A 72,089-nucleotide genomic window follows, 5' to 3' on the forward strand; every position below is an offset into this window, starting at 1 on the left:
ACAGACCTGAATGGGGTTTCAACATGGTGGGTGAAAGCTGGGAGGGAGTAGATGACAAAACTATATAGGGTATACCCAGTTGTTTCTCAGGGAGGGCGCTACGAGGGGTGGACTTTGTTCAATTACTTTTTTAACATTTATGTTCAAAGTGTGATAGGGGCCATTTAGGACAGACCTGAATGGGGTTTGGACATAGTGGGTGAAAGCTGGGAGGGCGTAGATGTCAAAACTATATAGGGTATACCCAGTTGTTTCTCAGGGAGGGCGCTACGAGGGGTGGACTTTGTTCAATTACTTTTTTAACATTTATGTTCAAAGTGTTATCGGGGCCATTTAGGACAGACCTGAATGGGGTTTCAACATGGTGGGTAAAAGCTGGGAGGGAGTAGATGTCAAAACTATATAGGGTATACCCAGTTGTTTATCAGGGAGGGCGCTACGATGAGTGGACTTTGTTCAATTACTTTTTTAACATTTATGTTCAAAGTGTTATAGGGGCCATTTAGGACAGACCTGAATGGGGTTCCAACATGGTGGGTGAATGCTGGGAGGGAGTAGATATCAAAACTATATAGGGTATACCCAGTTGTTTCTCAGGGAGGGCGCTACGAGGGGTGGATTTTGTTGAATTACTTTTTTAACATTTATGTTCAAAGTGTGATAGGGGCTATTTAGGACAGACCTGAATGGGGTTTGGACATGGTGGGTGAAAGCTGGGAGGGAGTAGATATCAAAACTATATAGGGTATACCCAGTTGTTTCTCAGGGAGGGCGCTACGAGGGGTGGACTTTGTTCCAAATTGGTTTTAACATTTATGTTCAAAGTGTCATAGGGGCCATTTAGGACAGACCTGAATGAGGTTTGGACATGGTGGGTGAAAGCTGGGAGGGAGTAGATTTCAAAACTATATAGGGTGTACCCAGTTGTTTCTCAGGGAGGGCGCTACGATGAGTGGACTTTGTTCAATTACTTTTTTAACATTTATGTTCAAAGTGTTATAGGGGCCATTTATGACAGACCTGAAGGAGTAGATATCAAAACTATATAGGGTATATCCAGTTGTTTCTCAGGGAGGGCGCTACGATGGGTGGACTTTGTTCAATTACTTTTTTTAACATTTATGTTCAAAGTGTTATAGGTGCCATTTAGGACAGACCTAAATGAGGTTTGGATATGGTGGGTGAAAGCTGGGAGGGAGTAGATATCAAAACTATATAGGGTATACCCAGTTGTTTCTCAGGGAGGGCGCTACGATGGGTGGACTTTGTTCAATTACTTTTTTAACATTTATGTTCAAAGTGTGATAGGGGCCAATTAGGACAGACCTGAATGGGGTTTGGACATGGTGGGTAAAAGCTGGGAGGGAGTAGATACCAAAACTATATAGGGTATACCCAGTTGTTTCTCAGGGAGGGCGCTACGAGGGGTGGACTTTGTTCAATTACTTTTTTAACATTTATGTTCAAAGTGTTATAGGGGCCATTTAGGACAGACCTGAATGAGGTTTGGATATGGTGGGTGAAAGCTGGGAGGGAGTAGATATTAAAACTATATAGGGTATACCCAGGTGTTTCTCAGGGAGGGCGCTACGAGGGGTGGAATTTGTTCCAAAATGGTTTTAACATTTATGTTCAAAGTGTCATAGGGGCTATTTAGGACAGACCTGAATGGGGTTTCAACATGGTGGGTGAAAGCTGGGAGGGAATAGATGTCAAAACTATATAGGGTATACCCAGTTGTTTCTCAGGGAGGGCGCTACGATGGGTGGACTTTGTTCAATTTCTTTTTTAACATTTATGTTCAAAGTGTTATAGGGGCCATTTAGGACAGACCTGAAAGGGGTTTGGACATGGTGGGTGAAAGTTGGGAGGGAGTAGATATTAAAACTATATAGGGTATACCCAGTTGTTTCTCAGGGAGGGCGCTACGAGGGGTGGAATTTGTTCCAAAATGGTAACTGATTATTTGTTTTGTTTGTTTATTTTGTTATTTGTAGCTTTGTAAGCGAAGTTTTTGCTGAATTTCTCAAACTACCCAGCAAAAACTTCGCTTACAAAGCTACAAATAATTTCTTTTTTAATAACTTACTTTTTAAGTATACTGTTTTTGTTTTTTAGACTTTACTATAAAATAAACAAACAAAACAAAAAAACTGTTACTTTTTTTCAATTTGCCCATTTTTTTTATTGCATGTTTATTTTTAGAAGAACAGAAAAGAATATTGCATTACTGTGTGAAAACCATTATTTGACGCACAATAAAATAACTAAGTAGTGGTGTAGTGAGTACAACAAGAGACTAGCAAACGGATGATTGATGGTTCGACTCTTGGCTGCGACTTATTTTTTTTTTTTTGTTTGCAAATACAAAATTCTATAAATAACTCTACTAACAAAACAACTTATTTCCGTCCAAAATATCCTAGCAAAAACTTCTCTTACAAATAAGCCGAAAAATAAGGGGAATTTGACGATTCAACTACTTATTTTTCTACTGTAAGAAGTCATTATTTTTGTTCGCGATGTCCCAAAAGTAATCCTTTATATTTTGGCCAGAAATCAGTTGTTTTGTTAGTAGAGTTATTTATAGAATTTTTATTTACACAAAAAAATAAAAATAAAAAAATAATAAGTCGCAGACCCGATTAGAACCTGCAACATTCTGTTTGGTAGTCTGCCGTTGTGCTCACTACACCAGTGCTTAGTTATTTCATTGTACATCAAATAATGGTTTTCACACAGTAATGCAATATTCTTTTCTGTTTTTCTAAAAATAAACATGCAATAAAAAAAATGGGCAAATTGAAAAAAGTAACAGTTGTTTTGTTTTGTTTGTTTATTTTGTTTTTTTTAGACTTTACTACTTAAAAAGTAAGTTATTAAAAAAGACATTGTAGCCTTTGTAAGCGAAGTTTTTGCTGGGCAGTATGGTTTTAATTAAATATTTTTTGTATTTGGCGATTTCCAGTCGAAAAAAGTCGGCCTTTTAGATTGTTCAAAAAGTATTAAATATACAATAACAAAAATAAAAATAGTCTGCAATTTGGTACAATTCCATTTTTTATAGTGTAAGCAAAAATAAATACGTACATGTTTACGTATTTCTACACAAAAATTCTTCAAAAAAGTATTTGAACAAAATCCACCCCTCGTAGCGCCCTCCCTGAGAAACAACTGGGTATACCCTATATAGTTTTAATATCTACTCCCTCCCAGCTTTCACCCACCATGTCCAAACCCCATTCAGGTCTGTCCTAAATGGCCCCTATCATACTTGAACATAAATGTTAAAAAAGTAATTGAACAAAGTCCACCCCTCCCTGCGCCCTCCCTGAGAAACAACTGGGTATACCCTATATAGTTTTGGTATCTACTCCCTCCCAGCTTTTACCCACCATGTCCAAACCCCATTCAGGTCTGTCCTAAATGGCCCCTATCACACTTTGAACATAAATGTTAAAAAAGTAATTGAACAAAGTCCACCCATCGTAGCGCCCTCCCTGAGAAACAACTGGGTATACCCTATATAGTTTTGACATCTACTCCCTCCCAGCTTTCACCCACCATATCCAAACCTCATTCAGGTCTGTCCTAAATGGCCCCTATAACACTTTGAACATAAATGTTAAAAAAAGTAATTGAACAAAGTCCACCCATCGTAGCGCCCTCCCTGAGAAACAACTGGATATACCCTATATAGTTTTGATATCTACTCCCTCCCAGCTTTCATCCACCATGTCCAAACCTCATTCAGGTCTGTCCTAAATGGCCCCTATAACACTTTGAACATAAATGTTAAAAAAGTAATTGAACAAAGTCCACTCATCGTAGCGCCCTCCCTGAGAAACAACTGGGTATACCCTATATAGTTTTGATATCTACTCCCTCCCAGCTTTTACCCACCATGTTGAAACCCCATTCAGGTCTGTCCTAAATGGCCCCTATCACACTTTGAACATAAATATTAAAAAAGTAATTCAACAAAATCCACCCCTCGTAGCGCCCTCCCTGAGAAACAACTGGGTATACCCTATATAGTTTTAATATCTACTCCCTCCCAGCTTTCACCCACCATATCCAAACCTCATTCAGGTCTGTCCTAAATGGCCCCTACAACACTTTGAACATAATTGTTAAAAAAGTAATTCAACAAAATCCACCCCTCGTAGCGCCCTCCCTGAGAAACAACTGGGTATACCCTATATAGTTTTGACATCTACTCCCTCCCAGCTTTCACCCACCATATCCAAACCTCATTCAGGTCTGTCCTAAATGGCCCCTATCATACTTTGAACATAAATGTTAAAAAAGTAATTGAACAAAGTCCACCCCTCGTAGCGCCCTCCCTGAGAAACAAATGGGTATACCCTATATAGTTTTGACATCTACTCCCTCCCAGCTTTCACCCACCATAGGGTCCTAAATGGCCCCTATAACACTTTGAACATAAATGTTAAAAAAGTAATTGAACAAAATCCACCCCTCGTAGCGCCCTCCCTGAGAAACAACAGGGTATACCCTATATAGTTTTGACATCTACTCCCTCCCAGCTTTCACCCACCATGTCCAAACCCCATTCAGGTCTGTCCTAAATGGCCCCTATAACACTTTGAACATAAATATTAAAAAAGTAATTGAACAAAGTCCACTCATCGTAGCGCCCTCCCTGAGAAACAACTGGGTATACCCTATATAGTTTTGACATCTACTCCCTCCCAGCTTTCACCCACCATATCCAAACCTCATTCAGGTCTGTCCTAAATGGCCCCTATAACACTTTTAACATTACAACAATTTTTGAACAAATTGCACCCCTCGTAGCGCCCTTCCTGAGAAAGAAGTGGATATGCCCTATATAATTTTGACATCTACTCTCTCCCAGCTTTCACCCGGTATCTCAAAACCCCATTCAGGTCTGTCCTAAATGGCCCCTATAACGCTTTGAACATTAATGTAAACAAAGTAATCGAACAAATTCCGCCCCTAGTAGCGCCTTCCCTGAGAAACAACTGGGTATACCCTATATAGTTTTGACATCTACTCCCTCCCAGCTTTCACCCACCATGTTGAAACCCCATTCAGGTCTGTCCTAAATGCCCCATATAACACTTTTAACATTACAACAATTTTGGAACAAATTCCACCCCTCGTAGCGCCCTCTCTGAGAAACAACTGGGTATACCCTATATAGTTTTGATAATTACTCCCTCCCAGCTTTCACCCACCATGTCCAAACCCCATTCAGGTCTGTCCTAAATGGCCCCTATAACACTTTTAAAATTACAACAATTTTGGAACAAATTGCACCCCTCGTAGCGCCCTTCCTGAGAAAGAACTGGATATGCCCTATATAATTTTGACATCTACTCTCTCCCAGCTTTCACCCGGTATCTCAAAACCCCATTCAGGTCTGTCCTAAATGGCCCCTATAACGCTTTGAACATTAATGTAAACAAAGTAATCGAACAAATTCCGCCCCTAGTAGCGCCTTCCCTGAGAAACAACTGGGTATACCCTATATAGTTTTGATATCTACTCCCTCCCAGCTTTCACCCACCATGTTGAAACCCCATTCAGGTCTGTCCTAAATGGCCCCTATAACACTTTGAACATAAATATTAAAAAAGTAATTGAACAAAGTCCACTCATCGTAGCGCCCTCCCTGAGAAACAACTGGGTATACCCTATATAGTTTTGACATCTACTCCCTCCCAGCTTTCACCCACCATGTCCAAACCCCATTCAGGTCTGTCCTAAATGGCCCCTATAACACTTTGAACATAAATATTAAAAAAGTAATTGAACAAAGTGCATTCATCGTAGCGCCCTCCCTGAGAAACAACTGGGTATACCCTATATAGTTTTGACATCTACTCCCTCCCAGCTTTCACCCACCATATCCAAACCTCATTCAGGTCTGTCCTAAATGGCCCCTATAACACTTTGAACATAAATGTTAAAAAAAGTAATTGAACAGAGTCCACCCATCGTAGCGCCCTCCCTGAGAAACAACTGGATATACCCTATATAGTTTTGATATCTACTCCCTCCCAGCTTTCACCCACCATGTCCAAACCCCATTCAGGTCTGTCCTAAATGGCCCCTATCACACTTTGAACATAAATGTTAAAAAATAATTGAACAAAGTCCACCCATCGTAGCGCCCTCCCTGAGAAACAACTGGATATACCCTATATAGTTTTGATATCTACTCCCTCCCAGCTTTCACCCACCATATCCAAACCCCATTCAGGTCTGTCCTAAATGGCCCCTATCACACTTTGAACATAAATGTTAAAAAAGTAATTGAACAAAGTCCACCCATCGTAGCGCCCTCCCTGAGAAACAACTGGGTATACCGTATATAGTTTTGACATCTACTCCCTCCCAGCTTTCACCCACCATGTTGGAACCCCATTCAGGTCTGTCCTAAATGGCCCCTATAACACTTTTAACATTACAACAATTTTGGAACAAATTCCACCCCCCGTAGCGCCCTCCCTGAGAAACAACTGGGTATACCCTATATAGTTTTGATATCTACTCCCACCCAGCTTTCACCCACCATGTCCAAACCCCATTCAGGTCTGTCCTAAATGGCCCCTATAACACTTTTAACATTACAACAATTTTGGAACAAATTGCACCCCTCGTAGCGCCCTTCCTGAGAAAGAAGTGGATATGCCCTATATAATTTTGACATCTACTCTCTCCCAGCTTTCATCCGGTATCTCAAAACCCCATTCAGGTCTGTCCTAAATGGCCCCTATAACGCTTTAATGTAAACAAAGTAATCGAACAAATTCCGCCCCTAGTAGCGCCCTCCCTGAGAAACAACTGGGTATACCCTATACAGTTTTGATATCTACTAACTCCCAGCTTTCACCCACCATATCCAAACCCCATTCAGGTCTGCCCTTAGTGGCCCGCCAATGAACTTGAATACTACATATTCAAACTGTAATTTTAATCTTAATATGAAGACGTTTTTTTTATTTTTTAACTAAAAGTTTAAATTTAAGGTATTTTCTTTAATTGGTGAATAAAAATAATTAATTTTATTATGTTTTTGCCAAAAAAAAATATGTTTTTCAAATTTACTTTATTTAACAGTGCTATGTTAAGTAGTTAACATATATGTGGGACGTATTTAACTTACGAATTTAACTTCACACCCTTTTCACTTTTATATTATCTGTTTAGGTTGCATCCTTTTGGTAATAACTACTTTAAACGTATTATACTATTTTTAACAACGTTAGAATTTATTGTTGCTTCCTTTTTTTATGCAACTTTGCTGGAAGTATTTTACTAGATTCTAGCGAGTAAACCGTTAACGGGTCCTTAAATATTGTTTGCCACCAAATTATGCTGGTTATTTTAGCATTAAAAAACACTTGTCAAATTGTCTTCGACATAAGCACTACGTGCATTTTACTAAAAAAGCAATATATTCCTTCTACGAGGTAATATTTATTAACAATAAAAAGAGATCTTCGTCTCTAATTTAAACTTGAAATTTGTTTGTTTTATTTTTATACCAATTTTGGAAAACTTGGATTGATGCCAAACAATTGGTCCTAGCGAACCGGATTTTTAAACGAGTACTGGATCTTTGGGCATCATTGACTCCATCATCCCCTGGCAATAATACAGTCCACCGGCAATATATTTATATTTATTTTTCATAAAATAAGGTACGTAATTATATTTCAATTGCGAGCTAAAGTGAAGTGATTAAAATTCGTTTGATTTTAACGCGAACGCACATACACTTTTCATTTGTGTTTTATTTCATTAAATTCTTCGGTTTTAAAAAATAGTGACACTATTTCATTTGTTTAAAACTTAATTTATACGGACAATAAATAAAAATTAGTATTTCCTACATTTTCTTTTGTGCGATTATTTGTTTACAGATTTCCATCTGTAAATTACAATAACAATAATATATTCTTCTTCTTACATTGTATTGGTCACCCTACTGTCGGTCAGTTTGACTACAACATAGTTTCGGGATATATTTTTGTTAAATTTTTTATATTTTTGTAATTAATTTTTATATATTGTCGATAATTGAATAAGGAAAATGCCCATAACTTCACTTAATAGATTCATTAGAGCATCTGATGCTCTTATAGCTTTTGAGGCAAATTTTAATGATTTTCCTGAGGACATTCATAATGTTTATACCTTGGAGGTTCAGAGCGCTGAAATAAAATTGTTATGGGAGAAAGTTAAAACAACATATGAGGCCTGTTTGGATTTTTTGGAGAATTCTGATACAGAGCCTAGTGATGTAGATGTAGCTGCGTCTAAATATCAGGTCACATACGTAGCCTATATGAAATGTTTAGGTTCGATTAATGAGAAGGTGAGCAAATTTAAATCGGTACCGAACGCAAGTGATTCGCCAGTAGTGAATTCTGATTCTGGGCATACTTTGACTCTACCCCCTTGCGATGTCGACGCATTTGGAGGGGATTATGATTCTTGGCCGGCCTTTAGAGATTTATTTACGGCGATTTATATAAAGAGCTCGCGCCTTAGTAATGTAGAACGCCTTTGTCATTTAATACGTAAGACCGAAGGTGAAGCTAAAGATATTGTTTTGAAAAGTCCGTTGAGTAATGAGGGCTTTGAAGTAGCCTGGCGGGATCTTAAGATTGCATATGAGAATCCTCGTATGTTAGTAAACAACCAACTGAAACTTCTGTTTAGTCTGCCTTCCTTTGACAAGGAAACTAGTGCCGGACTTAAGACCTTAAAACGCGGTATTAATAGTTGTCTTACATCCCTTTCTATTTATAAAGTGCCTACGGATAATTTGGACCCAATTATCGTCTTTATATGCATTCAAAGACTTCCTTCATCGACAGTTTCTCTTTGGGAACACAGTGTAAAGAACAAGACCGCTCTCTCCCTTTGGCAAGATTTGGATAACTTTCTGACGGAAAGAATTCTGACATTGGACTGTCTTAACAATCTTAAGGGTAACGTTTTGGAAACAAAGTCAAACCACGTAAAATATTCTGTACCTTCTGACGATGTTATTTCTTCGAATATTTCTTGTATTTTATGTCCAAACCAATCTCACTTTTTACGGACTTGTCGACGATTTAAAAGTCTTCCAATAACTGACCGAATTTTAGCTGTGAACGAAAATAACTGTTGTTCTAATTGTCTTTCAAGGACACACCATGTCAGCAATTGTAAAAGCAATAATAATTGTTTAATTTGCGATAATCGACACCATACTATGCTTCATCAAGAGCCAATGGAAAATTCAAACGTGGAATGGCCTACGACTTCTTCCGGTCAGAGTTCGGCTGAGGTTCTTCGACCCACTAACTCGTCACCGACTTATCAACGACCTTCTACTTCTACTAATGTTACGCAAACTCGACAAGTATTTCATACACGTCAAAATCAATCAGTTATCTTAGGAACTGCATCAGTAAATATCATACATAATGGCAATAGGTATCAGGTCAGAGCTCTTATTGATTCAGCTTCGGAATGTTCATTTGTTAGTAATCGATTACGAAAAAGGTTTAAACTTCCCACGCATTCTGCAAATGCTAAAGTTTCTGGCGTAAATAATGCGGTTTCTGTAGTTTCGAGAAAGGCTTGTTCTCTGAAGATCGGCTCTGATTTGGATTCTTCTGTAGTACTGAATACAACGGCCTTTGTTTTGGCAGATATATCGGAGAATTTGCCTTCGATTTCTGTAAACGCCGACATTAAAGGATTATTGCCAAATCTTCATTTGGCAGATTCCAATCCTTTCCATAGCCGGCCTGTTGATATTCTTATTGGGGCTGATTTATATCCGCAAATTATGTTACCGGAAATTCGACGAGACGTATTAGGGTCATTATTGGCTCAGAGAACAATTTTTGGCTGGATACTGACAGGTCCAGTTAATTCTATATAATTATCAGTTAATGGTATTTCACTAACTCGGGATTTCCTAAAAGACCTAATGCTGTCATTTGATTATTCCTCTTTTTATTACTATGGATCTACATCTATGAATTAAACACAAATGAATTCAACATTTTAACTAACATTCGAATTGTATATTTACATTATCATTAAAAAAGCTCATTGAAATATATTTACGATTTACCTTAGTATGTATTATTTTACTATATTATTTACAAAAACAATGCCTTTAATGGTCAGTTGATGGATCTGTCTAAAAACCATTCAGTTGATGGATCTGTCTAAAAACCATTGCCCGCAAGGGTCAGTTGATGGATCTGTCTAAAAACCATTCAGTTGATGGATCTGTCTAAAAACCATTCAGTTTATGGATCTGTCTAAAAACCATACCTATGCTATTAACATTACAACATACATTATCAATTATTCACTTTTCTACTATTTAATATTTTTTATTAAAAGAAACAAAAACGTTAATTTAAATTAATAACGAAATGTTAACAAACTTTGACAGATAGAAGTGAAAAAACATATCGAGCAAAAAATAGTCAGCTGACTTATTAACGTCACCTGTAGTAAATTCGCCTTGATACTAATATTATTTAAATATATACAGTTAAGGAAAAAATTCTACATACACCCTATGATTTAGGGGTTTTAGAGAGTTCGCGAAGAAATTTAAAAAAATGTTTATGTCAGTATTTAAGGCATTAATAAATAACTTTATTTATAAAATAAAAAATTAAATAATTTACATATTATAAACCATAATAACAAAAACATTAAACATTCATAGGAAAAAAGTCTACATACAGCAACCAACAAATAAATATTATTTCAAAATTTTATATAAAATTAAAAAAAAAATAACTCTTTATATTTGGTTGGTACACCTTGGGCATCAATAAGACGACGGTGCATTCATTTCACCAAATTCTCTGTAATAGAGGGTGTTTTTCGGCTTATGCTCGAGTAAGAGCGGTTTTTAATGTTTCAAGGCTACTGATATCATATTTTCGCACAAATTTTTACAAAACGTCCCATATGTGCTCTATGGGTTTAAGTCTGGTGATTGGGGTGGTGAATATAGCTGTCTTGGGGCATAATAAAGCCAGCCTCGAACAATGTGCGCAGTATGCTTATAGGCTTTTTACACTGAGCTTCATCTTTCATCTCTCATCAATTGGCAAGATGACAACATCTTCCCATAAGAAATATACAGAGCAAAAAAGCGTCATCTTTCATCATCTTCACAAGATGTTCCTATCTCAATTTGTTCCAATCATCATCTTTCGATAATTTTAGTGTCATCACTAAAAAAATGACATTTGTTTATATGTATAAAAAAATTAAACGTCACAAAATGAGCGGGACTGAACAAAGTAATAAAGTCATTGTCCATAATAACATCAAGCAGATCTATATATTGTTTTAATAATTGATTTTGCTCTTCAAGTGCAATTATTAATCCGATAATTGAAGAATTTTGCATTTTATTTTTTTTTTTCATTAATTATAAGCAGATTTTATGTATTTAAAATGAAAGATGAGAGATGATACAAGTGTAAACAACTTTTTTCATTTTCATCATCTTCCACTCATTCCTCTAAGATGACGCTTAGTGTAAAAAAGGCTATTAGGGTCGTTATCTTGCTGGAAAATCCATTGATTTCCCAGACCCAAACTATCAACAAATGCTTTAATATTTTGTTCCAATATGTTTTTATATTGATAGCGGTCCATGTTACGCACGGCAAAAACCAAACGACCCACTCCAGATGACGCCATGGCACCCCAAACCATAACTTTGCCTCCACCATGTTTGACTATAGGTACAATATTCTTTGGATCAAGAGCAGTGTTTGGTTTTCTCCAAACTTTGGATCGGACATCACTTACGAAAATATAATACTTACTTTCGTCGGCAAATACAATACGATTCCAAAAATCCATACCCTTGTCCATATGAGCTTCAGCAAACTCAAGCCAAAGTTTATGTTTCTTCGCTGAAATGAGTGGTTTTTTGCGTGATGTTCTGCTATTAAATCCATTGTCATGTAAAATGTTTATAATTTTTCGTGGAGTAACAATGTTATTGGAACATTTATCGATCTGTTCCGTCAATTTTGGAGCGCTTATTTTCGAATCCTGGTTCACTACTTTCAAAATACTGGTAACTTCACGTCTCGACAGCTTCTTAGGTTTGCCAGATCTTGGAATATTTTCGGTTCTATTGGTGTTATTATAATGTTTTATGATCGTCTGTACAGTAGCTGACTTAATTTTGTTGTCTCACTTTAACAATTGTAATGCTTGTAAATTTAAATAAATCAACAAAATTAACTTTTATTTCCTTTTCTTAGTTTTAAATATTGTTTGTGATGTTAGAAGATACTACGTTGTATGTAGACTTTTTTCCCGCTAATTATTATGTTTTTTCCCAATAATTTCTATGTTACATTTTTTTCATATTCGTTTTTACTTCGAACTGTCTTAATATTAAATACCTTAAACATTGCTATAACATATTTTTTAATATTGCCACTAATTCTCTAAAACTTCAAAAATGTAGGGTGTATTTAGCCTTTTTTCCTTGACTGCATAATATAACAATAAAAGGTAGAATCACTACAAAATATGTTCTCAGTTATACATGCCTTGAATTGTCAGACTAATATAAAATAAAAAATAAAAGTACAATTGAAATAAAACATAAAAAATTAACTAAATTGAAAAATTTAAATTCAATTTAAAAAATATGTATGCTACACGTTCAATATATATTGACCGCGATCCAGTATCGATGGATCGCGATCCAAATCGCAGAATAACCTAATTTTGCGTAATCCATTACAATGCATCGCGATCCACATATCACAATATAGATTGAACGTGTAGCAGTGCCCTAAGAAGAAACATGCGTGTTAAATGTTGTTTGTGTAAATGTTCATTTGAACAAAATCTCGTAAGATTTATAAAATGTCCTAAAAATAAAATTAAAGAATGGAGTGCAGCCTGCGGTGTTGAGCTGAAGAAACACTCCCGGATTTGCATGCATCATTTCAATGACTCCGATAATATTGAACTGCATGAAGCCACAAAACGTGCACGTCTAATGCCAAATGCGACACCTTCTCTTGAGCCAGTAAAAGGCGTAAGATTTTTTTTCGTATGCAAATAAATTATGTATTTCAAATATAAACAAAATATTTTTTAATTTTCATTTGTTGTTATTTGTGTTTTTGGATTTCTGTTTTTTATTTTTCTATTATTTGACGTAACAAGGCATAGCATTTTAAACTCTCTCCCTAGTGATTCTACCTTCTAATGGTTGTATCATGCTTGACTGTATATTTATATATGTATGTTATTTAAATTGGCCTAAATGGCTTTATATATTGCAATGAAATAAAAAGCAAAATTACACCCATCCAAAGCAATTCTATTTTTTATAAACACTTATGTTTATGTCTTAATTAAAAACGGACAAAATCAGCAATTATTTATTTAATACATATTATCATTAGTTATAAACACTTACAAAAATTAATACAGAACAATTATTTTGAGAGAACTATAGGCATACATATATTAATAAACGCCCGTGAAGAAAGCAACCGGAGAAACCAAGACGGAAACAGCTGATTATTTTTTGTTGCTGTAGATCACAGATACCCAGATAAGAAACCATTGACAGCTGTCAAAATAGTAATATCGAACCGTATGGTTTTGTTTACATTTTTTGTTTACCATTTTTTCAATTCCACCATTAAGGCAGATCTTAGAGAGAGAGAAAAAATAAAATGTAGTAAAAAATCGATTAGTGTGTGAGACGAGATATAGAAAGATAAATTTATATGTTTGTCCCTCTTTTAAATCTACCGTGGTTTATTATACATTTTCTTTTGTTAATTTTTCGTAAATTTTTTTTTGTTTGCCTCCGCCATGTTGCTAAAAACAGCTGATTCGAGTCTATGTTAGTCTATGCTGTAGATCAAAGTAAATTAATTAATTTACTTTGCTGTAGATGTTGTACATGACATTTTAAGCGCAATTTACCAGTATTAGTGAAAATGTGTTTGTATGTGTGACACCGACAACGCTTGATGGAAAATCAAAAACATTTTGATTTTTAACATGCTTGATGTCACTTTTTGATAGTGTATGGTGTTTTCTCATCAATCAAGAAGTCATTTACAAAAATATTTCAAGGCGTGAGGTTGATGAGTGTGTCGGATGAAGAGAATAATTTTTTATATTACATATTTCACTTATTATTTTAGTTTTTTTCTTTATTCTCAACATGTCGTTATTACAATTAAAGTTGCATCCGATATTGACATTTTTAAATACATTTTAGTGCAAATAAAAATTAAATATAATTCCCGCTATTGGTGTTAACACAACAAAATCAAAAATAAAATGCAGATTGATGAGTCATCAATCAAGTGTACATCAAAGCATCAATTTACACATACACGAAAGTGACATCAAGCATTTTGATAGTGTATGGAGCCAAGGCGAATTACAAGGTGGTGTCAGTTCTACAAAAACAACGATTGGTCTTAACAAATGTCAAAAAACCAAAATGAAAAATTAAACAAATAAGTATTTAAACTTAATATAATGTAGATAATTGAATAGTGAGGGCTTTACTTATTTATGTAAAAAATAAATATTTTGTTAATAAGCTTAGAATATGTAGATATTTAAATATAAAAACAAGCTTTGACAGTTGTTAAAACCAAAAAGCGAAAAAAAAAATTATAAGCTGTTTGACTGACTCCACCTTGTATAAATTCGTCTTGGTATGGAGCCCTTTATTTGTTTTGGTGTGGTGAATATAAAAAATTAAATTTGTTATTGTAATACTTTGTTAAAATGTCAAAATGAAGTTTGTTACATATGAACAAACCGCAACATAACCTTAAAATAAAATAATCATTAAAAAAATTGCAATAACTTTGATATATATAGAAAAAAATTGCCAAATTTATACAAGGCGATGGGAATCATATCGGGAAACAGAAATGATAAGTCGACACTCATAGCAATCGAATGGCATACTAACTTCTTTTAGAAAAACTTAAACGTAAAGGGTAGGCCTATTCAAACTTTGATGCCATAAAAAAAATTTTAAATTGGAACAAATATTGCCACAATTATATAAGGCCTTGGACATCAAATCTGGGAACGGGAACGATAAGTGGATACCCATAGGAATCGAATGGCATATAAAGAATGTTTAGAAAAGCTTGAACGTAGGGAGTAGTGCCATTCAAACTTTGATGTCATAACCATTTTTCATGAACAATTTTAAATTAGAAAAAATATTGCCACAAATATACAAGGCGTTGGGCATCACATCTGGGAACAGGCACGATCAGTGGACACTTGTGGGAATCGAATGGCATAGAAAGAATTTTTGGAAAAACTTGAACGTAAGGAGTAGGCTAATTCAAACTTTGATGTCATAACCATTTTTCAAGAAAAATTTAAAATTAGAAAAAAAAATTGCCACAATTATACAAGGCGTTGGGCATCATATCTGGGAACGGACACGATCAGTGGACACCCATAGGAATCGAATGGCATATAAAGAATGTTGTGAAAAACTTGAACGTAGAGAGTAGGCCCATTCAAACTTTGATGTCATAACCAATTTTCATGAAAAATTTTAAATTGGAAAAAAATTGCCACACAAGGCGTTGGGCATCACATCTGGGAACGGCAACGATAAGCGGACACTAGTAGGAATCGAATGGCATAGAAAGAATTTTTGGAAAAACTTGAACGTAGGGAGTAGGCCCATTCAAACTTTGATGTCATAACCATTTTTCATAAAAAAATTTAAATTAGAAAAAAAAATTGCCTCAATTATACAAAGCGTTGGGCATCATATCTAGGAACAGGCACGATCAGTGGACACACATAGGAATGGAATGGCATATAAAGAATGTTTGGAAAAACTTGAACGTAGGGAGCAGGCCCATTCAAACTTTGATGTCATAACCATTTTTCAAGATAGAGGAATGTCTTGGCTACATTTCCCCATACTTGGTTTTTCCCGTACGGATAGGTGTTCGAACAAATTTTTCAAATAACTGTTTTTTGAAAAATCACTCAAACTATTTGGGGACATATAGGGCAAGAATGGTTATTTGTGCCAAAATTTGGAAAACGGTACGTGATAGGGCATGTTCTTGGCTACATTCCCCCATACCAAGAGATAAACTAGTTACAAACAACGAGTTTTTGCTAATGCAACTCTGTTTTTCAACATTTTTCTGGCAACGCTGGTAACATTTGACATTTGCTCAAAAATAAAAAAAAAAGTTTTCTTTAAAAAAAAGCCTAAGAAAAAGTTTAAAAAATTTATTAAAATGTATTTTATGGACAACGAAAATAAAAGGTATGTTTATATGTACATATATAAGTACGTGCAGCAACTTTTTTTTTTAACAACATCCATATTTTTATTAATTTTTTTTATATTGAAGTCAGCTGTTTTATGACTTCTTTATGAAAGTAGCTTATGATCATAAACTAGTTTGAAAATTACAAGTGTAAATGCACTATTACATATTTGCACATGTATTTGATAAGTGGGCATATTAGTGATCGTGAACAATTTTTCTTTATGTATAAAACTTTTGTGGACTATTGATAACATTTCAAGAAAAATTAGCCAAATCGGTCCTGGCGTTCTGCGATTTTATATATATCGAAAAAAAGTGGACATGGTAAATTTTTCATTCAGTAAAAACTTAAATATTTTCCAAAAAAATTAGCTAAATTGGTGCAGCAGTTTTCCGCAAACTGCTCTTAATCTAGCGTTTACACATGCAAGTAACAGTTCGAAAAACACAATACATTCACACTTTTGCCTGTCTGTCTGTCTGTCTGTCTGTCTGTCTGTCCGTCTGTCTGTTGAAATCAATTTTCTGAAGGCCCCAGATATCTCCGGGATCCAAATCTTCAACAATTCTGTCAGACATACTTTCGAGAATTTTGCTATTTAAAATCAGCAAAATCCATCCATAAATAACGGAGATATGAGCAAAAATCCGAGACAACCTCTGAAAATTTCATCATGCTTTGACAAAAAAGCAACAAAACGTATGGTTGGATGTGCAAGCTTTGCGTATTTTGTTTTTTTTTTTTGTTTTGTTTCTTTTGGCGTTGTTGTTTTTTTTTATACAACTAAACTTTTGTTTGGTTGTGTGTTGGTTTTTTTGACAAAAAATCAACAAATCGTATGTTTGAATGTGCATGCTTTGCGTATTTTGTTTTTCTTTTGTGTTTTGTTTCTTTTGGCGTTGTTGTTGTTTTTTATACAATTAAACGTATGTTTGGATGTGTGTTGGTTTCATTGCCTTGCGTATTTTGTTTTTTCTTTTGGTGTTATACTAAGACAAAAATTTTCACCTTTTTATGCTTGTAATTAACCCTATGCCTCCACGTAGCAATTTATATTGCTAAACACAGGCTTATTGCTTGTGTCGGCAGAACAACAGCACAGCGATTGCTGATTGCTTTAAATTTTCAACGCGAGAAGTTTTATGAAAAACTGATGTGTATTTTGCTAATATTTTGTGTTGATTCATTTTTCACTAATTTCTTTGTTTTTTTACTTTTGGTACTTAAATAAATTAAATATGTATGAATTAATCGCACTGAATCATAAAAGGATGAAATTTTACATTAATGACAACTAAACTGACAGCTTATTGCTTAGGGCGCTGCTACACGTTCAATATATATTGTGATATTTGGATCGCGATCCATTTCAATGGATCACAATATATATTGAACGTGTAGCTGTGCCCTTAGCAATAATTGCTCAGGCAAATTTCATTGACGCAATCATTGCGCAATGGATTGCTACATATGGCAATTTTCCGTCTACACTCGCAAATTTCATTGACGCAATCAAATTTGACAATTGCAGCAATAAATATTGCTACGTGGAGACATGGGCTAAGAAATCTATTAACACAAAAAATATTAAAATACAAGCAATTGCTTATCTTCGAAAATACTCGAGATAACCATAAATCACGGGAAATTTATTTATTCAAAATTGTAATACAAAGCCATTCTAGGCCAAGATGTAAGTATGTATTATCTATCTATATGTATAAAAGTGAATGTGTGTCTGTATTTATGTTTATTTGGGATCTATAGACGGCTAAACGGCTGAACAGATTTACTTGAAATTTTTATAGTATATTTCTGTATGTCTGGAAGGAGCTATAGGCTACTTTTTGTTTTGAAATTTTAAGTGGGCGTGGTACCTCCCATGCAAAGTTAATTTTAAAAATCAAATATTTAGGAAACTATAATACATATATAAATGATAGTACGTATCTTAAAAACAAATTATGTCAGTATAGGGGTCAACTTAATGTTGCTCATTTCAACTGCTGCAGTATTAGGCCTTCTTTTAGTCTTCTAAATTTGATGAAATCAAAAATGTTCTTTATGGGTCTGAGACTGATGTTATTGGAATTTCTGAAACATGGTTGACACCTAATATTTCTAGTAAAGCGGTAGAAATTCCTGGGTATAAATTCATCCGTAACGATCGAGTTGGCTCGAGGGGTGGTGGAGTTGGTATCTACATCTCAAAAAAGCTGAAATCTAAAGTCGTTTTTAAATCTTGTTTGCTTTATAAATGTGAATCTATCTTTGTATAGATCCTCCTTGACAAACGTAATGTTTTATTTGGAGTAGTTTATCTGCCCCCACCTTCTGATTTTAACAAGTTTGAAGAGATCCACCATGAAATGCTTCTTAATCATTCCAACATTATTATTGTTGGTGACTTTAACTGTAATCTATTTGATACTTTGAAATCGAATGTGGTACAATTCTGTTCCGTCTCATTATGACGTGCAACGTGTTTCTACTTCATTAATTGATTTCATATTATATAGTGAAAGCTTATTGATTAATGTCTCTGGGCAGGTTCAATGTCCTTCCATTTCTCACCATGCTCTTGTTTTTGCTTCATTTAGATTAAATGTAATACATAATGATTCGTTTCTTGAATATCGTGATATAAATAAATTGGATTGGCATAGACTATTAAGCTTCTTATCGGTTTTAGATTTCTCGCAAATTTTTTATGAGTCCAATGTTGATAAAAAGTTCGAAATTTTTTCTTCCCTGACTCAAACTCTTTATTCGTTTGTACCTATCCGGCGTGTTAGAATCATGACTAATGAAGAAGTTTGGATGAAAACCAAAGCTGTTGTATCTGCTCTATCTCTTCGTGATTTTTCCTTTAGGAATTATCAGAATGATCCGACTCAACTTAAATGGACTTTGTTTTGCAAATTACGAAATAAAGCAAAATCTATTATCAGAAGGGAGAAAAGGAAATATTTTACAAACATGTTTGCTAAATCGGATTCGTCTGGTATGTGGAAAATATTAAAAAATGCTGGATGTGGTAGTTCTTGTGAAATGGTATTTGATGGAAATGTTGATAAAGTTAACGAGTATTTTGCTAGTGGTGAAGGCACTAATGATAGCACTGAAGTTGCTTTTGATGCGTTTAATGATTCATACGATGTTTTTTCTTTTAATTGTGTGAACGAGTTAGAAGTTCTGAAAGCCCTTGATAAGGTTAAATCAAAGGTTGTCGGAGTTGATACTGTTACCATACAATTCTTAAAACTTATTTATCCCCACATTTCTGATATTATATTACATCTTATTAATACTGTATTAACGACTTCTACCTTCCCTTCTGTTTGGAAAGTTGCTAGGGTGGTACCTATACCTAAATCTAATATTGTTTCCTCTCCAGCTGACCTAAGACCGATCTCAATATTCCTGCGTTATCTAAAGTAATTGAGAACATCATTAAGGATCAAATGCTTCTCTCCATTGGGAATAAAATTTCAGTATCTCAATATGCTTTTCGTCAGGGATATAACACTACGTCACTTTTAGTGAGCCTAACTGATAGTATTAGAAATTCTGTGAATGACAAGAAACTATGTGTGTTAGTATCCTTAGATTTAACTAAGGCTTTCAATTCAATATGTTTTTCTACCATGATCACCGTACTAAGAAACATATTTAACTTTTCTAGATCTGCATGTAGACTTATTATGTCTTACCTATCCGGCAGAACACAGTTTGTCGATATTCTTGGTAAATACTCTGGTGTGTTACCACTTAAGTCTGGTGTTCCGCAGGGATCGGTCTTAGGCCCGTTGTTATTCTTACTTTATGTTAATGGTCTGCCCGGAGCTATTGGTTCTAATATATGCACACCGTTTCTGTTTGCAGATGACATTTTTCTCCTGTTTTCCACAAATCATTCTGACGTTTTGGAGTCCAATATTAATTTTAGCCTTAGTAAAGTTACTGAATGGTTAAGAGTGAACTCACTTTCTGTTAATCCATCTAAGTCTAAATCCATGTTGTTTGGTCCAACTGGAATCCAATTACCTGATTTGGACGTGTTTATCTGCAATTCTCGTATTGAGTTCGTTTGTCAACATAAGTGTCTTGGAGTCGTAATTGACAGTCATTTAAATTTTGAAGCGCATTTTGATCTACTATATCGAAGAATTACTTGCATTCTACGTAGAATTTATTCGATGAGAATCTTTCTGCCCGTTTAAATCAAGAGGAGGTTAGCGCACTCATTAATGATGCCTCATATTTGGTATGGCTTGGAAGCTTTTTCTGGTGCTACTGCTAGTAATTTGAAAATATTAGAGCGGACTGTGAATTCTACTGTCAGGTTTGTATTCAATGTGCGACGTCGTGAACATGTCTCTGAATTTGTTAAGAGTTTTTTGGGTTACTACTTTAACCAGTTTGTAAATTTTCGTAACTTAGTTCTCTTCTATCGTATTATAAAAAGTGGCATACCTAATCATTTGTGGAGTAAAATTTATTTTTTCTCGATCTACTAGAAACAAATACTGATACCTAAAATCAGATACTCTCTATTTGAAAGGTCTTTCGTTGTAAGAGTTGCAAGGTCTTGGAACTGTCTTCCGCATGAGTTACGTATATTTTCCCACAGCAATAATGTATTTCGTCTCAAGCTTGTGAGATCTTTTCATTAATTTCCATTATTTTACAATTGAAATTAAATGTTACCATATCCGGACGATTGCCTCTTTTTTTAATTACAATTAAATTTAATTAAATTCATTTATAAATGGCTGGGGAGCCCTTAAATGATTATGATATATAAATATTATATTGTTTTTTATTGATATTTACTCAGAATATTTGATACTTTGTAATACGTTTTTTGGCCTAGATGGCTTTGTATTACTATAAAACAGAAATAAATAAATAAATATAAAAAAGTCCAAAAATTTTGCTTGAGCAATACCACCGTTTGTTTAAATTTTTGAGGCAAAATGGGAGTAGTAGTCACAGTGGGCGTGGCACCTCCCACATGATGATTATTTTAAAAAATCTAATATATGGGATACAATAAGAGAGAATCCATACATTTTGTACGTTTATTCTACTATCAATATTAATATTTAGGACAAGAATGGGCGGACTAAAATAGAGGGCGTGGCACCTCCCAAACAATCTAAATACTAAAATTCATATTTATCTGTATAATTGTAGTATGTAAAGCCTTCAAACTTTGTATTAAATTCTTATTTGGTCCAAAAATGGGAAAAATAGCAATAGTGGGCGTGGCACATCCCATAGATGTGGTGACAAATTATATATAGGGAAAGCTATAGCAGCTATAAATATAAATATTTAGTATAGAAATCAGCGGACTACCAAAAATATTAAGTAAATTTTAAAATTTGTTTGTATAGATTTGAAACCCTTATATATATATAAAAGTCAATGTGTGTTTGTTTGCGTATTTGTAATGGAACTCGACTTACAGTAAAGAAATTAATGAACAATTTAATCGAGGCGACCATTATAACTGGAAAGTATAAAGGGACAGATGTATTGCTACCACGTATTCCGATGATAACTTCGGAAATGCAATTTGATTTTAAGCGATTGCAGTTTCCTATTCGCCTAGCGTTTACAATGACAATTAATAAAGTAATGTAATGGCATACAGATAATGTTTGGAAAAACTTGAACGTGTGGGGTAGGTCCATTCAAACTTTGATGTCATAAACATATTTCATAAAAAATTTTAAATTAGAAAAAATATTGCCACAATTATACAAGGCGTTGGGCATCATATCTGGGAACGGGCACTATAAGTGGACACCCATAGGAATCGAATGGCATAGAAAGAATGTTTGAAAAAACTTGAACGTGGGGGGTAGGTCCATTCAAACTTTGATGTCATGAACAAATTTTTCATCAAAAATTTAAAATTAGAAAAAAAATTGCCACAATTCTACAAGGCGTTGGGCATCATATCTGGGAACGGGCACGATAAGTAGACACCCGTAGGAATCTAATGGCATACAGAGAATGTTTGGAAAAACTTGAACGTGGGGGGTAGGTCCATTCAAACTTTGATGTCATGAACAAATTTTTCATGAAAAATTTAAAATTAGAAAATATATTGCCACAATTATACAAGGCGTTGGGCATCATATCTGGGAACGGGCACGATAAGCGGACACTCATAGGAATCTAATGGCATACAAAGAATGTTTGGAAAAACTTGAACGTGGGGGGTAGGTCCATTCAAACTTTGATGTCATAAACATTTTTCATAAAAAATTTTAAATTAGAAAATAAATTGCCACAATTATACAAGGCGTTGGGCATCATATCTGGGAACGGGCACGATAAGTGGACACTTGTAGGAATCAAATGGCATAATAACTTCTGTTGCATTCATTTATTAATTTGATTAATTCATGTATTAAAATTCAATCTTTTAAGAAAAATTATCAATGTGTGTTTTACAAGAAACATGAAGATAGAGATGTACAATCAAGTAAGTATTCAGATTAATAGTAATCATATGTAAGTACTTGGTACATTATACATATCAAATGCTTTTGGAAAAACGTAAACGTAGGGTGTAACAGAGTTGAAATGTCACTACAGGGATTAAATGTCAAGCAAACACCACAAGCATATGCCAACTCTGTAATAGTTACATTTTTGCAATGTAATACGCACTTGTGATTGAGACGTTGACTTAGATTGACTAAGAAAGTAGAAGCAAAATTAATTAAAGCTTAATAAAAGAATTTATAACGAATTTTAAAATAAAGTTAATGGTGTCAGAAGTGAACCAATAAAAGGAAAGGAAAAATACAGTGTAATTCTTGGACGCAAATTAACAAGTCACAAAATGGCGGATGAAGGACTGAATCGCACACCACGTGCGTTGGATTGCTCAAATATTGCAACCGAATGGCCAAAATGGAAACAAAATTTTATGGTGTGGATGATCGCTACTGGAAAAATGGAGAGTCCTGAAAAAAACAAAATTGCAACTTTTATATGGTTAATTGGGGAACAAGGTGCAGTAATATACAACACTTTATTCCCTAATGATGGCACTCAAAACTCTATGCTTGGTGAGACACCTGGTGCAAATGCTCAGGTAACGCAACGGTCACTAGAAGATGTGATAAAAAAGTTTGACGATTACTGTTTACCGCAAAAGAATGTGGCAATGGAGTAATTTAAATTTAATATGATCCTCCAAAAGGAAAAGCAGACAATCAATGAGTTTGAAACAGAATTACGAAAGCAATTGCCGTTTTGTGAATTTCAATGTGCGTGTGGTGTGTCCTTTGGAGAACGAATGCTGCGGGACAGAATCATTATTGGCGTTAATGACAAAAAACTACAATTGAAATTACTGGATGGTCGAGATGAAACGTTAGTGAAAGTTCTGGAAACGTGCAAAATCTATGAAGCCGCAAACATCAACAAAAGTATTTTGGACTCGAAGACACATGCAGTTGCCAGCATTGCAGCTGAACAAAATAAAGACGCAGCAATGGTAGACTCCATCAAACGTTTTTGCTTCAATTGTGGTTTGTCCTGGTCTCTAAAACATGTCAACGAATGTAAGGCGAAAGATAGTAAATGCCACATTTGTTCAAAAATTGGACATTACGCTAGAATGTGCCGGCAAAAGGGGAAAACGCAACAAGATAATCAAAGGAAATACTACGATAACGACAACAATAACGACAGAAACAACAATGGCCGTAATGGCAAACGTGGTATTGGCAGCATTGCTTGGGGTGACATTCAAGGTATGTTAAGTGAGTGTTCAGGTGAAGTAGGGAACACGTTTGGTAATAAAAATTATTTTAGGATAAACTCAGTAGGAGATAATCGGGCGGAATGGAAATATCGTGTTGAAGGTGAAGTAGTGAATTTTAAGATAGACACCGGAGCTGAAGTAAATTGTATTCCTTTAAGTTTTGTTAAAAAATCCAATATTAATATGATAAACAATAAAAATTAATTTCCTGTTTTCGATTACAGTAATAATAAGGTAAAAATTTTTGGTACGGCAAGATTGAATTGTGTTGATTTAAAATCAAGGTACGAAAGTAGAATATTATTTCTGGTTGTCGATGATAGATTTGAACCTATACTTGGATTGAACAGTTGTATTGAATTGGGATTGGTTAAGCGGATGGATATAGACAAGATTGCATTGCCTGATACAAGGGAGTCGTTTGTCAAGGAGTACAATGATGTGTTTCGTGGTTTTGGTAAGTTCCCGGGTGAATATAAAATTTATTTGAAAGAAAATACAAGACCAGTGCTACATTATAGGAAGCGGATACCTCAGGCATTAATGGATAGGTTGAGAACAGAATTAGATGTCATGGTTCAGGATGGAATAATTTCAGCGGTTGATTACCCAACTGATTGGGTTAATAATTTGCAACTTGTTGAAAAGGCGAATGGAAAGTTACGCATTTGCCTGGATCCGAGGCCGCTTAATGAATGCATTAAACGGGAGCATTTTCTTATACCCACGATGGAGGATTTGACATCTGGGTTAGTGGGGGCGCGAATTTTTTCGGTTATTGACCTCACTAGTGGGTTTTGGCACATTTCATTGGAAAGAGAAACATCTGATTTGACAACCTTTATGACTCCTTTTGGAAGGTATAGATTCAATCGCTTACCTTTCGGTCTTAACTGTGCGCCGGAAATGTTTCAAAGAATTATGGTACAGATATTTGGGGATATTCCGGGTGTATATATATATTTTGATGATATTTTGGTCTGTGCCCCAAACTTAGCGGAACATGATAGGATTTTGGGATTAGTGATGCAACGGGCAAGGGAATATAATGTCAAGTTTAATGCGGAAAAGATTCAATACAGGAGGGAGTCTGTAAAGTTTATGGGACATGATATATCATACAACAGGATTAAAGCAGGGAGAAAATATTGTGAGGCTATTTTAGGCTTGGAAAGACCAAAGGATAGGGCTGCGGTTTTACGTTTCCTAGGGCTAGTGAAGTATTTAGCGCGATTTATACCGAATTTGTCGAAGATAACGGCAGGGTTGCGAAACTTGACAAGGCTTGACGTCGATTTTAAGTGGAATAAGGACCACGAGGAGGAATTTCAGAATTTATTAAACATTGTCACTACAGAGCCAATTTTGGCAATTTATGACCCAAAGTTACCTGTTAGAATTCAGACTGATGCCTCCAAGGATGGATTGGGCTGTGTGCTAATTCAAGAAGGCCACCCAATCGCTTTTGCATCTCGAACACTCACGAAGAGTGAGCAAAAGTGGGCTCAGATCGAAAAGGAGCTTCTGGCGATAGTGTTTGCGTGTCGACGCTTTCATTATTTTGTATACGGTCGTGAATTCACAGTTGAAAGTGATCACAAACCGTTGGAAACATTAGTCAGGCGTGATATTGACGATGTTACAATGCGTCTTCAACGTATGTTCATGTTTCTACTTAAATACCCTCAGATGACTGTTGTTTACAAACCCGGAAGGGAGATGTTAGTGGCTGACTGTTTATCTCGTGCAAAATTATGGGAGGAGGAGGAGCTCGAGGGCCTGTCAGGTATAATACATACGGTAACTAAATTAGTTTGTCTGTCAGAGGAAAATTTTGAATATTATCGAAATGTTTTGAAGGAGGATGAGGACTATAATCAAATTTGTAGATATGTTGAGACTAGTTGGTCAAGGTTTCATCATCTCAATGATAAGGGACAACATTTTCATAAATTCAGGGCGGAGCTTCACGTTGAGAACGGATTGTTACGGTTGAATCACAAACTCGTCATTCCGACGAAATTGCAGGAAAAGTTAATAAAGTGGCTACATGGGCCACATCTTGGAATTGAGAAAACACTAGCGCGGGCAAGGGGATTATACTATTGGCCTGGAATGAGTAGTCGAATCAAGGAAGTTATTCAGTCATGCACTATTTGTGAGAAATTTCGAAGGAATAATCAAAAGGAACCACTAATGCAGGATGAAACACCAGAGTATCCGTTTCATATAGTGGGGATGGATTTATTTGAATACGCTGGCCGGGATTATGTTGTAGTTTTCGATGCGTACTCGAATTATTTGACTGTGGCACCCTTGACTGACAAAACATCGAGGCACATCATTGAACAGATAAATAAAATATTTTTTAAAATTGGTTTTCCGACTATAATTCGATGTGACAACAGTCCTTTTGGATCCAGGGAATTTGATCATTATGCCTCTGAGTTCAATATTCGTTTTAAGTTTTCAAGTCCGCGATATCCGCAAAGCAATGGGTTAGCTGAAAAGGGCGTGGCTATCGCGATGAATATATTGAAGCGATGCTATGAGACGATTGATCTGGGTTCATATCAATATAGGATTTTAGAATACAACACGACTCCTGTGGCGGGTATGCAGATGTCACCATCCATCTTATTCTTTGGAAGACTCATTAAAACTAAATTACCCATATCGGGCTCGTTGTTAACCAGAAATAATATAGCGGAAGAAGTTATTCAAGAAAAAATTAAAAAGAAGAAAGAGATGCCGAAATATTACTATGATCGAAACGGAAAGTCATTACCGGTTTTGAGTTCAGGTGATTTAGTAATGTTTAGGAAGGATGGAAAGGAATGGCACTATGGGGTGGTGGAAAGAAGGATTAACGATCGCTCGTATATGATTAGGGATAATTTTGGTAATAATTTTAGACGAAATAGGAGACTTATCGCTAGTACCGAGAATGTTGATTTTGGTGCCAGTGATTTACTCTTTCAGGAAGGAATTGCCACTAGAAATGACGGAGACCAGTCGGGAATCGGTGTAGTGCCACAGGTCGACGAGCATTACCCTGTTGGTAATACGGGTATTGTGGGGGAAGAGAGTACTAGGTTAGATCCCCATTCTAATGTTGATAGGGAACTGGTACAGGGAACGCGGGAGAGTATAGGTCAGTCGCAGTCGACTGATGTTGAAACAGGGTCTGGGTTTAGTGCTCAGGAAGGGGAACCTAGAGCGGAAGTAAGAACTAGAAGTGGGAGGGTAGTGCGACCACCGAGACGATATCGGGAGTATAAAAAAAAAAAAAAAAGCGTGTAACAGAGTTGAAATGTCACTACAGGGATTAAATGTCAAGCAAACACCACAAGCATATGCCAACTCTGTAATAGTTACATTTTTGCAATGTAATACGCACTTGTGATTGAGACGTTGACTTAGATTGACTAAGAAAGTAGAAGCAAAATTAATTAAAGCTTAATAAAAGAATTTATAACGAATTTTAAAATAAAGTTAATTGTTTTATTTTATTATAAAAATAATCCGATACACTAGGGATTATTACATAGGGGGGTGGCAAAATTGGTAACTGAATATCTGTTGCTAGAACCAAAAGAATGAATGTGAAGAGATTTTTTTTTGAAATTCCAGTGAAATTTTGGGATTTTTTTAATGTTACAATGAACAGTGCCAATGAATAAATTTGGATTGATTCCATTACATCCATTAATTTTTTTTGTTCTAGCAACAGATATTCAGTTGATAATACAGCATCGTAGTTAAAATTATCGAATTTTTGTCACCCATCTAACATTTTTTAGCCACAGCAGAAAAATGGCAATAATATTGGCTTAAACTTGTTTATATACTTTTTGGTTTGAAAAACACTTAAAATTACGAGTGTGACAAGACTAGTCAAATGCCGCTATTTCTTCTTTATTTCAAAAACTGATAAGTATAATTTTAAAAATTTTATTTTCAAATTGTATCAAATGAGTCATTGGTGTACCATTGTTTTTTTTAAGATCAAATTGTACCAAAAAAAGTACAATTGTACCAATTTTGCCATCCCCCTTTTACGTTTTTCCAAAAGCATTTGATATGTATAATGTACCAAGTACTTACATATGATTACTATTAATCTGAATACTTACTTGATTGTACATCTCTATCTTCATGTTTCTTGCAAAACACACATTGATAATTTTTCTTAAAAGATTGAATTTTAATACATGAATTAATCAAATTAATAAATGAATGCAACAGAAGTTATTATGCCATTCGATTCCTACAAGTGTCCACTTATCGTGCCCGTTCCCAGATATGATGCCCAACGCCTTGTATAATTGTGGCAATTTATTTTCTAATTTAAATTTTTTTATGAAAAATGTTTATGACATCAAAGTTTGAATGGACCTACCCCCCACGTTCAAGTTTTTCCAAACATTCTTTGTATGCCATTCGATTCCTATGAGTGTCCACTTATCGTGCCCGTTCCCAGATATGATGCCCAACGCCTTGTATAATTGTGGCAATTTTTTTTCTAATTTAAAATTTTTCATGAAAAATGGTTATGACATCAAAGTTTGAATGGACCTATCCCCTAATTAAAAGTTTTTCAAATTGAAGTTAATATGGCATTCGATTCCTACGACAGTCTATATTCCGTTTCTGTTTCCCGGTATGATGCCCATTGTCTTATATAAATTTGGCAATTTTTTTCTAAATTAATATTTCCATAGCCCTAAACTCTACGCATGAACATCCTATTTACATTCTTATTTAACGATGTGGTACGTATGTCTTGATATAATTTTTGTAAATGCATTTAAAAATTATTATTTGTCATTGTTTGTTTTTTTAGTTTATTTTAAGGTTATGTTGCGGTTTGTTAAAAACTTTCAAACCAACAAACTTTTATAATAACAAATATACAGAATTTTTGTCACCACTGCGGTTTGTTAAAAACCAACAAACTTTTACAATAACAAATATACAGAGTGTTATATTCACCACAAAACAAATAAAGTTGTTGTCTACAACATCAACAACATACGTATAATCATCTGCTACCGGTTTGTTTTCTTTTACTTCCAGTTTGTTTTGTTCACGCCGATAAAACAAAATATCGTCTATCCCGTTCAAGGTCAAGATGTCAATCTCTTAATTTATTTTGATTATTAGATTATCACAATCAAGGTGAATCCATAGAAGGTGACTTAGAAGAACAGCTGATTATTTTTTTTATTCAGCTGTTTAGATAAGTGAACTGTCAATTCACTTGTGTTTGTTGTGGCGAAAAATACAACAAACCCAAAAGCAAAAACAACCACAGGCAACTTTGATAGTTCACTTATCTTTTTACAAAACAAAGTACCTGTTGTTTTTGTATATGTTGTAGTTCTGTTGTCACTTTCTATAAATTCGCCTTGATTACAATCTATTAAATTTGCCCAAAACATTTGATTAGCCACCGAAAAGTTATTCTCTTCTGTTATTTCATTCTCATTAGGGCTACATATTAGGCACAAATTATACAGATATGAATCAGCTGGTTTCAATAGAAAAATAACGAAAGAAAATGTCAAAATGGTTGAGTTTTGAAAAGTTGGACAAATATATTTCACACTAGTTGCCTATTGAAAATTGTATTTTTTCTCTCGCTTTGTCCCCTTTTACAATGCAGAAATTGAAAGGCAGACATTTTTCTCATTCTCTTTTGAACTAACCTAAACCTGTGTAATACACACTCTACCTCTTCAACCCCTCGCCCTCAAACTTTGTCTGCCTGCCTTTCAATTTCTGCTTTGTAAAAGGGGACTTTGCATATCACAACCATTGAAAATTTTATGACAACTGTCATTTGTTTCATATCTGTATTAATCTGTGATATTAAGTTCTGACATACAAATTGAACACAGACTTTCTGAGTGTAAACAAACTGGTAATTATTAAACAGATTTGGAGAGAATTGCTTCAAAAAAAACTGTTGTGTGTAAAAGTATACTTACTTGCATGTGTAAACGCTAGTTAATATTCTAAATACTGCCTTTTATGCATCGCTGAAAAAAGTTTCGTAATTCTTCCCTTTTAATAACTTCTCTGGTTTGGTTATTAAATAATTTTTAGCAACACAATTGGATTGGAATAAATTCGGTCAGAATGTCTTTTAAATTTATTTTTCTATTTAATATTAACAAAATTGTTAGCTATAATAACACTCTGAAAAATCCAATATTATGTAACGCTGTACGCTACACAAGTTTTTTTAACAAACGTAAGTTATGCACATACATACATATAGTGTATCACATAAGTATACCAAGATTGTAATACTACCCAGAAAAAAAGTATTCGACAAGGTCTATCAGTCATATTATATTCGCGTACTTTCAAGTAAAAAATATCCAGTAACTTTATTTTAGAGAGTAAAAATTAATTACTCAATCTGAAAAATAATCAAAAAAAAGTACGCGAACAACAATTTGGGAACAAATCAAGATCCGCGTAACAGTTTATATTTTCATAATTTTTTTTCTGTTAATATTCACATTTTCTGTATTGACGGCCTTCGGCCGGGTGAAGGGACTTTTAACTCTTGGATGTATCGAACATTGGCTTCGCTAAAATCACTTTTTCTGTATATCAAAATTTTCTGAAGTACTGTCATATAAAATCAAAAAGGAATTTTTGGTTCACAATATTAATAAACTGTACAGGCAAATCCCGGTATAACGAATCTCACTTTAACGAAAATCCGATTTAACGCACGGTCAAATTCGTAACATTGACTACCTTATATAACGAACGTTTCAAAAATTGTGTGCTCGATATAACGAATGGTGAGAAAAAACAAACAAAATCAAACAAACAACCAAATTTTTAACATTGATAACCTTAGAAAACTGATTCGTTCACATAAACATGAAGGTAGGGATTCCAAAATCAGCTTTCTTTCGCTTAGAATGCGAACGAAATCTTTCATTCAATATTGTGAAACAGGAAATAATTGTGCAAGTGTTCATGTGAATTAAATATGGGAAATCTTAGAAGAATTTCATTGAAAGAAAGACTAAAAAATTTAAATGAATGAACGAAATATGGAATAACATAGTTCTGAACATTTTGAAGAAAATAAAACAAAAATTTTATCGTGACTAAGTGTTTCCTGTAAATTATCTTCACACAAATTAAGTCGAATCTTCAAAATTTGTTTTTTTTTTAAATGTTTATCCTTCAGTTTAATTTTCAACAGGTTGAATTATTTTCAGAATCGAAATCCCTTACAATGAAGGCTTTATTAATACGCTATTCATTCCTCCTAATGTCACACAGCTCATCCAACCTAGGGATCAAAACGCCATACGTTTAGTTAAATTCCAATACAGAAAAAGTTGTCCAAAATTAAAAAAAACATCTCGATATTACGAATTTTTCAATTTAACGAATGGGCCTGACAACATATCGTTCGTTATACCGGGATTTGCCTGTACCATATTATATATCATATTAAAGGTATTGTGAAGCACTACTCAATGATACCCATAACGATCAGTTTGTTTTCCAAATATATGAGAAATGTACTATTATATGTATTGACTTTAAATTCATATAACTCTTAAACTAAGAGAGAGCAGGCAAAAATATTAACGTTTTTGTGCTTCGAATTATGAGAGCTATCAACACCAAAGAAATTATAAAAATGCAAGCTGTTTCGCTGATCTTGATTTATACCAAAATGTCTAGTAAAAAACATGATAAAAATATAGAAGATAGTTTCAAGCAAAATTTTTTTTTTAAATAAGGTTTTTTGAAGTTTCCTTTTTTTGTGAGCATTATAAAAAGCGTTGCCACATTCCAAAAAATGATTATGATTTTCGAGATTTTTTTTTTACACAAAATGTGTAATTTAATTTATTTTTTAAATAAAAATGTATTATGTTGTGTTGGGAGTTATTGATTCAATTCCTAACGTTCGATTACTTATTAAATCACGTTGACTATTTTTATATGTATGCATTTTCTTCATTTCTTTTATTACTATGTAAATATTTTATATCTTTTAAATGGATGTTTAATTATAAGGGCACTGCTACACGTTCAGTATATATTGACCGCGATCCAATATCGCGATATTTATTGAACGTGTATCATGCATTATTGATGGATCGCGATCCAAATCGCAAAATAACCTAATTTTGCGTGATCTATTACAATGGATCACGATCCAAATATCGCAATATATATTGAACGTATAGCAGTGCCATAAGAGACAAGTAGCCCACGCAAGAATGTATTTTCAAGATCTAGCCTAGCACTCTCAGAAAATATAAAAAGTCTTTGAAGGTGCCCTACTTTGGGTCCCATAGCGCCGCTATTGAAGTATTTGTGGGGTTCATTTTCAAATCTTAAACTCGAATAATCCTTGGGTACGCCGTTTAGAAATACGAGATTTATTTTCAAATAATTTCGATTCTACTCCAGTGTGCATAGTTAATGGATTATGATCGGTAATAATCGGTGATATATATCCCAAAATATGTTTACATAATAAGTAGTATTTTGAAGTTACTTTGTGTTCATTGGGACAGCATTCATATCAGAAATAAAATATCAATAATGACATCAATAAATATATATAATACAATAATAAAACCTCATTTTGAGTTTGGGTCCTCAATTTTATATACATGTTGCGCAGAATCTCAAATAGAAAGGCTTCAAAAATTACAAAATAATGCTATGAGATCGATATTAAAATGTAATATTTATACTCCAATACGTATAATGTTGGATACTTTAAAATGGCTTTATATATAAAATGAAGAATGGAGATTTTCTTGAATACCTATGCGAACAAATCAAATACGTCGGAGATGTACAACCATACAGACTAAAAAATGTTAATGATTTCAGACTACAAAGGGTATATACAACAAGAATGAAGTTTTCTCTTTTTTACAAAGGACTAAAATTATTTAACATGCTTCCCAATGCAATAAAATTTGAAAAAAACTATAATTTATTTAAGAAAAAATGTGTAAATTTTGTTAAAATTAATGATAACTAAAAATTAAAATATATGATAAATGTAATTTTTTTTAAATGAATATATTAAAAGTATTATAAATACTAATAAATAAATAAAAAAAAATGGGGGTAGTGCACTAATTTTGCAGTTTGCACTAATACTTAGTGATAGTGCAAAATTAGTGCAATCATTTTGTTCATATTTAGTGATGAGTTGAAAATTAGCAGCCTCACTAAACATTAGTGATAGTGAGTTAAAAAATTTTGCACTCAAAATTAAATTAGTTGACTTTTTTGTATGCACTAATTTGAGTGCAACTTCAAATTGTGCACTAAATTTTTAAGTTCAAAATGGTTTACGTTTATTTCTGTGCACTAATTTAAAACTTAAAACTAATATTTCATTAAAAATAACAAAAAATATTTAAAATTTTTATTTTTCGAATTTGGATTTAACAATTTCATGACTACTCATTTTTGAAAATTTAGTGATAGTATGTTTAATGAAGCCTTTTTTTGATTGCAGGTTAAAATTTTGCACTAATTAATTGTAGTACAGATTTTTGCACTAAATCTTCGTTTAGTGATAGTTAAAAAATTATCACTATCACTATTTCTTTTAGAGCTAGTTAAGAAATAAGCATTATCACTAAAGCTGATAAAAAATAGTGCAAACTAAATTATTTGAAATTTTAGTGAGTGATAGTGCAATGCTGATTTCAATCAACATTTAGTGCACTACCCCCAACTATGATTCATATCCAATCTCACACGCTTTGTTTTAACTGAAATATTACTTTTAACTAAATGGTCGGAGCACACCATTGGCTGTTTTGGCAAATCTTCTTCGCAAGCTTTACATATATCCATAAACTGTTGTTGTTGTTGGGTAAATATTTTTTCTATTTTTTTAATAATTTTCAAATTAATGAAAATTATGTATTCCCAAAGGGAAAATTTGAAATTGATATGGCATTACTATTTTTACGAAAACTTCAAAATCCTTAAGCATGTCAGATATAGAATTTGAAAAAATAAAGAGAGAATGTAACTACCTTCTATTTTTCTACTATGGTAAAAAATATCATGTTCTCTATCTACGTACTGTCACTTTTAACCAGTGTTGCCACCAATAAAATTATAAACTACACATGCCTCATGCCTAAATTACACATACGGGAAAAAATTACACATGTAAATAAATTTTCGTGATTTCAATAGGAGAAATGGTCTAAAATTGTCATGAATATAAAAGGTTTGTCACAGTGGACTCTGGGATGTTTGGACCAAATACGATCACTTTATTGTCAATGGACAATTTTCACTTGCGGTGATTTTAATTTAACCAGGAATTGGATATATGAGGGGTATTAAATCAAGGTTAGCAATGTCTTTTTTTAGTGAACTTTTATAATTTAATGAATTCTTGAGATCAGTCAAATATGTCAATCACAAATACGCTTTTAACAAATATTAATAAATGTCCATTCGGAGATTGTTCCATTGGAAATTGTTACATTTCTATTAAAAATTTAACAATATTTAAAAAATAGCACACTGTTTGCTTTCGAATTTTAATTTATTCCTAATTTATATTAAGTGCTTTGAAATCAGTTTTGTTTTCAGTTTCAAAGATAAATATTTTTTACTATTTGTTTAAAAATTATAGCTCTGATCATTTTTCTTCCCAGTTTATATTTTTAAAATATATATATATATTTATATTATATATATATATATTTTTAAAATTTGTAGTTATAAATTTGAAATAAAGCTTCCAAAATAGTAAGTCAGTTTTATTGTTTATTATTTAAAACACAAATTGGAAACCAGACAGCCAATAGCATAAATACAAAACAGTTCTTACAGGTATAAAAAATAACTAGTAACAATTTGTAAATAAATTTTTCTCCCACAAATTCCTACGTTCTTGTTTTTATACCCTCCACCACCATAAGTGGTGAGTGAGGGTATATATAAGTTTGTCATTCCGTGTGTAACATTGAGAAATATTCATCTGAGACCCAACAAAGTATATATATTATTGATCCTTATGAAATTCTAAGTCGATTGAGCCATGTCCGTCTGTCTGTCTGTGTAAAACACGCTCACGTCCAAAATAGGCAAAGAAAATTGGTAGACTTGCAAAAAAAATGTTTATTGTTCTCCTAAGAAGTTTGGTATTGAAAATCAGCAAAATCGGTTCAGTGGAACCAGAGTTATGAACCAAAATGTGAGACAACCTAAAAAAAAACTTGATAATTTTAACATAGTTTTCTTTATTTGTGCAAATATATTGCAGATAATACCATAAAATTGCACACACGTTATTTTTATGTTAAAGGGAACTCTGGCGAAAATTATAAGAATCGGTCCATGATTTCTCCTAGCCCCATACAATTTTCTTCACGAAATATGGTTATTAGGTCTGTAAATGCTACAAAATTGCAGTATCCACACAAAATTCAAGAGAAATAAGTTTCGTGCTTAAAAAAATTACAACCCCAAATTTTTTGTGGATCGGCCCATATTTGACCGTCGCCCCCATATAAAGTTCATTTCCGAAAATCACTTAAATAAGCATAAATGTCTTATAGATATCGCTATTAAGTTGAAATTCGTCATAAATAGTTCCCATATATACCAAAATCGCTTTGCCTAATTCTATGAAGATCGGCCGATAATTGGTTATAGCTCCCATATAAGACTCACTTCCGAAAAACACAATAGTCTACATAAATATCTAAAAAAATATCAATATCAAAACAAAATTTTACATAGATCCATAATTTATACTTAGAAATCATACTACAGGATTTTGTGAATATCGGTCCATATTTGACCATAGCTCCCATATAAGGTCCACTTCCGAAAATCAGTTAAGTACTCATAAATCTTTTTTAAATATCTTTATCATGCTAAAATTCGACAAAAATAATACTCATATACATAGAAATCACTGTACTAAATTGTATGCAGATTGGCCGATAATTGGTCATAGCTCCCCTATAAGGCCCATTTCCGAAAAAGATATTAACCTTAAAAAATATTTAAAACATATCGATATCAAAATGAAATAACGCACAGGTCAGAAATTTGTATCCAGTAATCATACTTCTGAATTTTTTGAATATCGGTCCATATTTAGCCATAGCTCCCATATAAGGTCCACTCCCGAAAATCACTAAAATCCTCATAAATTTGTTACAAATATAGTTATCAGGTTGAAATTCGAAACAAATTTATTCAATATATACAAAAATCGATGTACCAAATTTTATGATGGTAGGCCCATTATTGGTCATAGCCTCCATATAAGAACTACTTCAGGAAAACAAATATCCAAAAAAACTGCACTGAACCAAAACTTTACACCGATCAGTAATTTGAATCCAAGAATCGAGTTACAAGATTTTTTAAATATTGGTCCATAATTCGGCATAGCTCCCATATAAGGTCCACTTTTGTTAATAGCGTTGTTTATATGAAATTCTAAAAAATTGCTGAATTAGATACAATTTTTTTGTACATTTGAAATAAAATATCTTCTGCGTAAACTAGTCTTTCTAACAATTGTTATATTATTTCAGTTTTTATGCCATCATATTTATGTGGAGGGTATTTAAGATTCGGCACAGCCGAATATAGTACTCTTACTTGTTTTCCCTTAAGATTGGCTAACGTTACCCCGAAATAACTGCAATTACCATTACCGATATTACCTTTATTCTATAAACATTTTAAAATTATAAAAATACAAATTTTCGTTTTTGGGTTATCTGGAAAATTAACATTTTCCCAATAACAATTTGTAATAACTTGTAAAAATGTATAGTTATTGTATAGTATTTGTTGTTTTATATTTTTTTCATGTTGAAATTAAAAGTCTTATACAGTTGCGAACAAGATAATAGCAGTACCACGAAATTTTGAAATATGTTAACTTTGTTCATAGTGTACTGTGTTTGATATACAGAAGAGGCTGGACGTCGAATATATTGACTACAGCCTGAGCTTCCAAATAAAACCAGTTTAGACCCGCCAGTTCACAAAATATTGCGATATTTGCTTGCAAACTAGTCGGCATTCAGCGTACTCCAAACGAGTACCACTATGTATTTTTGTTAATAGTGGCTTTTTCCTTGGACTTCGTTCTCTGAAGTTTGCATCTAGAAATCATCTCCTTACTGTCATACCAATAACTTCTAAATTTCATTCGATTTTTATTTGCTTGACAGATTAAGTGGATTGCATTTGATGATTTTGACGATATTTCGATCGTACTGAGGTGTAGTTTTGCGTTTGCAATCCCTTTTTTTTATTTTTTTCTTTCTTTTCAATAGCGTTTGATATAAAGTTGAATATGTGGAAAAGATTTTCCTTATTTTTTTAACTTTAAAATTAATTTTCCCTAAGCAATAGTGCAATGTATTGCGCGACCCACTAAAACAGGAATTATATAAAAAGAACTGTTTTTAATCTTAAATATACAATAAATTCAGCATATTTAACTAAATTGTACTTTAATCTTAAAAAATATTTGACTTCTTTAAAAAAAATTCAAAAAAATGAATTCAATAATCCGGCACTGCTATTTCAATGTTAATAAAAAAATACATATTGTCATATATAAGAGCCTTTATTTCCAAAGTTATCATTATTTTTACAAAAAGATTACATCACAAAAAATTTACAGGATTGACCGATTATGGGTATAAACAAAATTTTAAGTTTAACATTTTTAAAGACGTTGTTTCAAAAAAATTTCCTAGTGGTACTGCTATTTTCTTGTTCGTAACTGTATGTATATAAACTAAAATTTAGTTTCTATTACCAATATTACGCAAACAAAACTATCACAAACGGCGAAATGTCCACTTGGAAAACCAAACATAGCAATCTCCAAATTACTTATCGTATTTTTCTGCAAACCTATTTTTCGGCCACGGGCGATCCTAGTACATATAATTCCATTATAGTGAGTAACAAACGAGTACAATATAATAAATATTGTTACGAAATTGTACGTGAATTCAAATGTAACGATTTTAACGGCTGATTTAAAAGTAGCAGAATGCTTTTAAATAACAGTGCTGTAATAGCAAACTGTAACATATCTGTGGGCATTATTAACATTGAATAAAAGCTTTCAGTTGACCATTGATTGTAAGTTGGCAACGCTGTTTGCTGCGACCGTATATTCGAATTCGAATATTCAGTTAAAGAATATTGTAGAAAGTACACCACAGATGGCGTATGTATTAGAAAGCTCTAGAATATACGAACTTTGACAGTTAAAGAGCAATCTAGAGTGCAGATGGCAGTGTTATAAATAGTGGCAGAGGTTGCAGTAGTGAGTGAGTTTATCAGAGACGCTTTTCGAATAAACATCAACTGAGTGCTGTGTTTTTCAAGTGAATTCGTGTATATTATAAAGTGTGTCTGTATTTCTGCGAATTTATAAACGTGTATAAAAAAACCATTGAGTGATTATTTAATTCTGTTGTTGAACATTTTAAATAAATAAAGAGTTGTTACAATTTTTAAACTATAAACGGCTTTTATTTGCAATCAAAAGTATCTGGTTTATTTAAAGGAAATAAACCAACGTTTTGAAAAGGTTAAAACGTAACAATATGAATACATTTAGAGATACTGGATTTTTATTTATCAACTAAAATAGAGGATATTGCTACTATCCCTCATATAAATGTACATATTTATATCAATCGGTTTTGAAATCTGAACAATCCATAATTCATATTCATAATTCCATAAAATCTAAAATATAGATAAAAGACATACATTGACAATATATTTTGGATATAATTGGAATTTAAAATTACACATGAATTACACATTCACTCAATTACACATGGGCTACACATCCAAGTTAAAATTACACACAATATGTGTAATTACACATGAAGTGACAACACTGCTTTTAACACTCTCTTGCTCTCGTTACAAGGTTTTAAAAGTAAACGAACGGAATCCCGTAACTTCCAGTGATAATTTGTACAAATTATTACAAATTATCAAGTACGCGAACACAACTATTAGTTATGTTATGTGATAATTTTTACTGGAAAGTACGCGAACACACTTATTGTCATAATGTCCTAATATTTCACCACACGCAACTCGGCTTAACCGACTCAGGCGTTCGACGCAGGTCTCTGCTGGTTGGTTACGATTTTTTTTAGGACATTTTTTGCTTGAAAGGCATTTCATTTATTTCAATTATTAAATCACCACGCTAGCACAACCAAATTGCTTCAATTTCTGTACAAATTTTTAAGTTGGCTCAACCCTACATTAAACCTATTTTAAAGTATTCTTTTTACATTTTATCTTGAAAAAATGGAATTTTAAAGATACATGTTTATAATTTGGAATAGACGATAATATTGCAATTGCTAAACATAAACTCCGCTGCCGGATAAATTCCACTATAATAGTATATGATTTTGTTTGTTATTTCTCCGGCTCACGCACAGGGGGGAACTCAAAACAGTGGATATAAACAAAGAGAAACATAGAGCGGAAACTAGAAAAAAACTTAAACAAAAAAATTACTCAAAATAATCACTAGAGTTGGGCATAATCGTTCTTTTTACTGATTGGTCATTTTTGTTCAGAACAAATAAATGAACAAGTTTGTTCTTTTTGTTCAGTTGTTTATTTCTATTCTGTGGTGTTTGACTGAACTAAGTGAACAAAACGAAAATTGACCTATTATTAAAAGATTTTAATAATGAAGGAAAGAAGGTAATTATATAAAATTCAAACAACACAAATCCCATTTAAAAGAGTTTTCAAAAGATAAGTTTCAAACTTCTACTGTAATGTCAAACGACCAAAAGGAATAAAGTGAATAAAAATAACAATAAAGAACAAGATGATTGAACAACTTCACGCTGTTCATCTGACTGAATTGTTCAACTGAACTTGTTCGTTCATGAACAACCCTACTCTAATAATCACACTAGTGTTGTTTTTGTTTTCACATAGTTTTTTCTACTAATACATTCTCACCACTTAGGTTTCTGACAACTGAGTTAGGTCTTTGACAGCAGAGTTTCTGCTCTATGTTTATTCTCTATGGATATAAATCTGTAGCTTCTAAACCAATAGCCCGATTTTAATAAAATTTCCCATGGCTATAGAGGAGGTGTTGATAAGTTTAAGTTTTGAATTTGGGGTTATCACACTAAGAGCTAGTTTCTGGGATAAAGATAATCTACATTCATCGCTTAAACCTAGATTAAACTAAAAATTGTGTTTCTCACTTGTTTATATGCTATATAATCTAGGTTTAACTCAGCATCATTGGTGAGTTAAACCTAAGTATAAAATACCAAAGCACAAATAGATGAAAAATAAACCGGTTAATTTAAAATGTTGATTTTCGGTTAACCGGTTTATCCGGTTTCTATCACTCGGTTAACCGGTTTTTAAAATTTGGTACTAAAATTAATAAATTTCATGTTTTGGTGCATTTTTATATGCATTGTGTACGCATTATATCAAAAATTTGGTCTGATTTGAATCCTAAACTGCTTATTTACAATTTAAACCTCTTTACATAAAACCTTTTAAGAATTACAATGATTCTAAATAGTAGAGGATGATGAGTTCACTTAATAACTTGTTCAGAATAAACTACATACAATGAAACTATTAAAAATTAAGATTAAATTCCGCATAATTCTACATGTAGCTAAATCTTACTAATGAGTCATTATATACATACCTTCTTTCAATAAATTTGACTTCATTAGGGAAAGGCATTTTGTTCTTAAAATGTTATTTTATTAATCATTTCGTTAACTTAGTACAAAGTTCCTTTTCAGATATAAACTCATGATTTGAAATATTTTTGAAATTTGATAATGGAGTTTTATTAATTATTTGGTAAGATTTATAATGACAAATAATCACAGTTAAGAAGAAGTGCGTTTGCATCCTATATGTAATTTTTTGGGACTTGGAACATTTTCTGTTTCATATCAGAAAGTCGAGGTGATAATAAATTTTTAATATTATTAAATATGTATTTGTTTAATTAAAAAAATTGTTATTTACATATTTTGGTGGAAATTTAATGAATAAACCAATAATTAAAACAAGTATTATATATTTAGCAACTCAATTCCATTTGACTTCGATAATAATTTTTAAATTTTTACAAAATAAAATGGACTTATCACTTTTGTATATTTATAGTTATTTAATATTAACCATTCCTGACTACTAAAAACCAAAAATTTTAAAGCTGTGTACACTTCATTGGACATTTTATATTTTCTTCACATATATGTATGTCGGTTAACCGGTTTTTTCAAAGTCGGTTAACCGAAAATCCGGTTTTCTAGAAAAGGCCAATTTTCGGTTAACCGACAAACCGGTTTTTTATTAACACTAATCAATATAATTTTTAATATACATTTTATATACTTTAATGTCACTTTTTCTTTTACAAAGTTAAAATTTACAAAAAAAGTTATGTACGCGGCCATATTTATATGAATAATTTTGAGGAATAAACATGTGATTTGTCTGAAAAGTATGGCAATGCTAACAAAATTAATCTACGACGGAGAAACACAATCATTGGTTAAATTCCGGCAAAACATGTTTCTGGTTTAATATAACAGCGTGTTAAGCTACGTTTAACTGACAAGTAAGAAACTAGCTCTAAATGTGTTTTTCTCGTGTTTTCAAAAAATGGAGTGGAGTTACCACATAGTTTTTCCAAACGACCTCAGATGTATAAATAACTAAATTGATACAGTATGCAATTAAGAATTGTTTTTGTTTGGTTTTAATTTATCTTTATCAATACTCAAATTTCTATCTAATATTTGTATCCCATGTTTTTAAGGTTAATATAAGTTTGCTAAGTTTTTAATATATCATTATTATTGTAGCTTTTTTAAAAATAGTGGAAAATTTGTTAACTATTTATGGCCCAAATAAATAATAAAAAAAATTTTAAGAGCATAAAATAAATATCTTGTATTATTTTCAGTTCCCGCTGCTGATTTATGGAAGGGAGTTACTGCTGTGAGTAATGCTGGTAAAAAACGAGGAAGAGGGAAAGGTACTGGAAAGAAAGTTGCTAAAGATCTAAATAAGGGTCAAATAATTGGAGTTGGAAAAAAAAATATTTTGTGGCCCGGATTAAATGCGCCTATTATAAGAGGAAAAGAAATAGTACAACAACAAATGCTAGCGGAAGATACTGAAAGAGAAAAAAATATTTTGAAAATACGTGATGCAATTGGGGGCTATCGTGTTATAAAAGTAAGCCCGGTTGATCGTGGTTGGTCTGGCTCTAAAATGCCTGGTCGAAGCATTGGACCCCCTGATGCTATAGGCGATGACACTTTTGAAGGCTTCGACACACGAGTTTTAGAAAATAAAATTGTTTTCATTATGAAAGGTAATATGGGAAGAAAACGAAGATTTTCAGTTATGAGTGTTACAGGAAATGGCAACGGATTGGCTGGTTTTGCTACTGCAAAAGCATCGGAAGCTCGTACTGCGTTAAGAAAGTCAAAAAATAGAGCTGGTCAAAAATTAATGAGAATAGAACTATGCGACAACCGAACGATATTTCATGATTTTCATTGTGCTTTCGGAAATACTAAAATTTTTGTCTCAAAGAAGCCAGAGGGTTATGGATTAGTCTGTCATCGTGCAATTCAAACAATTTGTAAAGTAATTGGTATACGTGATATACATGCTAAAATAGAAGGTTCTACTAATTTGCAACATATAGTAAAAGCATTTTTTATTGGAATTTTAAAGCAAAAAACACACAAACAAATAGCTGATGAAAAACAACTCCATTTAGTTGAATTCAGGAAAGAGCAAGAAGGATTACCTCATATTGTTGCTAGTCCAGAAATTTGCAGAAAACAAGACAGTATAACCAAGGACGAAATAATGAATTTTACGCAATATGTTTTGGGGAATAAAATTGTATTAAAAAAGACAGTTATTCCCCCATTTTATACAAATACTGCGGGCTATAAATTATATTCTAAAAAGCAAGAATATTTAAGAAATCAAAACAAAGTAAGACTTAATATGCTGATTAATAACAACGAGCTTAAAAGTTTTTTATCGAGTTGAATACATAAGTTAAAATATTGTATGTTAAATTAATGTTTATATTGTATAATAAATTAAAATTCAAATAAATATTATAAAATCAAATGCTTATTTGTTTACGACGCAATCAAGCCTTAAACGTTGAAACGACAAATTGAATTTTTCAACGTAAATTCAAAATGACATGGAAAGGACAAACTTTAGTGTCCGAACAAATATTCGGCTGATAAGTCCAAAATAAAAATAGAGGTTTTAAAAGAGACAGATTATGGAATTTATACAGTAGACCTAGATTGATCAAATTTGGTAAAAATATTTTATAATATCGATTTTATTATATAGGTGATTCTGAGATTACAGGATAATTTGCTGACCTTATATAATATTTCCATTACACTACCCAGCAAAAACTTTGCTTACAAATAAGCTGAAAAATAAGGGGAATTTGACGATAAGACTACTTACTATTCAGAACTTGAAAAGCCACCTAATGGAGGTTATAGGCCTAGGTGAGGACATACTAAAACCGTTTTCAAAGATTTTGAAACACCCTCAAAATTTTGAATAATTTTGAAAAAACGGTTTTAGGATAGGTCGATGTACTTTACTACCTCCAACTCATATATTTTTCGACCGATTTCGAAATTTTAAACAATTATAGTTAGGTAAAGAATTAAGCTTTCATAAAGTGTATATATTCCAAGAAATTCTGTAAGTTGTTATAAATAGTTTCGCTTGCTTTTTTATTTTTTTTTTTTCAAATTCAACAATATTTATTTTAATTTTTTTCTATGAAACCATATTCTTTTTTGCACAGTATTTTAAAGACAATTTCATGTAGACAAAAACAAGACTTTATTTGTTAAAATCGGTTTATTTATACTTGCAAAAGTTGTTAAACTTTTTCGAAAAAAGTTCCACAAAATTTACCTTGTCTAATATATAAAAATCTCGTGTCACAATGTTAGTGTTTGAACTCCTCCGAAACGGCTCAACCGATTTTTATGAAATTTTGTATGTATGTTTGGTAGGTATGAGAATAGGTCGTAAAGTATATTTCATATGTCCCTATCCACCCATTTTTTAAAATATTTTTCGCCAAAAAATTTTGTTTGTATTTCTCTTCACTTGGCATCATAAATAACTATAATGCCAACTTCACTTAGAATATATTCGCTATTTTTTATTTAACAACCAAAATATTCACTAGAAATAATTTGTATGGCAGAACAACGTTTGCCGGATCAGCTAGTTTATATATAATAAACGAATTTATCGATTACAAACCCCAATAGTGTTGGTTGTCATTTCCAAATTAACCAAAATTATATTAGTAAAGACACAAACCAACATTTTACAGTCATTGCAACCACAATTCCACAACAATAACTTAGGGTCCTCATGTAAACGCTTATATGCCTCGTAAACTGTGCAATCTGTGCATTTTTATACTCTCGCAAATGAACTGTCAAAAAATGTATGGAAATTCGTTTGCACAACTCGGATAAGTTTGCGCGACAATTTAGACTCGCAAACTTGAATTTATTGTGCATTTGATGAATCAGCTGCTTTTGTTTACTTTTATTAATAAGAAATAAAAATTAAATAAAATATAAAAATTTTGAGCATGTGAAAATTGTGTAACTTTAGAACAGAATGATTGTATTAAATGACATTGTATATGAAAGCATTAACCAATAGCTAGAACATAAATAAAATCTTACAAACTATGTATATCACCGTTTGTTCCAAAGATTTAACTTTCATTCAACATTTTTAAAATTAAAATTTATACAATTTGAAAATTTATTTTTTAAGGCTTTTGTTGAATTTATTTTTATTTGACATTTGTATCAAATACAGAGAAATTTAATGTATAAACTTGCACAAAATTGAAAAGGTGGGTTCATGAAACACGTCGCGCAAATTTGCACAATTGAACAAATGGGAAACTTAAGCGTTTAAATGAGTACCCTTACTGTATTTCAGTTCTAAACATTAAAAAACGATTAAATATACAGTTATTTAATGATTAGAATATAATGTTGTTTAACGTAATTAAATTTTAATAATTACAACCGATTTTCAACCAATCTGTTTTCTGTGTGTACTCATTTATTAATTAATGACTTATTTAATTAACGATGTTAATTGATGTTCGTAAGTTCACTTACAAAATACTTTATTGCAGACAAGTTGAAACCGGTTACTTTTTAGACACCGCGAACAATAATTGGTACTTTCTCTAGTAAATTATAAATTTTGTACAAAAATTTTTTTTGTATAGTTTTTTGTTTTTTTATTCATATGTGCTTTAGAAGAAAATACTAAAAAAGGTGTTAATGAAAAGTTGAATAACTTTTACAATTTTCATCCGATTTGAATAATTAAAACGATGGTTTGTTAAGAACATTTATACATTGGTATAAATTATTATAGCTCCCATATCAAAATAAGCAATGAAAAGGGGCTAAAATCAAAAAAGTTGATAAATTTAGCTTTTCTTTTAGATATACTTAACAAAAACAATACTTATAACTAACAAGTGTATCAAAAAATGCACGTCATTTTAAAGCGTAATCAGTTTTCTTTCCAACCCCGTTTAAAAATTTAAAGTCGTACGAAGACTGACTGAGTTATAGATCGATAAGTTGACGAATATCACTGAAAACTTTTTTTCAGAATAACTTCTGAATTTGAGGGTATTTCTGAAATTTTTTGACACAATTTCGAATGTACTCAGCAAGCCCTATAACCCACGCTAGGTAGTTTTCCAAGTTTTTTTCCATCGTAACACCGTGTAATTAACAGTAGAGATGTACAGTGAGTGTCACTCAAAATCGTACAACATATTTTTTTAAAAATATTATGAAATTATACAGGCAATAATAGGTGATTATATAAAAAATTAAAAGTCATTTTATTAATTGGAACAAAAAATATGTATTTCAACAAAAAAGTTAACAAAACCTCAATTCGTTAAAAAAATATTGATGAAAATTAAAGAACATCACAAAATTCATATTTCACTTAAATTCATACAATTATATTAAATTATAATTAAAACTAAAAATTCAAAAAAATGTTAATATTAAATAATCCTAATACTTTGTAGGGTATTATTTGCTATTTTTTAGTGCCTTTTCGATTTTAAATGAAGCGTTGATATTCTGGGCACTGACAGTCGAACCCAATTTTTTTATTTGTGGATAAAGGCAATTAAAATTATACCCAATTTTCTGATAGGTAATAGCACACACAATATAAAAATAGCATTTTAAAATATTTCCAAAACATCAACTTTCTAAAACTAATGAATAAAATTTGACTACGATGGTGTACGATTTTAAGTGACATTCACTTAGTGTTTATAAACCGGTTACCGGTTAACCGAAAAACCGGTTTTTCTTCGAAATCTCGGTTTTTTGCGAACCGGTTAATTTAAAATGTTGATTTTCGGTTAACCGGTTTATCCGGTTTTTATCACTCGGTTAACCGGTTTTTAAAATTATGGTCTAAAATTAGGAAATCTCATGGTTTTGTGCATTTTTGATATTAATTTGAATTTGATGTGCACCTTCTTTCAATCAATTCGTTAGCATAGTGTACGAAGTCCTTTCAGAAATATTACAGAAGAGACAAAAAATGTTCTAAAATCTGTGATTTGAAATATTTATGAAATCTGTAGTGCGATTCACTAACTTTTATAACGATAATCGTATCGTTAAAATAAATATAACGAAAATTTATCGAATTTGCTATTCAGTAACATTTTAACGATATTCGCTGTCGGTTGAAGTCAGCTGTTACTTTAAGCAGTTTTTTTTTCGTTATGTTAGCGACAATAATTTAAGTTGTGTTTATTTAATCGATAAAGTGTATTTGCAATTTTTTCTTCGTCATCTTCATCTTTTTTAACTGGAACTATCGTAGAAATAATAGAAACATAATATTGTTTACTTAACTTATTAATATTTACAATAAAATATAAAAAAATAAGCTGAAAAATTTAAGATTTTACTACTAATTATTCACCTGGAAGAAGTACTTATTTTTGTTCGCGATGTCCCAAAAGTAATCCTTTACATTTTGGCCGGAAATAAGTTGTTTTGTTAGTAGAATTATTTATAAAATTAAGTATTTACTAAAAAAAATAAATAAAAAAAAAGTAAGTCGCTGCTAAGTGTCGAACCAACAACCTTCCGATTGTTAGTCACCGTTGTACTCACTACACCACTGGTTAATTATTTCATTGTGTGTCAAATGATAGTTTTCAGCTTTTCGCTTATTTTGATATTTTGTAGACAGAGATGTCATATCTCAAACAATCGTTAAAAATAAATTACTAAATCACACTATCGTTACTGCAAGCGAATATTTATGTCGATAAACATTTCGATTGTCGGTTCGTTAAAAGTTAGTGAATCGCACTACTGATATGATATGATTAATAATGACAAACAAGTACAGCTAAGAAGTGCGTCTGCATCTTATAGGTCCTTTTTTGGGATTTGTAATATTTTCTGTTTCATATCAGAAAGTCGAGGTGATAATAAATATCAAAATTGTCAAATATTTAATTAAAAAATTAATTTACATTTTTTGGTTGAAATTTAATGAATAAACCAATAATTAAAACAACTATTATATAGTTAGTAACATATTTATAATCAATTTCATTTGACTGAGATAATAATTTTGAAATTTTTACAAAATAAAATGGACTTAGCACTTTAGTATATTCATAGTTATTTAATATTAACCATTTCTGACTACTGGACATTTTATGTTTTATTGGACATTTTATGTTTTCTACACATATATGACGGTTAACCGGTTTAACCGGTTTTTTCGATGTCGGTTAACCGAAAAACCGATTTTCTTAAAAAGGCCAATTTTCGGTTAACCGACAAACCGGTTTTTTATAAACACTACATTCACTGTATGTTCGGATATCGTGTGAAATTGTAGTCTGTTAAGCTTGATTTTTGTCTCCTTCATATTCAGGACTTCCCTTCTAAGATGATCGATGCCTTTGGTGTTGTTTATAATAGTAACATCATGGATTGACCAATTTCGCTTCAATTTCTTCCGGATCTATGCCCCATATTGACGCCTGAATAAGACAGCTGCTTCCAAACGCTATTCCTTGGTACCGCTTCGAATGTACATTCAGCATGCCGGGATTGTTTTAACGCTGATGCTTCACAAGATCGTTCTTTGGCTTCCAGGGTATATTTCCGATGCAATTGTATTGAAATTGAAGATTTTTATCGCACTTATTTGGTTTCGCTTCTGACATTAGATACATATTGTTACATTAAATACATATTGTTACGTTTTAACCTTTTCAAAACGTTTGTTTATTTATTTTAAATAAACCGGATACTTTTGATTGCAAATTAACGCTGATGCTTCACAAGATCGTTCTTTGGCTTCCAGGGTATATTTCCGATGCAATTGTATTGAAATTGAAGATTTTTATCGCACTTATTTGGTTTAGCTTCTGACATTAGATACATATTGTTACATTAAATACATATTGTTACGTTTTAACCTTTTCAAAACGTTTGTTTATTTATTTTAAATAAACCGGATACTTTTGATTGCAAATAAAAGCCGTTTAGTAGTTTAAAAATTGTAGGTTAGGTTAGATTAGGAAGGGGTGTACATTGTGTGTACTTCCACTCGGAGACCTTGAGGTCCAAAATTCCGTCTGTTAAAAAGAAGAAGAAAGAAAGGAAAGATAAGTCTTTTTACGGATTTGGACTTGCCGTAGAACGTCCCTTAAATAGCCACCCTATTCCCTTAATGAAACCCAGTATGTTGCTTAGTTTGCAGCCAGCAACACTACCAAGTTCGTCCAGAAATCTATTTCCTAGCCATCTAAGTCTGTGACCCTGTAGCATAGGGCAGTTGCACATAATGTGCTCTACTGTCTCTATCTCCTCTGCATCCCCACATACTCTACAGAAGTCCTGTGTGCCATTATCCCATTTACCCTTAAAGGCTCCAATTGAGCAATGACCGGTTATCACTCCTACTAGAATCCTGAGATTGTACCTATCCAACTCTATCAGTGTTCCAGTCGCGTTCTCATTTAGTCTTGGCCATAAGGCACTGGACACTTTGCAATCTGTTCTACTGCACCAGGATTGATTCGTATAGTCCCGGAATCTTTCGTAGATTACCCTGTAGTAGTGACAAATGGGTGGTCTAACAGCCCGTTCCCTAGTGTCATGGTCCAGATCAGAACCATGTCTAGCAAGTTCATCTGCTACCTCATTACCCTGTATATCACAGTGCCCTGGTACCCAACACAATCTCACTGAGTAGTGTACCAATAGCTCCTCCAGAGCTCTCCTACGGTCCTCTACTAGGTTGGAGTGTACTAAATGACATTCCAAGGCCTCCAGTGCCGCCTGACTGTCTACATATATCGTCACTACAGCCCCCCTATTGATGTGTGTCCCTATCAACTCTGTGGCTTTCCAGATCGCGAAGATCTCTGCCTGGAAGACGCTACACTCGTTAGAGAGTCTATATGAGCGCTTGATGTCTTGGTCGACCTCTTAATGGTCTCCTTTTGGGTACCCTTAAGAGTGCTAGATGGGGTTACACCAGCATTCCCCGAAGCCTTGCTGCATCCTGGTGCCTTTGATGACGAGGTTTGGGGACCAACGGATCCGTTTCCCTTAATGTTACCCATACGGGCACCCTTAAGATAATCGGCCGGAGGATTCTTTACTCCCTTCGCACCTGACACCTTTATGGGAGGCTTCTTGTTACTATCCACAGCTCTAGCCGAAGCACCTTATACCCTTTTGGGTGTCAGCCAGATCGACAGCAGCTACCACTTGCTGCTCAACAGGAGAAGACTCCCCCAAGAGTACACTTACAGGGCCGTAGATTCTTTCAAATCTAGCGACATCCTGTCTATGTTTCTTGAGAAGGTACTTCTCCTTTGCAGTTAATGACCCAGGATCTCTCTTTCCCATCTTTGCCAGAAAGGATAGAGATTTCCTAGTGCCATTTTTTGCCCTATCCTCTTTCGTTCGGCCTGGCTTATCAGTATCTCGTGGAGTGGCATTAGGCAACTCCTCCACGGCGACCTGCCGAACAAGATTGGCGACCTTAGCGCCATGTGGATCGTCTTCTGCCGATCGGCTCCTCTGGTTGTCCTTGTCACTAGCAGTGGGAGGGGATGTTTCCGTTATCTGATTCTGAGCAGCAATCATAGTGATCTCAGATAACAGAACCAACTCCTCCAACCTCTGAGTGGCACTAGTTTCCCCAAAGGAGTCTTTCGACAGTCCCAAAAGACCATCCACATCTAGTTCACTCACCTGTCCTTCGTGCTCCAGAATCCGAGCATGAACGTCTGTCAGGGTTAATTCACCTTCTAGGGTGCTGTCCGAAACCCCCCCTTCCTATTCCTTAGTATCCCTAAAATCGGAAGTCTCTTTAGTAGTTGTAGTTTTTAAAATATTATTAGGATCAATTTTGTTCCCACGAGTAGGCACGTAAAACAACGGACCATCCACGCAGTGACGGCGTGCGTGGACTAGGCAACTACTTACAACAGCGTATTACCCTGACGCTGAGGGGAGCTGTTAGCGGCTAGTGGGACACACTATCGCCCCAATATCTTGACAAGATGAGTAACCTTTAGTTAATACGCTCCTTTGAAGTCGCGACCTCCTTTGCGAAAGTGCCAGGAGAACATGCTCAATCGCAAAGGAGGTCTAGACCACAGAGTGTATATAAGCCCTCGCATCGCTTCAAGATCGTTACCCAGGCGAAGGAAAAATTGTAACAACTCTTTATTTATTTAAAATGTACAACAACAGCAGAATTAAATAGTCACTCAATGTTTTTTTATACACGTTTATAAATTCTCAGAAATACAGGCACAATTTATAATGTACACTTTAATTTACTTGAAAAACACAACACACTTTAAGGCACTTAGTTGATGTTTATTCGAAAAGCGTCTCTGATAAACTCACTAACGACTGCAACCTCTGCCACTATTTATAACACTGCAATCTGCACTCTAGATTGCTATTTAACTGTCAAAGTTCGAATATTCTAGATCATACGCCATCTGTGGTGTACTTTCCACAATGTTCTTTAACTGAATATTTGAATTCAAACAGCGTTGCCAACTTACGATCAATGGTCAACTGAAAGCTTTTATTTAATAATGCCCACAGATATGTTACAGTTTGCTATTACAGCAATGCTATTTGAAAGCATTATGCTACTTTTAAATCAGCCCTTAAAATCGTTATATTTGAATTCAAGTACAATTTCGTAACAATATTAGATGCAATATTATAAACTATGTAATCATCTTCTACTCGTGTCATAACGGGGCACAGTGTGGCAAATTTAAATAGCGGCCAAAACTCTATAACTTTTGACACAGGCGGAATTTTTTAATGGGGTTTTTTGTTTGTTTGATAGGTGACTTGTTTACCCTTATTTTGGTATATTAATTTGTATATTATGTTGTGGCGGAATGTAGTTATGATGTCTAGAAAAGTGATAGTTATTTTTTGAAGAATTACACAGTGCAACAGTGAAAAAACCACACGATCATGACTGTATAGGTTCGACTCTACTACCAAAGGGTAGTAAAACCCTATACTCAGTTTGTCCATTTTGGTGACCGATTTTTTTTATGGTCCCCCAAAGTTTCTGAAAATCAGTTTGGCCTCTAAAAAAGGTGTTATCAGTTTTTGGTTAACAGCTATTTTAGACTTTGTGATACGGCTTAACTTTATATGGAAATAATATAGCTAAAAGTTCGCCAAATAAATTTTGTTAAATTTTTTTCCAAAAAAATAGCTTTTTCGTGCACTTTTGTTGAAAAAATATAGGAAGAAAAATTATTTTTTTTACTTTTTTTAGAATAACTTCCAGGGTCTCCTAATTTTTCACTAACAATATTTAGCAAAGTTGTAGCTACTGTAAAGTTGAACAACTCTTGAGAACATATCAATGCATTCTGAACGTGTTTAGTCACTCTAAATAGCACATAAAGATCAATTTGTACCTTAACAATTTTCGTTTTTACTATTTTTTGACGCTAAAACAAAGATTTTTTTGTTAAAATAGTATGATCAAGTCTACAGTTCTATGTTGTGCTGTATTATTTACTCGGCTGAGGTGTTCGGAATGGGGATCAGTGGATGAATCCTCAATGTCACATTTAAAAAAAATCGCAAAAAGCCATTAATGATCCGAATGAGCTGAAATTTAAAATATAGATAGACCTTGAGAAGGTCCACAAAAAATGTGCTTTCATCGGTAGGTTATCTCTTTTAGTTCAATTTTTTAATTTTGCTCGATCTTTTTTTAGTATTTTATATATATGGGCCTACGAAAGGTCGAAATTTGTTTTTTTATATATGACGTATATTTGCGATAAAATTCTAAAGAAAATAAAACAAACCTGATAACAATTATTTCGTCCCTATAAAAAGTTACACGCATCCAAAGTTGAAGCATCATTTTATATATTTCAACTTTGTATGCGTGTGTTTGTTAAGTTTTTGCCCAAAAAACTCCCCATATTTTTTCTTTTATAAAAAAAACTAATTTTCTTCGGGACTATATACATTTTTTTATGATCTGGAAAGAGAACTTAATGCAAAAACGTATAAAGTAAAATTTGACTAACTTAAGCGGACATTGTACCCCCAGCCCTATCCAAACTTGGCCAATTTTGAAACAAAATTTTAGTTTTGAGTAAAAAATTCTAAAAATGCAAAGCACCGATCCTCAAAAACTCGTCACATTTGTATAGCCATATATGCTGTTTATATACATACAAAACGTTTTTACTATCATACTGTAAATAACGTCAAAGTGGGCTATTTTCTAAAAAAACTCAGTTTTTGGAACACATTTTCCCCGTTTTATGAATTTCGGTTTCTGAAAACAAAGAATGGCAACATTAGTGATGCCATTGACTTAAGAACATTTAGATCAGAGATTGCCATTTCATAGCACAATTGTGCAGACCAGGGCACACTTAGAAAGGTGACTGCATCACTACAACAATACAAAAACATCAGGTACTTTGTTTTTGTTAAAAAGTAGGTGAACTGTCAAAGTTGCCTGTTGTTCTTTTTGCTTTTGGGTTTGTTGTATTTTTCGCCACAACAACCACAAGTGAATTGACAATTCAAACTGAATAAAAAAAATAATCAGCTGTTTCATCGCAGTCACCTTTCTAAGTGTGCCCTGGTGAAGACGAACAACACACATATTCTTATTCTCTTTTAAAAGAGCATAACAAATGTCTCATTTTTTCAGAAATTCATTAAGCATTGTTGTTGGTTGGTTTTTGGACGAAGCATAGCAAACACACGCGTTTCAATTACAATTGAACACAAAACAACAAAGTCAGAAATAAATAAAAAAAATTGAGAGAATTTCGGCCGTATAATGTATATTATTTTATTTCCTTAAAATTTAAATTACATTCATTTAATAAATTGGTCATATCTGGCAAAAATTCTAAATCTAAATATTCTTTATTTTGTTCTTATTTTAAGTGTTTGACATTATGTTTGCTGGGTAGCTCTCTCACCAATACAATGACAGTTTTAGTTTTGGCAATCCCTCCCAGCAGTTTGAAAAGTGCCAATTGGAAACCTTGCACTAGCTATATTACTACTTCTACAACTAACTAGTTCGATGTGGCTACTAAAGTGGTAGTTAAATGGTTATCATTTGCACTACATTTCACCAGCATATTCAGTAATAAGCAATAGTCAGCTATTTGTCCTAAGTTTTTGAAAATAAATTCAAGAAAAATAAAATCCTCTAAAATATACCACTTCGATGGCCACATGTAATGCTGAATGTGGCCGTTTGTGTTTTCATTCTCAGTGGTGATGTAGAAAATGCAAAAATAGAGAGTAGAGTCTACTCTCTACTCAGTAGACCCACATGTTATTCCTAATAACAATTAGAGAGCAGTACAAATACGAGCTCTGTGGTTTAGTGGTTAGAGCATTTGACTAGAAAACGAGAGGTTATGTGTTCAACCCCGCTCTCAGAAAAATTTATTTTTTCTTTTTTTTATCAAATGCTGGAGTATTTGTACTAATGAATTTAATAGTGAAGTGTTATGCAGAATGTGCCAATCGGCCACCTGCAATGACATCCCCGTGTTAAATTCACCAGTCAATAACATTGCGAGTGGGTTGAAAATTCACTAGTAGTAGTTCTAAGTGGCCAACGAATTCGACGTAGCGGAACTAGTGGGCTGATTTAGATCAGCGAGCTGCAGTGAGCTCTCTTGCAAGCACACACATTGTATAAAAACAGTCAGTCTCGCATGAGCATTGATATAAGTATACTTATATATTGATATAAGTATATACCTATAGGTTGTGTTACGCTTTTATGCTTGTTTATTTCAGCCATAGGGTAACATAGAGACGAGACGGAATTGTCAAAAACCTAAGTCTGTTGTCAAAAACCTATCTCTTGCAACAACAAAATACATGCTGAACAATGTATTTTGTTGTTGTCAGAAATATTATTTGTTGTATTTTTGTTTGACAAATCGGAGTGTCTCGTCTCTATGTATAATTCTCTATGATTTCAGCTATTTGTTTTTTTTTTTGCCAGAGAATAATACTCAATTCATACAACTACAATATCTAAAAACTATAGTGGTGTGACCCATCAGTTTGAAAAGTGCCAATTGGAAACCTTTCACTAGCTATATTACTACTTGTACAACACACTAGTTCGCTGTGGCTGGTAAAGTGGTAGTTAAATGGTTATTATTTGCACTACATTTCACCAGCATATTCAGTAATAAGCAATAGTCAGCTATTTGTCCTAAGTTTTTGAAAATAAATTCAAGAAAAATAAAATCCTCTAAAATATACCACTTCGATGGCCATAGAATAGACTCACATGTAATTCTTAATAACAATTAGAGAGCAGTACAAATAAGAGCTCTGTGGTTTAGTGGTTAGAGCATTTCACTAGAAAACGAGAGGTTATGTGTTCAACCCCGCTCTCAGAAAAATTTTTTTTTTCTCAAATGCTGGAGTATTTTCACTATTGAATTTAATAGTGAAGTGTTATGCAGAATGTGCCAATCGGCCACTTGCAATGACATCCCCGTGTTAAATTCACCAGTCAATGTTTGTGTTGGTGCGCGCCATATATATGTGTGTGTTTGTATTTGTGTGTTTTTAATGCGTCCACTTTTTTCTGTTGTTTTATATTCAATTTCTTCTGTTTCTCCACGCGTTTGAACTCATCATCGAACATTTTAACATCCTCCACATGAAATGAAGCAATAAAAATATATATTACACTAGTTTTTTGTTAAATTACACTTTAATATTGAATTCGCCTTACTTGTGTTTTTTGACAGTTTGGGTAAAAAGCAAAAACAAAATGTATGTTGTTTTTGTATTGTTGTGTTGTAGGGATGCATACACCTTATATGAATTCGCCTTGATTTAGATCTACATATCGTCACCCAAGGCGTATTTAACAAGGTGACAGCAGTGGCGAATTGAAATAAATACAGGCGAATTCACTTATTTTTTATATATAGAGTTTGACATACGGACGTACGGGCGAATATTTTTTATATATGCAGTTTGACATTTGTACGAGCTATTTCTATAATCAGCTGTGCTGCCGATGGCACCTTATTAAATGCACCTTGTCGTCACCCAAAATGCAAAACAACGTATCATCAAAAAATCCGAAATTGAATTGTGTGTACAAAATTTTAAACTTTTACTATCAAAATTAAGCAAGTTATAACCAAAATTGAAACTAAATTATCATCAAGTACGTGATTTTCTTAAACAAAATAACAAATAAACCGATTATATTGTGTCGATTAACCGATTAACCGAAATTTCTTTTTTTTTTGCACTTTAAACTATTTTTTGTAATTCAAATACAAATGTCAAGGTATAATTACATATTTTTCGAACATTCAAGAAACATATAACAACTGACATATTTAATTTACATGTATTTGTTGATGGAATACATGGTAATAGACCAAACTGGAGATATTACTGAAACGAGTATTTTATCAGAACTTATCGAAATTATTAAAAGATTAAAAATCTAAAAAATCCATGCTTAGAAAAAACTAAAAAAATATCTGAGATATTGGATATTGTTTATCATGCTTTACTTTAGATTTCTCCAACATCTATGTACAATGAGCGAGAGAGTTTTTTCCAAGTGAAGTTAAATTAAAACCATTGTAGAATTAGCAAGGTACAATTATTAGAAAGTATGTTCTCAATTATATATTCCCTATAACATCAAACAAAAGAAAATTAAAAATAATTGAATTAAAATTTTTATTAGAAAAATTTAGTAACAATTGAAGAAAAACTATATTTTTTATAAGTGTTTATAATTTCAGTTAAAACGTAAGAAATTTAAAAAATATCGCGGTAACAAATTAAAAAAAGTTTGACGTTTTAGGGGTGAACATTGGAAACTCTCTCTAATAATTGTACCTGGTAAAGCTAGGTACTCTGTTCAAAATTCCGTGCGAAATGCTGTCAAACTACATATAAAATATTTGGAATGAAATAATTTCGCAAAAGCAGTACTCTGTTTTTATTGTGGAAAACATGTGAAATACATCTGGCAACCTTATTTTTCCACACGAAATAACACAAGGTGCATTTAATAAGGTGCCATCGACAGCACAGCTGATTATAGAAATAGCACGCACAAATGTCAAACTACATATATAAAAAATATCCGCTAGTACGCCCGTATGTCAAACTCTATATATAAAAAATATGTGAATTCGCCTGTATTTATTTCAATTCGCCACTGCTGTCACCTTGTTAAATACGCCTTGAAATAACATAAGCAGCACTTCTTTCGCACGAAATTAAAACTGTCAAACAGTATATAAAATTTTTCGCATGAAAAAACCATAATTTTTCGCAAATATGAACAGAGTACTAGGCTTAACTGATTGTACCATGATTAAAACTAAAGAAAAGAATTTATTTTTTGGTTGAATAGTTACGTTTTGTCATTTGTTTATGTTTTTGTTCTTATTATAATTGAGGAGCCGCAGAACAAAAGGTCCTTTTTCGCACATTTAACATTTTTGGAATGAGTTTTATTTATTTCGCCCCCCTAAAAAACTGCATGAACCTGGACAAGGCGTATTTAACAAGGTGACAGCAGTGGCGAATTGAAATAAATACAGGCGAATTCACTTATTTTTTATATATAGAGTTTGACATACGGACGTACGGGCGAATATTTTTTATATATGTAGTTTAACATTTGTGCGTGCTATTTCTATAATCAGCTGTGCTGCCGATGGCACCTTATTAAATGCACCTTGAACCTGGAAATGGTAACAAGTTTCTTAATTATAGATACATCTAACTGCCTTAAGTCACCACATTAAATGTTAAGGATGTCATTTTAATATCAGAAAAAGAACCATTTGTTAAAAAATAAAGAAAAAAAGTATGTTTTGTTAAAAACAAAATTAAAATGTATTTTTTATGCGTTTCTTTTAACGATAATATTTTAAATGAATGTTTTTAATCGTGAAAAATTACGCACATTATACATTGAAATTAAATATTTTTTTTTCGTTTTATACTAGTGTTGTACGTTTTGTTAAGCACAATTTTTTTAGAACCCATTTACTTAGTAATAAAATTAAAGAAATGTTGCTGACTTGATTGTTTCTAAAAGATTTCAAGCCAAATATTATAAAAATACCAATTTCTGAAAAGATACGAAAAAGTACCTTTTGTTCTGCGGCTCTTCAATTAAAGTACTTAACCCTCCGTTACTTCGTTACTACAACTGATCTGTAGTGCGATTCACTAACTTTTATAACGATAATCGTATCGTTAAAATAAATATAACGAAAATTTATCGAATTTGCTATTCAGTAACATTTTTAACGACATTCGCTGTCGGTTGAAGTCAGCTGTTACTTAAAGCAGTTTTTTTTTTCGTTATGTTAGCGACAATAATTTAAGTTGTGTTTATTTAATCGATAAAGTGTATTTGCAATTTTTTCTTCGTCATCTTCATCTTTTGTAGCTGGAACTATCGTAAAAATAATGGAAACACAATTTTATTTACTTAACTTATAAATATTTACAATAAAATATAAAAAATAAGCTGAAAAATAGGGAAATTTGAAGATTATACTACTAATTATTCACCTGGAAGAAGTACTTATTTTTGTTCCCGATGTCCCAAAAGTAATCCTTTACATTTTGGACTGAAATAAGTTATTTTGCTAGTAGAATTATTTATAAAATTATGTATTTACTAAAAAAAATAAATAAAAAAAAGTAAGTCGCAGCCAAGTGTCGAACCAACAACCTTCCGATTGCTAGTCAACGTTGTACTCACTACACCACTGGTTAATTATTTCATTTTGTGTCAAATAATGGTTTTCTACTTTTCGCTTATTTTGATATTTTGTAGACAGAGATGTCATATCTTAAACAATCGTTAAAAATAAATTACTGAATCACACTATCGTTACTGCAAGCGATTATTTATGTCGATAAACATTACGATTGTCGGTTCGTTAAAAGTTAGTGAATCGCACTACTGGTTGATACAGGCAAACATTTTTTTATTGTAAATTTTTTTAAACACCCTAAATTTATTTTTTGATAAAATAATATTTTTACTGCCATTTTTTCGTATTACTCTTTTAAATACATTGGTCCATAATCATAGTCTAACACTAAAGTCGGTTCTTTTTAAAAACAACTTTAAAATAAAAACATGCTTTTTATTAATTTGCAACCATAGTCAAAATTAAAGTATGTTTTAAATTGAACCGACTTTAACTGGGTGCCACCGCAAATGTAGAAACTGTTTTCATACAATATACAACAAAAAACAGACAAGTGGGACCGCTGAACAGCTGATATACAAAATTAAAAAAAAAATCCAAAAAACGTAAACAATAAAAGTAACCGGACATCTAAAGAAAGAAAGTTGTTTGTTGTGGAAAAATGGAAAAGATAAGATTAATATCATAATTACGATATTTTGGTACTAATTTTATTGATAACTGTTCAATAATTGCAAAATCTCTACCAATATCTTGTAACTTAAACATTTTTTACTTTGTGACGAACTTTTTTACTCGGCGAAGAATAGCTGATGCTGCTGTTAAACGAGTTAAAAACAACTTCAGCTAGTTTTATATTTAGAGTCGACTTCAGCGTCAGAAGTATACGTTAACTTGTCTATGATAGACCTAAAGTCCACTCTAAAGTAAAGTCGAGTTTAATTCTCTTAAAATGTACTTTATTTTTGACTATGATTATGGGCCATTGCATTTAATATTGTTTTTATGTTTTCGAAATAAAAAGTGAAGAGATTATTTTGAAACACGCCTTTTTTATTGATATCAATTTGATACATTGCGACTAGTCTCGATTGAAAATGATTGCGACTAACGGCACAAAGTATACAGAGGCGTCAAATTTGACAGTTCAAAAACACTAAAATCAGCTTTTTTTGAAATTGTTTCGATAGAAAGAGAAAACAAATTTGCGGTTTAATACAGACAGTGCGTTAAAACAAACAACTATATAAATAAGCACAAAACCAAACCAGTTGAAATTGTTTCGAGCGAAAGAGAAAAATATATTTTTTTTTGCCGTGTCGCCTCTGTATACTTTGTGCTAACGGAGTGTTAAAGAAGGACACAAAATTCGTGGTTTTATTTTCAGTTTAACATTTAAATAGGAATTATTCGGTTAATCGAGTAATTTAAAATTAACCGATTAAATCTAAACCCCGATTAATTATTTGCTCGATTAAACCAGAAACCCGATTAATTGAATACCCTAGTATATATCAACAGCTTTTATTTAAAATAATAAAAAAAAAATTTTTATTTAAGTTTTTATTTTTTCATAAAAATTTATATTGATGATACGTTTTTTTGATTCACAATTCAAAAAAACGTAAGCCACATATCTTAAAGTGTGCTTTAAAAAAATTATTTTTTTTTATAAAATATATTTCTAGTTTCATTGTAATTAGATTTTAAAATTTTGTTTCAATATCTCAAGTACTTTTCATTTTATATCGTTTTTTGCTTCTCCTATAAACTTATGAAAAGTGATGTTACGTTATATTGCATTTTAGGTGACGATATATTACTTCCAAATTTTATTGTAATGTCTGTAACTGTTCAAATTTTACATTAATTCAAAGTTTTTATTTTTCTTGATGGAAAATCACCTTTTTAAAATATTGTTAGATTTTAAGATAAATGACGTCCGAAAAAACACAAAATTAATTCATTTCACTAAAAAATCCAAAAATAGTAAAAAACTAAAATTTTTAAGCTACAAAGTGATTTTTGACAGCTATTTAAAGTGCATTGATATGTTCACAAGAGTTATTCAGATTTACCGTAGCTACAACTTTGCTTAGTTATTCTAAAAAAATTTTCTTCCTATATTTTTTCAACAAAAGTGCACGAAAAAGCTATTTTTTGGAAAAAAAATTTATTTGGCGGACTCTTAGCTATATTATTGCCATATAAAGTTAAGCCGTATCACAAAGTGTGAATTGGCTGTTAACCAAAAACTGATGACACCTTTTTTAGAGGCCCCACTGATTTTCAGAAACTTTGGGGCCCATAAAAAAAAATTGGTCACCAAAATGTACAAACTGAGTATAGGGTTTTACTACCCTTTGGTAGTAGAGTCGAACCTATACTATCATGATCTTGTGTTTTTCCAAAAGTCTTCATTTGTTGCATAGTGTTATTAGTAGTGTTTATAAAAAACCGACTTTTTAAAAAACCGGTTTGTCGGTTAACCGAAAATTGGCCTTTTTTAGAAAACCGGTTTTTCGGTTTACCGACATCGAAAAAACCGGTTAAACCGGTTAACCGTCATATATATGTAGAAAACATTAAATGTCCAATAAAGTATACACAACTTTGAAATTTTTAATTTTTAGTAGCCAGGAATAATGGTTAATATTAAATATACAAAAGTGCAAAGTCCATTCCATTTTGTAAAAATTTCAAAATTATTATCTCAGTCAAATGGAATTGAGTATAAATATTTTACTAAATATATAATACTTGTTTTAATTATTGTTTTTTTCATTAAATTTCAACCAAAAAATGTAAAATTAATTAAATATTTAATAATTTTGATATTTATTATCACCTCGAATTTTTGATATGAAACAGAAAATGTTACAAGTCCCAAAAAAGGACCTATAAGATGCAAACGCGCTTCTTCTTAGCTGTGATTATTTGTTATTATAAATCATACCAAATAACTAATAAAACTCCATTATCAGATTTCAAATCATGGATTTCAATATTTCTGAATAGGACTTTGTACACTAAGCTAACGAAATGATTAATAAAGTAAAATTTTAAGAACAAAACACACGAATGAAGTCAAATTTATTGAAAGAAGGTATGTACATTAAATTCAATTTAACGTTTCGTAAAATCATCACAAAATTTATAATGAATCATTATTAAAATTTAGTTTAACTTCTAGAATTATGCGGAATTTAATTTTTAATAGTTTCAATATGTGCAATTTATTCTGAAAAAGTTTTTCAGTAAACTCATCATCCTCTACTATTTAGAATAATTGTAATTCTTAAAAATATTAATCTAAAGAGGTTTGTATTGTAAATCAGCAGTATAGGTTTCAAATCAGACCGAATGTTTGATATAATGTGTACACAATGAATATAAAAAATGCACAAAAACATTAGATTTAATAATTTAAGTCTCAAATTTTAAAAACCGGTTAACCGAGTGATAAAAACCGAATAAACCGGTTAACCGAAAATCAACATTTTAAATTAACCGGTTCGCAAAAAACCGAGATTTCAAAGAAAAACCGGTTTTTCGGTTAACGGATAACCGGGTTTATAAACACTAGTTATTAGCCATAATTTAAGTAAGAATTTTTTTTGCAATTTGCATATGAAATTTATAACAAAATATTCAGTATTTATTGTATAACATTTTTTTTTAACGCTTTATTGATTTATTGAATCTGTCTATTTTGACCTTACAATAAGTATTTAAATCTTATAACTAAAATTAAAACTACTAAATTTAAAAAAAAATGTTGTATTTTATTAGAAAACTTTTAAAGTAATTTTTTATTTTACAATAAAATTTAATAAATAATGATAATAGTAGTAAAGAATTATAATAATAGTAAAGAATTATAAATATAATATGTTCCGTCAAGCCCGACAATATTTTGTCGGGCTTGACTTGTCAATACCCTAAACTCAGAAAATGAGCAAAATAATTTCTCTTTAAAATTTCAATAAGAAATTTTCGGTCCATAATTTTTATGACTAATTACACTATGCATCAAATTTCGGGTCATTAAATCTTTCCCGAACGAGAGCAACGGGAAGTGATAGTAGAACATCAGTAGACCAAAACCCCCAAAGAGTTTTAAAAAGTTAGCTCGTATTTTAAAGTTATGCGCCTTTAAAGTTCAGCTTTTTTGAGTAAAAATTTTTCATATATGGGGCATTTCACGTCAAGTGAACCAACTTTTGAAATCGATGTCTTCCGATCGCGAATGAAATTTGCACCAATGTTAGTTCTATTGGATAGTAATTCGGACACCATTTTTCAACAAGATCGGTCAAGAACTCTCTGAGTTATAGGAGGTCAAAATTTGACATTTTGGCCAAACAGGTGTTTTTTTTATCCATATAACTTATTACCTATTGTTCTTAGCAAAATGTGTCCCAAATAGTTTAGATAGCTATTTATGCAATCTTTCGAAAAAAAAATTAAAAAAATTTAATAAAATATTTTTGATTTTTTTTTTTTAAATCAAAAATATTTTTGACATTTTTTTTCAAAATGGGCCCTTTTTATTTTTATTTTTTGTTTTTTTTTAAGAAAGCTTAGGTCTTTTCCTAAGCGACCTAAATGGTCGCTTAGTGGGATGCGAGTGGGATATCTATCAAAAAAAATATTTTGTAACTCAAGATTTAAAATTTTTGAATTTTTTTGCAAAATCAAAAACATTGTTGACTTTTTTTAAAAAAATGGACCCATTTTTTAATTTTTATTTTGCTCAGAAGAAAGCTTATGTGTTTTCCTTTAACACCCTTTTTGTCGCTTAGTGGGATGCGAGTGGGATATCTATAAAAAAAATGTTTTGTAACTCAAGACATACAATTTTTTACTTTTTTTTGGAAAAATCAAAAACCTTTTTGACTTTTTTTTCCAAAATGGACTCTTTTTTTTATTAATTTTTTTTCTCAAAAGAAAGCTTAGGTCTTTTCCTTTAAAACCTTTTTGGTCGCTTAGTGGGATGCGAGTGGGATATCTATCAAAATAAATGTTTTGTAACTCAAGACAAATGTTTTTAAATTGATTTTTTTTCATATTTGTGTGTAAGTGTTTCTAAAACCTTAAAAATAAAAACCACAACAACTGACCGAATAGCCACTGGAGGGGTGCAATATGAGGCCGACCGCTATTAATTTTCCACCCCCAAAATTTGTCTGAGTTTTGTATCTTGCGGCTTTTTTAGTCAATCCTAGAGGTAGTTTTCAGCGCACGTGATTTTCATTGTTAAAATATCAGGTGCCCCAGAAACAAATTTTTGGAATCAAGTGGAAATATTTTATGGCCCTTCTCCGAAGTACGAGTTTATTTATTATTTTATGACATTTGACTTTAAGAAGTGGGTGGAGAGGTAGAAGTTGACAGGTAGGTTATTTATATGGTGGTTTATTTTTATTATTATTTGTAACATTTGGTTAAACTAGGTACTTTAGTATGTAAGCCCTTCTTGACCCTAATAAAAGATTTTAGACTCATTCATGAAAACGTACTACCTATATGATCTTAAAAAACTATTTATTGTCATTCTGAAGACATACGGAAATCAGTTTTTTAGAAACAGCGTTAAGTTAAGACGTGTGTTATTTACATAAATACTTACAAAATTCAAAATGTCTACGACTTCTAAAAAGGCTAAGGTTGAAAATGAAATTTATTCGTCTTTTTGTTTTAATCCCTTTAACAAAATGAAGCACAGATCATCAGATATGCGAAATATTTCCGACGGCTTATTAAAAAAAATTCCCTACGCTGTCAAAACGATTGAAAATTTGTGGATCATGCAGGAAAGAGCTCGGAAAGTTGAACGAATTACCGAATTTGAATAGTAATGAGCCTTGCGTTGAAGTTATTCCAGATAAAGACAAAAGTAATTCCGAGAATGAAGACAGAACTGTTGATGATGATGGTTATTCTAACTTTTCAAATTCAACGAATGAGTGTCGAAACCAATACCATAAGGATGCAGTAGAAGTTCTTGAACAAATAAAAGAGAAATACAAAACGCACAGAGTGAAGCTGAAAGAATTCAACTTCTCACGCTTGCTCCAAGAACATGGAGTTCTGCAAAAACAATGACTGAGTTTGGAACGTCTCAACGAAAAGCAAGAATTGCTAAACAATTGGTTGCTGAGCATGGGATTCTCACACTCCCAAACAAAAAGAAGGGAAAAACTTTGGAGTGCGATACTAAATCTCTAATAACTCAGTTTTATCAGCGAGATGATATGAGTCGCCTGATGCCAAGGATGAAAGACTGGATGTCTGTACGAATCGATGGCAAGAAAGTTCAAATGCAGAAGAGAATGGTTCTCTGTAACCTGAATGAATTATTCGCAACATTTCAATCTGAATACGAGGATGTCAAAATTGGATTCACAAAATTTACACAACTGAGGCCAAAACATTGCGTTTTGGCAGGAAGCAGCGGAACTCACACAGTATGTGTTTGTATTTACCATGAAAATGTTAAATTGATGTTGAAGGAAATCAACTTAAATTACTTAAAAGATGATTCATCAGAAGATTTACACCATTACCGCGATTGCCTTAAATTGACTATGTGCCCTAATGCTAAGACTTCTTGCCACTTAGGTGAATGTTCGAATTGCCCGGAAACCACATCCATCAAAGAAAATTTAATCAACTCTTTTGATCGAGAATGTATTGAGGAGTTAAAATTTGAATCTTGGCTTCAGACTGAAAGATGCACACTGAAAACCATAATTTTAAATGTGGATGATTTTGTGGAAGAACTGTGTAGAGGATTGCTAAATTTGAGAACCCATGACTTTTTAGTCAAAGAGCAGTGGTCATTCTTCAAGGACTTGAAAACACATTTGAAGTCTGGTGAATTCATTATTTCATTTGATTTCGCAGAGAACTATAAATATGTTCTTCAGGATTCCATACAAGCATTCCACTTCAATAATGACCAAGCAACTATATTCACAGTAGTTATTTACTACACGAAAGAAGAAAACCTGGAACACAAAAGTATGGCAATCATATCCGACGATTTAAAACATGACACCGTTGCAGTTTATGAGTACCAGAAGATAATACTAAATTATCTAAAATCAAAATTTACAGTAGAAAAGGTATACTACGTTTCGGACGGAGCTCGTCAACATTTTAAAAACAAAAGTAGCTTCGCAAATCTTACAGCTCATGAAAAAGATTTTGGAATGCCAGCTGAGTGGCATTTTCATCCTACTGCTCATGGTAAAGGAGCATGTGATGGTATTGGAGCAAACCTCAAAAGAAATGCAGCGAAGTATAGCCTCCAGTGCTATCATCAAGATCGCATCTTAGATGCGACTGCTTTATTCCATTGGGCAAAGAATTATTGTAAAGAAACTAAAATAGTTTTTAGTAGCAAAGAGGATCATGAGGAAACATTGAAAACACTAAAGAGCAGATTCGATGCTGCGGTAACAATCGATGGCACTGCTCAATACCATGCTTTCATACCGCTTGTCGATGGAAGACTCAAATTAAAAAAGTTTTCTGCATCTACTCAATGCGATTTCTTTCCAAAGCCAAAAAAGAAGCCAGCAGCGAAATCAGTAGCTGAATCTAATAATGCCAAGAAAGGATTGACAAAAAAAAGCAGCTAATAAAGGTGACAAATAAGGAGGATAAAAGTATGGATATTTGAAAATTTAAAAACTTCATAAATTAAGTGTAAAAATAGTTATTATATAAATTGATCTATTGTGATTAAGATTAAATTTTACTAAATTATTCATCTTTTTATTATTATATATTAAATTAATTATTATTACAAATAAATAACAAAATTAAATTATTCAACATTTCCATAGAAAAAAAGTGATTTTTATTCCTGAGGTTAACATATTATGGGTATTACAGTATCGAGGCTATGAAATTTTAGTTGGGTATGTTACATACCATCGGAAAGGCTAATGTGTCTAGTTTCTCTGCGTAAGTTTAATTTTTAAGGTTTACACACAAATATGAAAAAAATTAAAATAGTGCAAATTTAAAAACCTTTGTCTTGAGTTACAAAACATTTATTTTGATAGATATCCCACTCGCATCCCACTAAGCGACCAAAAAGGTTTTAAAGGAAAAGACCTAAGCTTTCTTTTGAGAAAAAAAAATTAATAAAAAAAGAGTCCATTTTGGAAAAAAAAAGTCAAAAAGGTTTTTGATTTTTCAAAAAAAAGTAAAAAATTGTATGTCTTGAGTTACAAAACATTTTTTTTTATAGATATCCCACTCGCATCCCACTGAGCGACAAAAAGGGTGTTAAAGGATAAACACATAAGCTTCTGAGCAAAAAAAAAAAAATTAAAAAATGGGTCCATTTTTTTAAAAAAAGTCAACAAAGTTTTTGGTTTTGCAAAAAAATTCAAAAATTTTAAATCTTGAGTTACAAAATATTTCTTTTGATAAATATCCCACTCGCATCCCACTAAGCAACCATACAGGTCGCTTAGGAAAAGACCTAAGCTTTCTTAAAAAAAATAAAAAAAAAATAAAAAGGGCCCATTTTGAAAAAAAAGTCAAAAATATTTTTGATTTAAAAAAAAAAATCATAACTATTTTATTAAATTTTTTTAATTTTTTTTTTCGAAAGATTGCATAAATAGCTATCTAAACTATTTGGGACACATTTTGCTAAGAACAATAGGTAATAAGTTATATGGATAAAAAAACACCTGTTTGGCCAAAATGTCAAATTTTGACCTCCTATAACTCAGAGAGTTCTTGACCGATCTTGTTGAAAAATGGTGTCCGAATTTCTATCCAATAGAACTAAAATTGGTGCAAATTTCATCGCGATCGGAAGACATCGATTTCAAAAGTTGGTTCACTTGACGTGAAATGCCCCATATATTTAATTTTTAAAATTTATTTGTATTTTTTTTACATAGTTTATATAAAAATGAACTACATTATATAGTTCGAAGTCTTTTCTGCTCTGGTGGATGCTCTGTAGAACCAGAATTTGAAGTAGACAAATTTTGTAGTTCACTTCCTGTGTTTTCTTCTCCTTCATCATCGTAATGCAAGTTCTTGCTCCACTAACAAATTTCCGCTAATACAGCATCGGAAGACTTTTTTCCTCGATATCTGCAAAAATTGTGTTAAAATGTATTGTATTTCAAATGGCATTGCAATTTGGTGGTACTGTTCACCTTGTTCATCTGATTCGGTCGCTAGTTGCTGACCGAAGTAGTCTAGATGATGATGTAGGTAATGAATTTTGAGCGTCATATTAACGCCTATTTTAGAAAAAGCATTCATCATTGCGTTAACAGATCTCTGATAGCTGTCAGACCTATTTTTACCCAACAACCCGCCAATAACCTCTTTGATTGATTGCCAAGCAATCAATTCGTTTTTATTTAAAATATTATCAAATTCCTGATTTTTGACCAGCTTCCGAATGTCTGGACCATTCACAACACCTAAAGGAAGAAATGTTATAAAAAAATATATATTTTAATCAAGAAAAATATACTTATTTTAAATGTTTTACCTTCTTTTAATTTACTTTCAGTGAGTCGGGGGAAAATTTTTGCTAAAGTAGTGTACTTCATCCCTCTTAACCACAGTTTTCAGAAAACTTTTTACTATACCGAGTTTTATATGTAATGGTGGTAATAAAACTTTGTCTTGAGGTACTTAATACTATTCGATACTTTTAACGGATTTTTTAAATTTAAAAACGATATATTTTTCTGCTTTTCTGTAATGTATTAGCAGACATCACTCCTTTTTAGAAACATTTTAGGTTTACAAGATTATACAATAAATATTTTGAACTTTTTAACTATTATTCCATTTTTTTTTTAATAATATTTTATTTTGATTTGAAAATTGTTTACGCTAAGAGTTGCATTTCAAATATTGATTTGAGTTGTATTTATAGTAGAGATGCATTTCTTGCACCATAACAGTTAAATTTAAATAAATTAAATTGTAAAAATACAAGTCTAAAAGTATTGAGTAACTACTTTTGAGTATTGAGTACTCAAACAATATGGCAAATACTCGATACACGATACCCACTACTCAATACTTTTACAGCAATATTCAGCAATTCTCCAAAAATTGGTAATTGCGTATCTAAGTACCAAAAACTATAAAAATAAAAAAATAAATATGCAAAAAGTGTTAAAATTAATGAATTTTAAGTATATTAGGACTAGAACATTCAACTAAAATGACTTTATATAAATATTGACTTACTTCAATAGATTATTCATAAAATATATGGGGCATTTCACGTCAAGTGAACCAAATTTTGAAATCGATGTCTTCCGATCGCGATGAAATTTGCACCAATTTTTAAGAAAGGTTAGTTCTATTGGATAGTAATTCGGACACCATTTTTTAACAAGATCGGTCAAGAACTCTCTGAGTTATAGGAGGTCAAAATTTGACATTTTGGCCAAACAGGTGTTTTTTTTTATCCATATAACTTATTACCTATTGTTCTTAGCAAAATGTGTCCCAAATAGTTTAGATAGCTATTTATGCAATCTTTCGAAAAAAAAAAATTAAAAAAATTTAATAAAATATTTTTGATTTTTTTTTTTAAATCAAAAATATTTTTGACTTTTTTTTTTCAAAATGGGCCCTTTTTATTTTTATTTTTTTTTTTTATTTTTTTTAAGAAAGCTTAGGTCCTAAGCGACCATATGGTCGCTTAGTGGGATATCTATCAAAAAAAATATTTTGTAACTCAAGATTTAAAATTTTTGAATTTTTTTGCAAAATCAAAAACTTTGTTGACTTTTTTTAAAAAAATGGACCCATTTGTTAATTTTTTTTTTTTGCTCAGAAGAAAGCTTATGTGTTTTCCTTTAACACCCTTTTTGTCGCTTGGTGGGATGCGAGTGGGATATCTATAAAAAAAATGTTTTGTAACTCAAGACATACAATTTTTTACTTTTTTTTGAAAAATCAAAAACCTTTTTGACTTTTTTTTGCCAAAATGGACTCTTTTTTATTAATTTTTTTTTCTCAAAAGAAAGCTTAGGTCTTTTCCTTTAAAACCTTTTTGGTCGCTTAGTGGGATGCGAGTGGGATATCTATCAAAATAAATGTTTTGTAACTCAAGACAAAGGTTTTTAAATTTGCACTATTTTAATTTTTTTCATATTTGTGTGTAAACCTTAAAAATTAAACTTACGCAGAGAAACTAGACACATTAGCCTTTCCGATGGTATGTAACATACCCAACTAAAATTTCATAGCCTCGATACTGTAATACCCATAATATGTTAACCTCAGGAATAAAAATCACTTTTTTTCTATGGAAATGTTGAATAATTTAATTTTGTTATTTATTTGTAATAATAATTAATTTAATATATAATAATAATAATAAAAAGATGAATAATTTAGTAAAATTTAATCTTAATCACAATAGATCAATTTATATAATAACTATTTTTACACTTAATTTATGAAGTTTTTAAATTTTCAAATATCCATACTTTTATCCTCCTTATTTGTCACCTTTATAATAATTCTTTGCCCAATGGAAAAAGCAGTCGCATCTAAGATGCGATCTTGATGAGAGCACTGGAGGCTATACTTCGCTGCATTTCTTTTGAGGTTTGCTCCAATACCATCACATGCTCCTTTACCATGAGCAGTAGGATGAAAATGCCACTCAGCTGGCATTCCAAAATCTTTTTCATGAGCTGTAAGATTTGCGAAGCTACTTTTGTTTTTAAAATGTTGACGAGCTCCGTCCGAAACGTAGTATACCTTTTCTACTGTAAATTTTGATTTTAGATAATTTAGTATTATCTTCTGGTACTCATAAACTGCAACGGTGTCATGTTTTAAATCGTCGGATATGATTGTCATACTTTTGTGTTCCAGGTTTTCTTCTTTCATGTAGTAAATAACTACTGTGAATATAGTTGTTTGGTCGTTATTGAAGTGGAATGCTTGTATGGAATCCTGAAGAACATATTTATAGTTCTCTGCGAAATCAAATGAAATAATGAATTCACCAGACTTCAAATGTGTTTTCAAGTCCTTGAAGAATGACCACTGCTCTTTGACTAAAAAGTCATGGGTTCTCAAATTTAGCAATCCTCTACACAGTTCTTCCACAAAATCATCCACATTTAAAATTATGGTTTTCAGTGTGCATCTTTCAGTCTGAAGCCAAGATTCAAATTTTAACTCCTCAATACATTCTCGATCAAAAGAGTTGATTAAATTTTCTTTGATGGATGTGGTTTCCGGGCAATTCGAACATTCACCTAAGTGGCAAGAAGTTGTAGCATTAGGGCACATAGTCAATTTAAGGTAATCGCGGTAATGGTGTAAATCTGATGAATCATCTTTTAAGTAATTTAAGTTGATTTCCTTCAACATCAATTTAACATTTTCATGGTAAATACAAACACATACTGTGTGAGTTCCGCTGCTTCCTGCCAAAACGCAATGTTTTGGCCTCAGTTGTGTAAATTTTGTGAATCCAATTTTGACATCCTCGTATTGAGATTGAAATGTTGCGAATAATTCATTCAGGTTACAGAGAACCATTCTCTTCGGCATTTGAACTTTCTTGCCATCGATTCGTACAGACATCCAGTCTTTCATCCCTGGCTTCAGGCGACTCATATCATCTCGCTGATAAAACTGAGTTATTAGAGATTTAGTATCGCACTCCAAAGTTTTTCCCTTCTTTTTGTTTGGGAGTGTGAGAATCCCATGCTCAGCAACCAATTGTTTAGCAATTCTTGCTTTTCGTTGAGACGTTCCAAACTCAGTCATTGTTTTTGCAGAACTCCATGTTCTTGGAGCAAGCGTGAGAAGTTGAATTCTTTCAGCTTCACTCTGTGACGTTTTGTATTTCTCTTTTATTTGTTCAAGAACTTCTACTGCATCCTTATGGTATTGGTTTCGACACTCATTCGTTGAATTTGAAAAGTTAGAATAACCATCATCATCAACAGTTCTGTCTTCATTCTCGGAATTACTTTTGTCTTCATCTGGAATAACTTCAACGCAAGGCTCATTACTATTCAAATTCGGTAATTCGTTCAACTTTCCGAGCTCTTTCCTGCATGATCCACAAATTTTCAATCGTTTTGACAGCGTAGGGAATTTTTTTAATAAGCCGTCGGAAATATTTCGCATATCTGATGATATGTGCTTCATTTTGTTAAAGGGATTAAAACAAAAAGACGAATAAATTTCATTTTCAACCTTAGCCTTTTTAGAAGTCGTAGACATTTTGAATTTTGTAAGTATTTATGTAAATAACACACGTCTTAACTTTAACGCTGTTTCTAAAAAACTGATTTCCGTATGTCTTCAGAATGACAATAAATAGTTTTTTAAGATCATATAGGTAGTACGTTTTAATGAATGAGT

The 72,089-nt window shown here is 32.3% G+C and overlaps 1 protein-coding gene across 1 annotated transcript; it reads left to right on the forward strand.

Annotated features, from left to right (window-relative positions):
* Positions 1–30,246: 30,246 nt before the first annotated feature.
* LOC135963207 (small ribosomal subunit protein uS5m) lies at positions 30,247–43,402 on the forward strand. Its single transcript, XM_065514974.1, has 2 exons — positions 30,247–30,422; positions 42,210–43,402. Exons 1-2 carry the CDS (start codon positions 30,308–30,310, stop codon positions 43,316–43,318), a joined length of 1,224 nt encoding a protein of 407 aa, XP_065371046.1. The 5' UTR covers positions 30,247–30,307; the 3' UTR covers positions 43,319–43,402.
* The last annotated feature ends 28,687 nt before the right edge of the window (positions 43,403–72,089 follow it).

This window comes from Calliphora vicina, chromosome 1, assembly GCF_958450345.1.
Source record: "Calliphora vicina chromosome 1, idCalVici1.1, whole genome shotgun sequence".
NCBI lineage: Eukaryota > Metazoa > Arthropoda > Insecta > Diptera > Calliphoridae > Calliphora > Calliphora vicina.

Coding starts and splice junctions, on each gene's coding strand:
- LOC135963207 (XM_065514974.1), top strand. CDS start 30,308: ATGTCTTTTAAATTTATTTTTCTATTTAATATTAACAAAATTGTTAGC. Junction 30,423..42,209: donor CACAAGTTTTTTTAACAAAC/GTAAGTTATGCA, acceptor TATTATTTTCAG/TTCCCGCTGCTGATTTATGG.